Source organism: Dysidea avara, chromosome 12 (genome assembly GCF_963678975.1).
Source record: "Dysidea avara chromosome 12, odDysAvar1.4, whole genome shotgun sequence".
In the NCBI taxonomy this organism is placed as follows: Eukaryota; Metazoa; Porifera; class Demospongiae; order Dictyoceratida; family Dysideidae; genus Dysidea; species Dysidea avara.
The window spans coordinates 13512632-13584720 of NC_089283.1; the positions used below are offsets into that span (position 1 = coordinate 13512632).

General features: G+C 38.3%; 4 protein-coding genes and 1 long non-coding RNA gene across 13 annotated transcripts in view; 3 read left to right on the plus strand and 2 right to left on the minus strand.

The window, feature by feature from the left end:
- The first annotated feature begins 9855 nt into the window (after nucleotides 1-9855).
- LOC136239853 (cryptochrome-2-like) lies at nucleotides 9856-11406 on the plus strand. The gene has a single exon (XM_066030604.1). The coding sequence runs from the start codon at nucleotides 9865-9867 to the stop codon at nucleotides 11404-11406; it is 1542 nt and encodes a 513-aa protein (XP_065886676.1). The 5' UTR covers nucleotides 9856-9864.
- A 15992-nt stretch (nucleotides 11407-27398) lies between these two features.
- On the plus strand, nucleotides 27399-28845 carry LOC136241131 (uncharacterized). The gene is made up of 3 exons (XR_010694181.1): nucleotides 27399-27570; nucleotides 27624-27828; nucleotides 27880-28845. It is a non-coding gene; the product is annotated as an uncharacterized lncRNA (long non-coding RNA).
- Nucleotides 28846-32583: 3738 nt separating this feature from the next.
- LOC136241151 (uncharacterized) lies at nucleotides 32584-37554 on the minus strand. Of its 9 annotated transcripts, XR_010694191.1 has the most exons (8): nucleotides 37095-37303; nucleotides 36459-36537; nucleotides 36195-36398; nucleotides 35948-36142; nucleotides 35506-35897; nucleotides 35385-35428; nucleotides 34261-34308; nucleotides 32584-32867 (listed from the first exon to the last, which is right to left on the minus strand). XR_010694191.1 is itself a non-coding variant. In XM_066032329.1 (7 exons), the coding sequence occupies exons 4-7, from the start codon at nucleotides 36101-36103 to the stop codon at nucleotides 32819-32821; spliced, it is 345 nt and encodes a 114-aa protein (XP_065888401.1). In that variant the 5' UTR covers nucleotides 36104-36142; nucleotides 36195-36398; nucleotides 36459-36537; nucleotides 37409-37553; the 3' UTR covers nucleotides 32584-32818. The 9 variants fall into 9 exon arrangements, 6 of the variants coding, with proteins under 6 accessions (XP_065888401.1, XP_065888399.1, XP_065888398.1 ...); XR_010694190.1 differs by having other exon boundaries at nucleotides 35385-35897; XR_010694192.1 differs by lacking the exon at nucleotides 35385-35428 and having other exon boundaries at nucleotides 37095-37302.
- A 24882-nt stretch (nucleotides 37555-62436) lies between these two features.
- On the plus strand, nucleotides 62437-66471 carry LOC136239854 (uncharacterized). Its single transcript, XM_066030605.1, has 2 exons — nucleotides 62437-62635; nucleotides 65262-66471. The coding sequence occupies exons 1-2, from the start codon at nucleotides 62437-62439 to the stop codon at nucleotides 66269-66271; spliced, it is 1209 nt and encodes a 402-aa protein (XP_065886677.1). The 3' UTR covers nucleotides 66272-66471.
- A 1672-nt stretch (nucleotides 66472-68143) lies between these two features.
- The window catches only part of LOC136240218 (tRNA-specific adenosine deaminase 2-like), a 4390-nt gene continuing 444 nt past the window's right edge, over nucleotides 68144-72089 (minus strand). Inside the window, exon 2 of the mRNA XM_066031135.1 lies at nucleotides 68144-68886. Coding sequence (XP_065887207.1) covers nucleotides 68270-68869 — 600 coding nt within the window. The 5' untranslated portion in view covers nucleotides 68870-68886 and the 3' untranslated portion in view covers nucleotides 68144-68269. The remainder of the gene's footprint in view (nucleotides 68887-72089) is intronic.

The window sequence follows — 72089 nt, forward strand, 5'->3', positions numbered from 1 at the left end:
ACAGCCAAGCTGTAAAAAAAGAGTGCGGCCCTGAGAAAGGCTATGCTGAAAAAATATATGAAATGCAAGGTGGCGGCCAAGAAATGGCTGTGATGGTAGGTTAATGGTAAAAATTTTAATAACGACAATTCAGGTGAATTTTGTGCCAAGACCAAGCGGCACCAAATTCACCTGAATTGTTGTTATTAAAATTTTTACCATTAACCTACCATCACAGCCATTTCTTGGCCGCCACCTTGGATTTCATATCTTTTTTCACCATAGCCTTTCTCAGGGCCGCACTCTTTTTTTACAGCTTGGCTGTTTTGGATTAGATTTCACTTCTTTTTGTATTTGTATACCCCAAAGCCGGCCTATGGCCGGCTTTAGGGCTTTTTAACCTGTCATTTTTTCTTTACATACAGGAAGAAGAAAAGATGAAGCAGGGTGATTTCTTTGTAGCTGACCTCTCTGCAAGGTGATCCTTCTAGCTGATCTCTCTACCGGATGACTTGTTTGTAGCTGAACTCTCTACAGGGTGATTTGTTTGTAGCTGAACTCTCTACAAGGTAACTTCTTCTAGCTGATCTTTCTACAGGGTGATTTGTTTGTAGCTGAATTCTCTAAAGGCAATTTGTTTGCAGCTGAACTCTGTACATGGTAGTTTCTTTGTAGCTGAACTCTCTACAATGTAACTTCTTCTAGCTGAACTCTCTACAGGGTGACTTGTTTCTAGCTGAACTCTCTACAGGGTGATTTGTTTCTAGCCGAACTCTCTACAAGGTAACTTCTTCTAGCTGATCTTTCTACAGGGTGATTTGTTTGTAGCTGAATTCTCTACAGGGCAATTTGTTTGCAGCTGAACTCTGTACATGGTAGTTTCTTTGTAGCTGAACTCTCTACAATGTAACTTCTTCTAGCTGAACTCTCTACAGGATGACTTGTTTCTAGCTGATCTCTCTACAGGGTGACTTGTTTGTAGCTGAACTCTCTACAGGGTGATTTGTTTCTAGCTGAACTCTCTACAAGGTAACTTCTTCTAGCTGATCTTTCTACAGGGTGATTTGTTTGTAGCTGAATTCTCTACAGGGCAATTTGTTTGCAGCTGAACTCTGTACATGGTAGTTTCTTTGTAGCTGAACTCTCTACAATGTAACTTCTTCTAGCTGAACTCTCTACAGGGTGACTTGTTTGTAGCTGAACCCTCTACAGGGTGATTTGTTTCTAGCTGAACTCTCTACAAAGTAACTTCTTCTAGCTGATCTTTCTACAGGGTGATTTGTTTGTAGCTGAATTCTCTACAGGGCAATTTGTTTGCAGCTGAACTCTGTACATGGTAGTTTCTTTGTAGCTGAACTCTCTACAATGTAACTTCTTCTAGCTGAACTCTCTACAGGATGACTTGTTTCTAGCTGATCTCTCTACAGGGTGACTTGTTTCTAGCTGAACTCTCTACAGGGTGATTTGTTTCTAGCTGAACTCTCTACAAGGTAACTTCTTCTAGCTGATCTTTCTACAGGGTGATTTGTTTGTAGCTGAATTCTCTACAGGGCAATTTGTTTGCAGCTGAACTCTGTACATGGTAGTTTCTTTGTAGCTGAACTCTCTACAATGTAACTTCTTCTAGCTGAACTCTCTACAGGGTGACTTGTTTGTAGCTGAACCCTCTACAGGGTGATTTGTTTCTAGCTGAACTCTCTACAAAGTAACTTCTTCTAGCTGATCTTTCTACAGGGTGATTTGTTTGTAGCTGAATTCTCTACAGGGCAATTTGTTTGCAGCTGAACTCTGTACATGGTAGTTTCTTTGTAGCGAACTCTCTACAATGTAACTTCTTCTAGCTGAACTCTCTACAGGGTGACTTGTTTGTAGCTGAACCCTCTACAGGGTGATTTGTTTGTAGCTGAACTCTCTACAAGGTAACTTCTTCTATAGCTGATCTTTCTACAGGGTGATTTGTTTGTAGCTGAATTCTCTACAGGGAAATTTGTTTGCAGCCGAACTCTGTACATGGTAGTTTCTTTGTAGCTGAACTCTCTACAATGTAACTTCTTCTAGCTGAACTCTCTACAGGATGACTTGTTTCTAGCTGAACTCTCTACAGGGTGATTTGTTTCTAGCTGAACTCTCTACAAGGTAACTTCTTCTAGCTGATCTTTCTACAGGGTGATTTGTTTGTAGCTGAATTCTCTACAGGGCGATTTGTTTGCAGCTGAACTCTCTACATGGTAGTTTCTTTGTAACTTAACTCTCTACAATGTAACTTCTTCTAGCTGAACTCTCTATAGGATGACTTGTTTCTAGCTGATCTCTGTACAGGGCGACTTGTTCCTAGCTGAACTCTCTGCAGGTGATTTGTTTGCAGCTGAACTCTCTTACATGGTGGTTTCTTTGTAGCTGAACTCTCTACAAAGTGACTTCTTCTAGCTGATCTATCTACAGGATGACTAGTTTCTAACTGAACTCTCTACAGTGTGATCTGTTCATAGCGGAACTTTCTACTGGGTGATTTGTTTGCAGCTAAACTCTTTGCGTGATTGTTTCTTTGTAACTGAACTCTCTACAAGGTAACTTCTTCTATCTGATCTCTCTACAGGGTAATTTGTTTGTAGCTGAATTCTCTACAGGGTTATTTATTTGAGCTGAACTCTCTACATGATGGCTTCTTTGTAGCTGAACTCTCTATTAGGTACCTTCTTCTAGCTGATCTGACTACAGGGTGACTTGTTTGTAGCTGAATTCCCTACAGAATAACTTGCAATGTAATATAACTGAGTAAATTATACATGCAGCTGAATGCTTTATTAGGGTGACTGTTCTATTAGAGTATCTCGATCTCCCATTTGCTGCACGTAGTTGCCTTTCGAATCATAACTCAGTGATTTGTAATCCGATTCTTCTGTACTACTGCAAGAACTTTCTATGATGATTATTCCAGCTACATACTGATTTTCAGCTCGTTGCTCTAAGTGGTTTGCCTGGTAGACATGAAAACTAATAGTTTTTTTATTCATAAAAATCGATCGCGTAATTTTGACACAGGTTGGGTTTTGTGTCATATCTCCATGGTCTTTATCCCGATTCCTTTCAAACCACAAAAAGGCACTCCTACGATGGTTGCTCCATCTACATAGCAATTTTCAACTGATTCCTCCAAGGGGTTTACCCTATAGGCGTGACAGACCTTCGACCTTATTTTACGCAAATAATCGGTCATAACTCCGTGAATGTTAATCGGATTCCTACCACAGTTGGTACGGAGATCCGCCTTAATGAGCCCTTTAAGTGTGCCAAATTTCAGCCCAATCCGAGAACGCATTCGTGTTTTATGGCGAATTTTGCGAAGTGTGCGAAATAAAGAAGATGAAGAAGAAAAAAAAACGAAGAAATTAAAACGAAATTTTGTTCGCTCGTATCTCGGAAATGGCTGGAGCGATTTTCTTCAAATTTGGTATGTAGACTCCCCTAACTGGGCGGCACGTCTCTAGCAAATTTGGTTCCAATCGGATAAGGGATCACAGAGCTACATAGGTGTGAAAATTGCGTTTTCTTTCTTCCTGTTAATATACTCACGGTGTGGCGCGCCGGCTTCTTGGGCCGCACGACACATTATCGTGTGTCTTGATATAGTTGACTTTAAATTAATGCTTTACAGAATTGTGCACAAGACTTGCAGGTCTACCAGTGTCACCAGTGTCTAGCACTAGTAGCTGCATGGACCTCGAGCTGGACATATAAGGGGTATATAGGAAGAATCCCATATATAGTTAAATAATGAAATAGTTCATAAAACAGGAATCATGGAGCATTAATTTGCAGCAGAGTCTACAAAGTACAAAATTTATTGCTGGCAAATTTATTAACGGAACATTCCAAATAATAATTTATTTGATGCATGTGATAGATCAATTATTGGTGTACTGTTCCACAGTCTCGGTATATATAGTTATATGATAAAAACAATAATTCATCACACTGTTGGCAGATCCAGTCTTGAATTGTGTTAAGTCCTGCTGATCTGGTAGACTTCATGAAACTTGGAAACTTCATGAAAAAAATGATATCACCCATGTACAGTAAGTCATAAAAATAATTATAAATCAAAGGAAGGGTTGATTTCTATAGTCATTGGTGTAATGCATAACAAAAGTATCTCGTTGTCTGCTTAACAATGTATTTCATTTCATCAAAGTATCTGGCAGTTTCAATACAATAGTGCCACCACCAATGGATTTCCATCTTGCATTTTTATAATAAATGACTTCATTTCTCCAGAGTGAAAAATGCTATTGCTTTTAAATTACTTGCACAAGCTGGTATTATGCATGGTCTTTAGAATAGTTGAGTTTAAATTATCTAGCTGTTGCATAGCAACTGCATACACTGAAAACATATGGTAAATTTTAATTTTTGTTTCTTCTTCCACACAGTACATTGTGGCTGAATTTGCTACACATATATTGCTTCCTATTGGATTCATGATCCATCGTTTAATTGATACAATGAAAATTCAAAAATCAGGCCATTATTACATAATGCTACTCCTCCTTCATACCTGTAATAGAGTTAATGATGTAATGTAATGATGCAACATGATGTAATATAATGTAATTTATGCATGCCTGTAATATAAATATTGTGTAAGAGTTGATTGTTATTGTGTGCTTTCGGTATAACATTACATACAGTGGTCAGTGCTGCCTATATACACGGTTTGCCCAAGAGCCTACGCTTCCCTACAATTAGAACAATACCCACACACGTGTCTTTACAAATACACCTGAAGATAGTCAAAGATTAGTACAACAAAGGTATAGAGCGATATTACCCAAAAACTCTACTAGGGCTTCTCTATGCTTGTACAAACTTTGTAAAAATAATGTGCTTGTGTTTATGGTGCCCAATTATCATTTCAGTGTAAAACCAGAACAGTATATGCTCCTTGCCTTACTCAGAAAACTTGAAATTTGATCTTCTAAAGTATTATTTAGGACAAAAGACATTGATTTCTGTAGGGCTGTAGCTAGAACTGTTCCAGCATATTGATATTCAAGATTATTTTTTTAAAAGGAATATCATTGTGGCATGGTTTTAAGTGATATAAGCACTAAGCCAGTAGAGGTAGCATTGTAACTGAACATAATATAGATTTTGATATAATTATCCATAATTCCATATAAATACACATTTAAAATGCTGCATTCTGATTAGTTAAAACATAACAACCATATTAATTTGCATCCAAATCGAGCCAATTTTTTCAGGTATATATTAATTCATTAAATATTTTATTCTATTGTTGCTAGATAATCTATTGTTTAGGCTTAATTTGTTAGTACACTTATACTTAAAAATGAATATTTATGCTTGGTGACACACAAGGAGTGTTGAGCAGACAATTTCAATCAGATGAGCTCGAGAAGTACAATGCAATGATTGCTCAAACAGAGGAAGATCTGGAGAATGCTGATACAATAACATTGAGGGAGGTATAGCAAAGGGATTTAACTGTAGAGAAAGCAATGTTCCAGTTTACAAATTAATATAAATCTGGCTGTAGCTTATAGCATTATTAGACATGCTACTCTAATTAAAAGACTGCATGATGTGTATAGTAATTAATTGTGCAATAAATTCTTTTTAAACTGTAGTTTGCTGAATCTTTGCTATTGAATGAAGCATTACCTACTGAGATGAAGTACAAAAACATACCATATGGTGAGTTTATATATGAGTTCTAATGAATAATTTAGTAATGAACGTAGTATCTATAGAATTGTTTAATTTTTAAGTGTGTTGTAGCCACTCACTATACTTACTGTCATGCTTGTGGATGGGAAGACAATGTGTTTAGCTATACTCTTATCTGAATGTACTCTTTAAGTTAACAACATCCACATTAATTTGTGCTGCAGGTCCACTGTGATGAATGTGAGTGGTGGTACTATTTACAGTACGTAAACAAGAAATTGGATCCTCAAAAGAAGAAGAGTGTATATAGCAGTTGGATAAAGATGCAAAGACAGTAAGGGGCCATGTTGCACAACTGATGACACTTATGGTGTTCATTTAAGTTGTTAGCTTTGCACATGCAAGCAGTATAATTATGTATAATTCAGTTAGACCATGCACGTTGTAATTGCTCTCATTGCTTATTTACCCGATTGTGTTATAAATTGTCAGTTATATCCATACTTATAATTGAGTATATAAGACCATCTGATAGCTAAAGTAGCATACACAGTATACCATTCATGTGAAGTTCTGCAATGCAGACAACATGTGATCATGTACATAAAATTTAGATACATCAGTAGGACTATATTACAGCTAAGCTTAGCACATTAGCTATTATGTTGTGTTCTAAGTTTACTCAGCTAGAAAAGCTTGTAAAGGTAGACCCATTGTAGCTAGGCTAAAAGACACCGAGAAAAGACATAATACGCATATATGGTACGCAGTGGCGGATCCAGATGGGTTTCTGGGGTTTTGACAGAAACCTCCTTTTAAATTTAGCTTAGTGGCATTCTCATTATATAAACATTGTTGTATTGACAATTTCTCATAGCAAACAACTATATACCAGTAGCATGCATGCAGTTGCACTTAACTAACACTATATGATAGCTATTAAACCATCAGCAACACTTTATTTTTCATCTCACACTGCATTAAAAACGATCGAGATACTCTAATAGAGCAGTCAAGTAACTACTCTAATAGAGCAATCAAAGCCACAGCTTGTAGTCACCATATTTTCCCTTAGTCTCGCGTGGCCAGACCGCTTTTTTCCGTATATTGGGTGGGGGAAAAAGGGTCTGGTGCAACTCCAATAGCTGTTTACTTCTGAGCCGTCCCCACATTCCGGGGACGCTAATTGAATAACATTGGTCACAAAGGAGGTGCCATGACGTCAGTAAAACTATGAAGTATTCCTACACTCCTGCTCCGGTTGTGAGTCTTGTTACACGATGAGGATTAACTTTCAAGACGCTATAAAAGAGACATTGGAGCAAATTAAGATTCGTTTAAAGGATAAACAGATCTCTAGTTAACTTACTGACGTCATGGCACCTCCTTTGTGACCAATGTTATTCAATTAGCGTCCACGGAATGTGGGGACGGCTCAGAAGTAAACAGCTATTGGAGTTGCACCAGACCCTTTTTTCCCCACCCAATATACGGAAAAAAGCGGTCTGGCCACGCGAGACTAATTTGCCCTATAGTTAGCTATAGTATTTAGTAATTATTTACAGATTAAACAGGGGCGTAGGCAGGATTTCCAAAAGGGGGGTTCTGCCCTAAGTATAGAATCTCCACAGCGGGGGTCTGGGGCCGTGTACACGTGTAAACATGTGTATTCTTATAAATTCATTCGCAATAGCGAGTAGAGGTACTTGAATTCCTCTGCCTGAAGACCTGTAGCTACCCATTTCAGTGGATTTGTTGAAGTTAATTCAGTTCTAGTTAACCAGTATCACGATTTAAAAAACTTAACTCTGAAAAGGGGGTTCGTCCGAACCCTTTGAACCCCCCCTGGCTACGCCCCTGGTAAAGTATTGAATTTATTGTAATTGCTAACAAAAAAGCCTAAAATCCGATCTCAGAGCTTCTAAAATTTCAAAATTTTCCGGAGAATTGTTTATCAGATGCCTTATTTAGCTAAACCAATTTTCAGAAACCCCCTTTTAAAAATCCTAGATCCGCCGCTGGTACGTACCATACGCGTATGTCTATACCGTACGCGTACGGTACGTATGGTACAAAATACGCATATGGTATAGAACAGTGCCACTTCTCCCATGGCATTGAATAATCTGTACGAAATGATTCCCATTAGAAATGTACGGGGAAATAATTACGTAAACTTTAATTCACGACATCGTTATGATGACTTCACGGAATTTTACGGGGTAAAGATTTAAATTGAAACCACGGGTATGGACAACAATTTCAGTAAGTTTATAATTGTTACTTGTACAGTGTAATTGACAGTGTAAAATTTGGGAGGTCTGATATCACTACTTATTGCGGCTCAGTTTGCTCACTGCAACAGATGGCCACAAGCCGGTAGCTAGCTACACTTGAAGCGTTACTCTCGCTGAGCGGAAGGAAGGGCCGCGTTCAAATAACCTCTATACTTAACCTCAAGGTATGATTGACAGTAAACTGAGTTTGGGTATCCACTGTTGCCATTGTGTGCATGCCCCCGGTGCATGCAGCGTCATTTAGTTAATACCTGTCGCCAAATGTGTAGCTATTGTTATGGGGATCGATAGTAAAATTGTTTGATCCCTAAAAGAAGCGCTTGTCGTGAGTGAAACCGTCACACTATGATCGACCCATACTGTGTGTAGTCTCACATAACCAGACCGGCTGCTTTTTTTCTTTTGTCGTGTTTAAAGCCCGCTCTAGTAATTAAGGTAAGGGCGGGCGTTTCCGGCTTATTTCTCCTGGAGGGAAAAACATGCTTAGACTCTTTTAAAAAGTGGTCTAGGCTTTTAAAAAGTGGTCTGGGCACGAGACTATCAATAGCTTAGTTCATTGGCTACAATTTGGTGCCACTGGTGGACTTTTGTGTAGCTGGATCTACAACTTTTGACAATTGTTGATTAGTGGTGATGAATAGCAAAGACCTGTTAATGAAACAACAATGAGAAAATGGTGCACATTTGCTTGATCCATCACAATTTGCTTGCTCGTGTAGAGTATTTTTGTGTGAAAAACTTTCTATACTTGTTCTGGCATCGTTCCTAATTCTAAGCAAGCATAGGCAGCACAAATTGTCAGTCACACTATACAGTGAACGGATATATGATTTAGAGGTAGTACAACTGAATCAAAGCCCATTCCCTATGCATTGTGATAATTTGCATGTGTAATCAACACAACCGCCAGCCTGGAGAAGGCACTGCTTAAGTATGCTGTTTCTGTGCTAATGCAAGGACTGATACAGATTTCCAGGCAGTTGATCAAATGTCGCATCTTGAAAGTGCTGCAAGACACTCGCAAGGTCTGAACATGCAAAAGCTTGGAGCAGTATAAAACAATCATGCTGCCAAAAATCACTGTCAGCAGCAAAGTAACCAGTCTAATAGAACGCTACCAGTCTCTACTGGGCCACGACACTCAATAGAGCACAGCATTTCCCAAAACAATGCCTACTTTTACTGCTGTCCAGAAACCCCACCCACATAAATTTTTGACATTTTTCTCAAATGCAAACTTAGACCACTCTTCGTACACTTTACCACTCACAATTTATACCACCAATAGCCTAGTCTTGTGCCCAGGTCGCTTTCTTTTATTTGTGTCAGGGTTAATTAAAGCTACTAAGACAAACTTTTGTATACAGTTAGGGTACTTGGGTACTCAAGTCATAGCCTGATTAGTTTCCATTCGATCCTTCAGTAGCAGATTATACGGTTTGCAAGGAGCCATGCTTAACTTCACTTTGCAATATGGGACCGTATTGTACCTTTTGATGGTGCAACAGATTTGGGTCTGTTCCTTAAAGTATGGGTCCGTTCCTTAAAGTAAAAACATAATGGCATGTGAATACCTGAAGCTAGTTATACAATGGTTAGTCAATGGCTTAGGCTGCAAGTGAGTGCAAGTTTGATTATATAATCATTTTAGTGTGGAGTGTGCCATGGTCTTTGTGCTAAACCATCCTGAATTAGCAGTAGAAGTTGTTAATTAAAAGCCAATAGTGGGTGGTAAATGATAACTATAGTGACATTTTCTAAGGGTGATTAATCATGTTATGTAGTATTATGCAGCAGTGATGTATTACTTAACATATTAATACTGTAGGTGCACCATCACAGAATCTACACCAGTTGTTACTTGGTCAGGGAATAGGTAGCAGTGCTGAACTCAAGGATGACTGCCAACCAAGATACTAGTATTCATTGGTTTAGACTGGACTGCTTACGACTTCATGACAACCCAGCACTATTCCATAGCCTCACTGCACAGACCATTAAGTGTGTGTTAATTTTAGATCCATTGTGTTTTAAGGACAGAAATCGTGGTCCTTCAGCACCTGTGTGGCAATTTTTGTTGGAGAGTCTTCACGATCTTGACAGCAAGCTACGAAAGAGTCCTTACAATTCACGTTTATTTGTCTTCAAAGGAGAGCCAACGGTAATCTTGCCAAGATTGATCAGGCACTGGAAAGCTACCATGCTCACATATCAAGCTTCACAAAGCAGTTATGAGGCATTCAAATATGATAATATCATTGCCAATGTTGCAAGGGCTAATGGAGCTAAAGTAGAATGCCCTTTTGGTCATACCTTGTTCAGTCCAGACACAATAAAGCAAATATTTGGAAATACTATTGCTTCTTCTGTTAAAGAGTTCATCAGAGCTGCTGGCTCTTTAAAGCCATCCCCGCCTGTTCCACAGCCATCACATCAGCCATCACATCATATTGTCCCTCTATCATGGAATATGGGATCTATGGAGCCACTGGTTCCAGGAGAAGTGCCAATACCGACCATGAATGAACTTGGGTTTACTGCAGAAGAGACAGTAAGAATGGGATCGTGGATTGGTGGTGAGACACAAGCACTAAGTAGACTGTTGAATTATTGTTGTGAAGATCATGAAGACAAGAACATGTTGAACTGGCTTCTTAGTAAAGAAAGTCTTAGCCCCTACTTCAGGTTTGGTTGCCTCTCTGTACGTCTGTTCTATGCACGGGTGCAGAAGTACACCCCCATTACTGATGAAGGGCAAAAGTTTTTATGCCGCATCAAGGGAAATTTGTTGTTGAGAGAGTACTCTTACCATTTAGCCATGGCCATACCAAACTTTGATAAGCAGAAGGATAATCCACTGTGTTTACCAATCCGCTGGAAAAGTGAGAAAGATTTAGTTGAAAGAGTTGGTAAAGGTCAAACAGGAATCCCATGGATTGATGCAGTCATGATACAGATTACTAAAGAAGGTTGGGCACACTACCTAGCTCGCAAGTGTGTTGCCTATTTTCTAACACGCGGCTGTCTCTGGCAATCATGGGAGTGTGGCAAGGCTATCTTTAGCAAGTATCTTCTAGATTACGAAGACCCAATTTGTGTCGTGTGCTGGATAGAGGATGCTTGTGCTGGCTTAATATCAGGCAAAATTGAGTCATTTAGCCCATGCAAATTTGGTCAGTTGATGGACCCAGAAGGTATCTACATTACCACATACTTGCCTGCATTGAGAAACTTTCCACCTGAGTACATTCACGCACCATGGACTGCACCAAAGTTAATACAAGAAGAAGCACAATGCATCATTGGAATAGATTATCCTAACCCCATTGTTGATGTGGAGGCAAAAGAATACATATGTAAAGCATGGTTAAAGGACTTTTTTGTCAGTTTAGCAAATAGCGTGACTCTGTCATCTCCAACCAATGCAAACATTTCATGAATGTATACACATAACTGTTTTAAATCATTCAAGTTTTCCTTATTTATGTTATATCAATTGTGTCATAAATTTATTGTTGTAAACATGTACTAAGAGACATAGCAAGCCTGTGCTAAGAGACATAGTAGTAGTCTGTACTTAGTAGTACTTTTTTCTGAGCTGTGTTATATTATTCATTAAAATTTTGATCAGAGTCTCTAAATGTATGCTAAGGGGTATAATGCCAGAAGCACCCACAAGGCACATTTGCACCTTGCGGTGCTTATAGTGGCTCCTGATAACAGTGCAGATAAATTTAGGTTATCAAATTCATCATGCCACTTCTAATCAACTCACTTAATTACATGTGCCTGACATTTCAAATTTGATTCAGACAGAACAAAGTATATACATACATAAGTAGGTTAGCAACTGTCTTTGTTAGTGATAACAAATCTTTGCTACTGGTTAACAATCTTTAACTGAGCAAAAGCTACTTACAAGAAATACAGAACTTATAGTTGCAGTAAATTCGGTCTCATTTTGTATACATGTCATACAACCCACACACATTGTTTCCTATAAACAAGGATGAGGTATAACTGAACACATGCCACTAGAGACCACAGAGAACTTGTACATTTTATTTTATAATAGTAAGCCTGCAAACTTAGGTAGACAGTTCCTGAGTAATGGCTTGCAGTTTGCCTAGATGTATGCATGACTTACCTTGATGAGAGTTTTTTAAAAGCCAAGCCACAAAGCTTTTGTCAACATCAGACTAGATGGCAAGCCAGGGTAGCATACCACACACACACATGCACACACACACGCGCACACACATACACACATGCACACACAGAGCGTTTTGCTCAGTAGTCAGGGACACAAAGGACTTCTTTTGAGGCACACCTGATAATCCTGTACCCTATGTTAGTCTGATTGCTTTTATCAAGAATACATCCACTCTCTCCTCCGGTGCTGGTGCTGTGCTTCAATGGAAGCCATTGGTGTTGATTGAAAAATGGATTAAGGTCCACTTGTGCCAACTCGTATATTTAAAGAAGCTTCTAAGACTGGCCATGTATAAACTTGTCCAGAGATACAGCGTTAGAGAAAACTCTCATTACACACATGCAGCTAAGCTATTTGGTTTTCTCCCTTTCTCACACCAATGAACTAGCTATAATTATGATATTTCAAAGAATTCGGTTCACATATCAACTTTGCATTGCTCTTTTTCCATTGAAATACAACAGCTCTTATAAGCATACAAGGTGTTTATAATGTGGATGAGTCACATTTAAACATGAAAAGGGTGTTAAACAGAATCCCTATATAATGCTTCTAAAGGTCAACTCATCAGCTTTTTTTCTATCTTGAAACTAAGTGACAGCTCTGCAAGTGTTTTCGCGACAAGTGTACTCTACCGACTCTAGTAGTTTCTTCAACGATGTCGAAATCACAAGAGTACTTAAGTAAAGTACAAGTACATACCAGAAGTACTTACGTAAAGTACAAGTACAGTACATTTTCCTATAGCAAAAGTTTTGCAGCCATGCATAAAAACTTAAGCTTGAGGTACAAACATGCAAGGTACAGTTTTTATATTCACAGAACCATTTATTACATGGCACAAATAATCATTTAATTTTAAAATCATTATAAGTCTACTATGATCAGGTTTAAATTCTTTTCCTGTGATGTTAAATAACCACTTAATTGGAATAAATGACATCTTTTGCCACAATGGTAGGATATGCTTTGCGATTATCCTTCCAAAAAATTTACAGGGTTGATTATTTTTGGTACACGTGGGGTTTCCAAGTACAGGTGTAGTCATCAAGTTCAGCACGTAAAGTAATTTCGATCAGTTACCATAGTTGAGTTGTCTTCTTCACAAGTTGTAGTGTCTGACGTAGAAGGATGCATGCACTATAAATAATAATTTCATGCCACCAATTCAACAAAAACCCTCATTACAGTAGTTGCACTTAGCCTTGCAGTCTCAAACTTCAGGAATTGAAAAATATTTTAGGACAACAGGTACTTTCAGGTTTTTGTCAACCATTCTCTTCAATTCTCAATTTAAACAACAGCATTGTTTTTTTAATTTTACCAGACTTATTTTACCAAACTTACAATCATCCACTCAGAATAACAGCTGCTAGTGGCTACATGATACATAGTAAGGTTGTAAAAAGTACTAATGAAGTTGAAAACTACAACCTCATCAAATTTATTTTCATTGACACTGACTGTGTACAAACTACAGCGTTTGCAGTACTTAAAAGTACTTACAAGTACTTTAAGTACATACAAGTACTTGGCAAAATACTTGAGTATAAGTACAAGTACATTACGGTAATTAAGAAAGTATCATCAGTTTAAGTAAAGTACAAGTACTGTAAAACTTGTACTTAAGTGTACTTAAGTATAAGTACAAGGGCGGATTTAGGGGGGGGTGCTTGGGGGGCTGAAGCACCCCCTCTAAAATTTTACAATGAGCAAGCTAGGAAGCTTCTAGAAGCTGTAGTACAGGTGCAGTTGCATTTTATACACATGTATGAGCAATGAAAAGATGGAAAGAGCAGGGGAATAGCTAATCTTATCCAAGAATTATTAAGAAGGGTTTAAAATTATACTTTTGGAGTAAGTCTTACCTTAGAAACTGCTAAATCCGAAATACTCTAATAGAACAGTCAACTACTCTAATAGAACATCCATCATTAAAACTAAGAAGTTACCAAAGTGTAAATTGAAATTAAACCTATTCTTCTAGACCTGTGCACTGCTACCCTCACCATTATACCAAATATCCTGCCAGGTACCAATCACTTTAGGTAAAAGAGATATACCTTTAATGTACTATAAATTGCATAAAACATCATTAATTGAAAATCTATTCTGAAAAATAACCTTTTCTGTCAAATAGTTTAAGTTTTTTTAGGCTCTGCTACATACTTGATTCTTGGATTGAAATGCTTCTTTTGCAAGTAAAACAATAGTCTTATATAATAGTGAATTTCTTAGCATTTATAAAGTTCACAAGGCTACAACATCTGAGAGCTGTTCATTTTTGTTTATCTTATTTGATCAAATCCCATGCTACATTTGTCTAAATCTAGCAGCTTCTGGAGTTTGCACTATCAAATCCCTTGAAGCTCAACTTTAAGCTCAAATGATACTGCAGCATTTACGTTGTCATTATCATTGTGTGGTAAAAAGGGGTTAGTTGTGGCAAAAAACTGGTTGTAACAGGTTGTTATTAAAGTTATTAAAGTTTATTAAACTGGTTGTTATTAAAGGTATAAATCTTTTACCTAAAGTGATTGGTATCTGGCAGGATATTTGGTATAATGGTGAGGGTAGCAGTACACAGGTCTAGAAGAATAGGTTTAATAGTTGATGGATGCCATTGGATGGATCCATCGTTAGATTGATATAGCAACCTGCACCACAGAACATTGGCTATATAATGAAGTAGAACAGTGGCTATATATGAAGTAGATTCAATCCTGTGTGCTAAATATTCTCCTTGGCCTTACTTATGCACTCTTTATTCTCTTTGACAAGCCGCTATTATACATTTTCTTAAAATCCAATAACAAAAAACAGTGTATAGTTGTTGTTTTTTTTTAATTAAAATTACTTTCAACTGAACTCATTCATCTTGTACCCATATTTGGTAAAAATAACTTCTAGATTCAATCTTGTGATAGCCATTTTCCAAAAATTCCAGGGGTCCGGGAGTATATATGTCACCAGATCTAGAGCCCCCTAACTGGAGAATTCTATACAGCTGAGTGCACATGCACTCCACACACTGGTAAATCAGTCTACTTGACCTCTCCACTCACACTTACCCTCTCTATACTGCTTGGACAGCTAGTGTAGTTTGAGCCATGAGACTGTAAATTATGTTATACTTCAAAACACTAAATTTGATCATGTGCAACTGATACCCATATGTATCCACTACTAGTTCTTTAAGATGTTAGTCTAAGATCAAGACACACGGTAGTGTGTACTGTCGTGCGGCCCAAGAAGCCGGCGCGTAACACCCGTGAGTATATTGACAGGAAGAAAGAAAACGCAATTTTCGCACCTCCGTAGCTCTGTGCTTCCTTGATGAAACAAGACGATTTTTGCTGTGGACATGCCCTCCAACTTCAGCACTCCACATTCCAAATTTGAGCGAAATCGGTTCACGCGTTCCTGAGATATGCAACTTCAAAAATTGGCTTAGTTTCTTCGTTGTTTTTTTTCTTCTTATTTTTCTTCCTCTTGTCGCACACTTACAAAAACTGCTATAAAACGCGAACGCCCTATCTGATTGCCTTGAAATTTGGCACACAGAAGGGGGGTATAAAGGCGCATCTCGGTACCACCTTTGGCTGGAATACGATAAACAGGGAAAGCGTTATGAGCAATTATTCACGAAAAATAACACCAATATGTTGTCACGCCTACAGGATAAACCGCGTATGGAAAGAAGCTGAAAATCGGTGGGTGAATAGGTTAACTATTCAACCTCAAACCATTTGTGATTTGAAAGAAATCGAGCTAAAAACCAGGAAGATACAACGAAAAAACCAACAGTGTGTAACAATTACGCAATCGAGATTAGCTAATAAAAAAACGACTGCTTGCCACGCCTACCAGATAAACCGCTTGGGGTAATGCTTTGAAAATCGTTGTACAGATGGAGTAATCATCTTAGAAAGGCTCATCGATGGTGTAGAAGAATCAGACTTAAAGCCACGGAGTTATAACACGAAATCCAACTTGGTGTAGCAAGTGCGAGACCAAGATACTCTAATAGAGCAGTCATCCTAATAGAGCAGTCACCCTGAAGAGAATTCAAGATTATGATTATGATTACTGAAAACACAGTTACAAACTAATATGTTCAGGTAAGGAAAAACATTACAAATCACATAGATAAGAGTCAGTTATAATTTATCTAAAAATACTTGTAGAGATTGGGATTCTATTGTGTCAGTTGGTAAATTGTTCCAATCGCGGATAGATTTGGGGTAATAGCTGAATTTATAATGATCTGTTCTAGCAAACGGAATCTCAAAATGGAAGGGGTGGTGGTGACGGGTGGGATATGTGGTGTTAGTGAAATAATTTGGGACTGTTAAGACTGATGAGGAGTAAACAATGTTGTAGAAGACTTTTAATCTAGTCACATATCGTTGGTGTTGAAGTGATGGCCATTGTAGATCTGCTAACATAGATGTAACACTACTGTTATATCGGTAGTCTGACTTGACCTAACGAACAGCACGTCGTTGTACCATTTCTATACTTTGTATCTCCTTCTGCAAGTAGGGGTCCCATACTGCCGATCCATACTCCAACAGTGGTCTCACTATACTGGTGTAGGCTAAACATTTAGTTTCTGCAGAACATCTATAAAGGTTACGTTTAACAAAGTTTAGCATCCTTGTTGCTTTAGAGATAACTTGATTAATATGAGGTGTAAATGACATTTTTGAGTCTAAGAGAATTCCTAAATAAGGGTGTTGGGTAACTCGCTGCAAAAAGTAATTTCTGATAGTATAGTTGAAAGTAGAGGAGGATGTTAGTCTACTACAGGTAAGTACCACACACTTGGAAATGTTTAATTCCATTAACCAAGTTTCAGTCCACTTTAATATAATGTTGAGGTCATGTTGTAATAATAATTGATCTTGCTGACTATTGATAGTTCGATATAATATGCAATCATCTGCAAAAAGTTTCAAATGGGATGAGATGCCACACTTGATGTCATTAATGTAGAGCAAAAACATCAATGGGCCAAGAACAGTTCCTTGGGGAACACCTGACTGAACTTGCACAAAATTTGAATCATGTCCATTCACAACAACACGCTGTGTTCGCTGAGTCAGCCAAATCTTTATCCAGTCATAAGTTGTACCTTGAATCCCATAGTGAGAAAGCTTGTTTAAGAGTCTACAATGCGGAACTGTATCAAACGCTTTCCTAAAGTCAATGAAAATCATATCTACTTGGGACGTATTGTCCATGGCCAATTGTACGTCTTCAACAACAGATATGAGCTGAGCCTCACATGAATGACCTGCTCTAAAGCCAAATTGCTCGTCAATTAATATGTTGTTGGTGTTGAGGTGCTCTGCAATGTGGTGATACATAATATGTTCTAATATCTTGCAACAAACTGAAATTAGTGAAATTGGCCGGTAATTGTTGGTGTTGCTTCTATCCCCCTTTTTAAACACAGGTGTTATGTTGGCTTTTAGCCAATCATTTGGTATATGTCTAGATGTTAGGGACTGGATAAAGATAACAGTTAGAATTGGAGCAATCTCTTTTGCACAAAATTTTAGAATCCTGGTAGGGATGTTGTCAGGACCAGATGCCTTACTTAGATCTAGAGTTTCGAGGAGGTTTTGTACACCATCACATGAAACTGCAATATCTGGAATTATAGGATGTGGAGTGCTGTCGCAGTTTGGTATGTCAGTGGTATTCTCTTGAGTAAATACAGACTGAAATTTGTTGTTTAGAACAGTAGCTTTTTCTTTAGAGCTGTTGATAGTATTACCATTTTCATTTAAAGGAGGTATACCATGTTGGTCTTTACGAATATTCTTTATGTGAGAGATCAGCTAGAAACAAGAAACCTGTATAGAGATCAGCTACACACAAGTCACTCTGTAGAGAGATCAGCTAGAAGAAGTTGCCTTGTAGGGAGTTCATGCAACTATGGAAAGAGATAGTTCAGCTAGAAGAAATCACCTTGTAGAGTTCAGCTACAAAGAAACCACCATGTAGAGAGTTCAGCTACAAACAAATCTCCCTGTAGAGAGATCAATAGAAGAAGTTACCTTGCAGAGAGTTCAGCTACAAAGAAACTATCATGTAGAGAGTTCAGCTACAACAAATCTCCCTGTAGAGAGATTAGCTAGAAGTTACCTTGTAGAGAGTTCAGCTACAAACAAATCTCCCTGTAGAGAGATCAGCTAGAAGAAGTCACTTTGTAGAGAGTTCAGTTACAAAGAAACCACCATGTAGAGAGCTCAGCTACAAACTAGTGACCTTGTAGAGACATCAGCTAGAAGAAGTTACCTTGTAGAGAGTTCAGCTACAAAGAAACCATTCTGTAAAGAGCTCAGCTGCAAACAAATCACCTATACAGAATTCAGCTACAAACAAATCACTCTGTAGAGAGATCAGTTAGAAGAAGTTATCTTGTAGATAGTTCAGCTACAAACAAATCACCCTGTAGAGAGATCAGCTAGAAGAAGTTAACTTGTAGAGAGTTCAGCTACAAAGAAACCATCATTTAGAGAGCTCAGCTTCAAACAAATCACCTGTAGAGAGTTCAGCTACAAACAAATCTCCCTGTAGAGAGATCAGCTAGAAGAAGTTACCTTGTAGAGAGTTCAGCTACAAACAAATCACCCTGTAGAAAGATCAGCTAGAAGAAGTCACCTTGTAGAAAGTTCAGTTATAAAGAAACCACCATGTAGAGAGTAACTAGTGACCTTGTAGAGACATCAGCTAGAAAAGTTACCTTGTAGAGAGTTCAGCTACAAAGAAACCATTCTGTAAAGAGCTCAGCTGCAAACAAATCACCTGTACAGAATTCAGCTACAAACAAATCACCCTATAGAGAGATCAGCTAGAAGAAATTACCTTGTAGATAGTTCAGCTACAAACAAATCACCCTGTAGAAAGATCAGTTAGAAGAAGTTACCTTGTAGAGAGTTCAGCTACAAACAAATCTCCCTGTAGAGAGATCAGCTAGAAGAAATTATCTTGTAGATAGTTCAGCTACAAACAAATCACCCTGTAGAAAGATCAGCTAGAAGAAGTTACCTTGTAGAGAGTTCAGCTACAAAGAAACCATTTTGCAAAGAGCTCAGCTGCAAACAAATCACCTGTACAGAATTCAGCTGCGAACAAATCACCCTGTAGAGAGATCAGCTAGAAGAAGTTACCTTGTAGATAGTTCAGCTACAAACAAATCTCCCTGTAGAGAGATCAGCTAGAAGAAATTACCTTGTAGAGAGTTCAGCTACAAAGAAACCACCATGTAGAGAGTTCAGCTGCAAAGAAATCACCCTGTAGAAAATTCAGCCACAAACAAATTGCATGCCCTGTAGAAAGATCAGTTAGAAGTTATCTTTTAGAGAATTCAGCTACAAAGAAATCAATCTGTAAAGAGCTCAGCTGCAAACAAATCACCTGTACAGAATTCAGCTACAAACAAATCACCCTGTAGAGAGATCAGCTAGAAGAAGTTACCTTGTAGAGAGTTCAGCTACAAAGAAACCACCATGTAGAGAGTTCAGCTGCAAAGAAATCACCCTGTATAAAATTCTGCCACAAACAAATTGCCCTGTAGAAAGATCAGTTAGAAGAAGTTACCTTTTAGAGAGTTCAGCTACAAAGAAACCATTCTGTAAAGAGCTCAGCTGCAAACAAATCACCTGTACAGAATTCAGCTACAAACAAATCACCCTGTAGAGAGATCAGCTAGAAGAAGTTACCTTGTAGATCGTTCAGCTACAAACAATTCACCCTGTAGACAGAGCATCTAGAAGAAGTCACCTTGTAGAGTGTTCAGTTACAAAGAAACCACCATGGAGATTTTTGTAATCAATATATGTATTATATATATAATTTGTACATTTACTGATAAAATATTTAAAATACATCTACTTCATCTTTTCTTCTTCCTGTGGTAAAGAAAAAAAGATAGGTTAAAAAAGTCTTGGGGTATACAAATACAAAAAGAAATGAAATCTAATCCAAAACAGCCAAGCTGTAAAAAAAGTGTGTGGCCCTCAAAAAGGCTATGGTGAAAAAAGATGTGAAATCCAAGGTGGCGGCCAAGAAATGGCTGTGATGGTAGGTTAATGGTAAAAATTTTAATAATGACAATTCAGGTGAATTTTGTGCCAAGACCAAGCGGCACAAAAATTCATCTGAATTGTCGTTATTAAAATTTTTACCATTAACCTACCATCACAGCCATTTCTTGGCCGCCACCTTGGATTTCACATTTTTTTTCACCATAGCCTTTTTGAGGGCCGCACACTTTTTTTTACAGCTTGGCTGTTTTGGATTAGATTGAATTTTAGCTAGATGGCTGTGCCCTTTAGTTATATTGACAAGCTGTAGGGGAATAATGGTATCACATAAACAAAGTGACATCATTTTCCACTCAAAATTACTACCAAATTCAATCTCAATAGGCCAAATTTGCAAAATTTTCCTGTGGGAGCCGCATGCCCCCAGACCCCCCTAGATAGAGCATGCTCCGCATGCTGAGTGTGCTTCGCACACTAGTTGTATTAACTTTCTTGCCACATATTAAAATGTCCATGTTAGCATCCCCCTTCTGAAATCCTAGATCCGCCCCTGAAGTACTCACTGCATGTACTTGGCCCCATGTCTGATCACCACGCAAGTGAAGGCCATCACTCCGAAGAACGCTATCGCAGAAAGCGACGTAAACAGCATTGAGGACCCAAAAACGGTCCGTTCAGCTGCCCCAGACCCAAAAGGGGGTCACCATTATTCCACGGAACGGCACGGAACGGAATGGCATATTCCGTGGCATTATTCTCCGGAACGGAACGCCTAAAGTGCCTAGATATATATCCTCTAAATCACTTTCAAACACTATATTATGTTACTTTTGTGACAAACAAAACGAGCCGGCTGTTTCTTGTAGCCGATAACTAGCCTTTCGGCTATAATTATGCTAATGTGAGATTTTATCACGTGACCTGCAGGTGTCATCAGGTGACAACACGAGGGAACAGAAGATGAAGAAGATGAGTTGGTGACTAATGCAAAGAAGTCCTTTTGTGGTGAATTCAGTCTTTGCTGTAGTTATAGAAACGGTGCTTATAGCAGGAAGAACCAGAATGGAAGGCAATTCCGACAGCAGAACCAGAGTGGAAAACAACCTAGACGGCAGAACCAGTGTGGTAGACCAGAGCTAAGAAGGACTGAGAATTACATTTTAGGTACTATAGCAGATCTCCGAGATTTTGATGAGAGATTCAGAGTTTTATAAACAAAGGCCACTTAGTTGAAAACTGAACTTTTGGCTTGATTTATGAAAGAGAAATTTAGTACTGTTGTATGTTGCAATAGCTAAGTATGGCCCTAACACAGAATTTGAAAACTTACATGAGTGGACAGAATCTTTTGGGTATCAGTAAAAGTGGTGAGTGTGTGTTTGTTTGACATGTTGTCTCTCAACAGAACAGCCTGACTGCTCCAAACCTAGCTACAATTTTATAATCTTCTTAAATGCAACAACTTTGTAAAGATCAGGCTTTACAGGCTCCTTGAGCCTCCTTACTTGTAAACCTAATACTAATACTAACTTAATGTAAAGCATTAATACAATAAATACTGTAGGATTAAGGAAGAAAATCCATCCCTCCTGGAGGAGACTGAGTGTGGCCCCGACTAGACATTGGGTGACCTGCAGTTCGATTCCTGGGGTTGGAGGGATTTTTTACCTTACTTTGGCCCCTTTTCTGTTACACCTTTTCAGCTATAAGTCACTAAGTCTAAGTCCTTGAAATTAGGTTAGGTAATCCTAAGGCTGCAGCACATGTTGCTGCAGACCTTCAGTGCTGGTCACTGTAAAGCATTAATACAATACAACAATTTAGAATGGATTTACCATCAATTGAGCAAAATGAACACTAGTGGTGATAATTTTAGTGGCTGAAAGTTAAGTTAAAATTTTATTGAATCTCTTTCGTGCTGCATGGGTTTGCTAAGCCTGTGGTGGAGTTGCTGAAGTGTTGGTAGCCTGTAGTTGTTTACTAGGTAGGAAAACAATGGTAAGGCCAACAAAAAAATGTCATTGCTTACTTTCTGGACAAGAATAGCATTGATAGTAGCTTTTTGATGTACTGCAGTATCACATTGTGGTGGTGATACACAAACATTTAATGGTAGTACCCATTTTGCCACTTTCTCTCTCAATAGTTTTCTTTGACTGCTTGGTTCACACCAATGAAACTATATAGAACATGCTGACCAGGTTTCTACTCTATTTAGAGCTCATTTTAATATGGGCTCTGCTACTAACAATTAACCGTACATTTTTATGTTTTAGCGGGAAAAAGGATTAATATTTCCTTACTTGTTTTGTAGTTAATATCATTATGTTAACAGTTGTTATGTTTGCTCCAACATGCAGATCATGTAGTATGCAGTGAGGAAGGCTCATCACACAGTGGATCACTCCTTTTGGACAGCTCTCCATCGAGTCAACCTGTCAATGAAGCTTCTAAAAACTTATTCAAAAGTATACGACTCAGTGAAAAGAAGCAGCATCCTCCTGCAAAATAAAAGACTGCTGATACATACAGAGAATCGTCCAAATATGAAGACACCCATTTCTGGATTGATGAATTACACTTCATGGATGGGGACAAAGCTGTGGTATTGTCGGGTGATTGGATTAATGTTGCAATTATCAATGCTAACCAATATAATATTGAACAAGTAGTTCAACCAAAATTTCAAGATGTTGGCTATTGAGTTATTTGATTGTTGAAAGTGCTTTCACTCAAGTTATACATGACAGTAACAGAAATCACTGGGTGACAATTAGTAACTCAACCAGAAAGATGTGTTGGTTTTTGATAGTATGTTTTCTTATGACAACTAATGCAAGTGGCCTGTTTACTGCACACCAGCAAATCAGAATTTACCGTGAACTTTGTAGATGTTCATAAACAGATTGGATGTAATGATTGTGGTTTGTTCAGCGTTGCATATGCAGTGCTCCTGTGTTTAGGTGAAAACCCTGGCACATTAGTATTTGGCTACCCTAAGATGTGTAGCCATCTCTCATCTTGTATTGAACAACAATGTTTTTCTCTGTTACCAATCAGAGGCAAAAGAAGAAAAATCTGAAAGTTATATAAACTGAATAAGCGAAGGCTTATATAATGCCACGTCAACCTCCAATGACATGCTGTTTGGAGTGTTCAGAATGGTACCATGGGATGTATGCATTTCTCCAGTTTCGGTTGAAGCACCTTAGGCAAGAATGTACACTGGAGTTGTCAAAGCTGTGTTGAAACTAGTTAGTGTTTAGTAATTGTTACCTTGTAGTCTATCGTTGTACCATTTAGTGCTGTACTGCTTTTAATTTAATTGTGTTAATTTACTGTATATGCTACTACTTTGTCACTTACTTTACTCGATATGTTGGTGTTATCAACATAGTTGTATTCAATTTTTGCTGTTAACTGTGTATTCTTAAGAATTTTTTTTCACTGTGGCATTAATCTATGTAGCAAGGTTAAATTAGACATCAGTTGGTTGCTGTATAGCTACGTACATAGTGGAGACTGAGGGACAACTAAGTTTATTAGTACTGTAATTAGCGATTTCCAACCTACCAATTTTTCACACATATTTTTGCTACTTAAATTATACACCTTCAATAAACGTTTCACAAGCTGCCGTTCCAGTAAATGGTAGCCAATGCTTCGTACTTTGTATTGCACTTTATTGGATTAAAATCCATGCGGTATTTATTGAAATACAGCAAATCAAAGTTTGAGAAATAAAAATCCCCATAGGAAGCCCATACAAATAATTGCGTACGTAATTCTAATTGGAAGAATGTGGCACCTGTGATGGTCGAAGTTTCCGAGTGTTTCCGCGTGAATCTGCTGCTGATGAGGACGAAGAAAGTGGTTCTGGGCAAACCGTATATGCTGATTTCGATTTTTCCATGTGTTTTTTGATTGGAGGACGATTGATGTTGGATTACGATGGAAATATGGCCTTTTTAAAGGTAAATCGCCATCTAACACTGCTCAGAATTCAGCACTACAATCACCCTGGGCTTAAAGGCATCCCCCTGCATCGATGCAAGTATAGTTTGAAGGTGAGCAGTTTGTTGTCTTGCGCGGAATTGCAAAATAAGGTTCAAGGTTGAGCATAATCTTTTCAAAAGTGGAGACTGGCATGTGATACCAACCTTACATGGCTTCACACGTACCTGTTGTTATATTCTGGTGTGTTTACTGCTGTTTTGATCCATTTTATAGCAGCTTCAGTGATTGTAATTTTGATCAGAAACTATTTATAATTTCTCTTTGTAGTACAGTGATGTCATTGTGTTATATAATAATTATCATCCTTAGTGCTTACAATGTGACAAATAAAGCTGAACAATGTCCAAACAAATCTATTTTTTTAAATAATGTTGCTCTTACATTGTGTTATCTGATTGTTATGTTTCCGAAGTACGTGTTAATTGCGACTTGTGATGCCAGTACTTGCCATTTATAAAATATTACCGATTTTTCTAGTTGGTTATCCTTGAAAATGCATTAAGTACCTGTGTATATATATTTAGTATTACATAATACACAGTTTTATTTATGCATCACTTGCTTTATTCATGTAATATTCTGAGTGGTCAGTCTACAAAGAAGTGGTCACTTTGAGAGGTTTTACTTACTTCATATGCTGTTCTTCATAAAATAGATATGTGGTGAAAATTTCATGTCGTTATTAGTTTTCTATCTAGATTTATGACACTTTGTATATTGTGTTTGGTGCCATGCAATATACATAAAAAGCATTGAAATGCTGTACACAAAAATCATTACACTGTAAACTTCTTTTCCTTATATCTTTTGATAGGAACCACTGATTGAGGTGGGGTTTGCACTAAAATGACCCTGACAAAATGCACAATATTGTTCATACCAATGAATGTATGGAATGTTAATTATTTAGTTTAGTTGGAAATCTCTACTGTAATAAAACAGACATAGCTATAATACTGCGGCTAGCTACTAGTTTTTATGTTATAGCTTCGCAGACCTGATAGCTATAGATTTAGAGCTGAATGTAGTCTATAGAACTTCCCTTATAGATCTAGCCGTTCCAGGACGCCCATGGCCACCAAGTAGCTAATACTATAGTTGATGCGTTGGGGGACACGTGTGTCTGCTCTGTTCCGTTCCGGAGAATAATGCCACGGAATATGCCATTCCGTTCCGTGCCGTTCCGTGGAATAATGGTAACCCACAAAGGGCCTTACTGGAATCACAAGAAATGGGGCCCGGGTTGAAGTTTCACAATCGGATCAGATATAATTGGCTCGGATATTGGCACGGATAGCTAGTACCTATCCTATCCAAGAGTCAACTACTGCCTTCCTTGATCTGGCCTTCAGGCTAAAAAAGCCAATAGAAAACAAAAACCGGCAAGGCGTGGGAAGAGAAATTCCGAGTACCGGAGTGTGATGCTACGAGATGCCCCAAGCTCGACTCCGGCCATACACAGGAAAAGTATACCTGAGGAATAGTAGCTATGTAGTGTTTTTGCAGAGCATTTTTCTGTGCTATAAAATACTCAGTAGAATTATGCATAACATTTTACAGAAACAAACCACAGTAATATATAGTGCAAACAATTTCACAGGACATTAAACAGTACTGGGGAATATAGTATAAAATACTACATGATATTTCATTGTGGAATTATGACAAAAGAATATTGCGAGTAATTCCACAATGTATTCTCACTTTACAAATAGTGATATGACTATAAAATATATAGTGTACTTTATTTCACAGCGAATTTTAGTGCATTGTAAAATGCTTTGTAGAATTCTATTACCGCATGTATGTGTTCATCTGATCATGAGCTAGGCTTTGAATATTAATTATCTTTACAACATCAATACACACAGAGCTATAATCATATAATTATTTATTATAGTTCATCCAACTTGCATGGACTGTGGTAGTATGCAAATCATCGTGGACTTGTGATTCATCACTGATTAAAGACTGGGTGTATAGGGCTATGATGAACCAACAGCAGCAAAGCACCTTTGTATAAGCTGCCATGCACGATCCAATCCAAAGTAAATGATCACTAAACAATGTGCATGCTACTGCATGTGGACAGAGTCATGCACCAATCAAAAACTGAACTTCCTGGCTTTATACACCAGTGTTCTGAAACTTCACAAGATGGTAAATATTCAACCTTCCATTCAAATCCCAATATGAGTATATTCCAAAAAGCATCAGCTTTTATAGAAAGTAACATGATTCTAGCATATGTGCATGACATTGCATTGAATGAACAACTGAATGCAATCATGAGAGTGTATAAGTATGCACACAAAACATGATTGTTTGATCAGGTACCATCACCATTAGCTACAATTGTTGGCTTTTGTCCACACCATAGTCAACTTCAGACATTGCTGTCAAGTATGGCCATGGATATTATATGCTACCTATGGTATGGCGTACTGACTGGTTATGTTGCATGATTGATTTCTTGGTTCTCCAAATCGTCAGTCTTAGAATGGTGATAAAGACTCGTGTAAAAATACTTTCTATTAGTGTTAGTATTGTAGTGATGTGGTCCCTACACACACCATGTCCACTTGCCTCATCTACAATAAATAATCAGGTCATAGACATAGATGATCTGTACGCATACGTACAGAGCATACATGTATTCCTCCCAAAGCAGGAAGAAGTTAGCTATAACGACATGAAAAAAATACATGTATTCCGAGATGTAGCTATTCTTGTGAAACTTCTTCCTGTTTTCATTTCCAAACACTCTGAAATGTCTCTGCACGGACTGAAAACATCTTGCTGTTTGCATAAACCATCACCAAAGGCTTCCAGAACGACGAACTTCCGAGAGTCGAGCAATTCACGTGATCGTCACCATGACAGTAACCACGTGATAGAAACGGCGGGAACTCAGTTCAAACTGATGAAGACGTGGACGTCGTGCAGGATGTTTGAGAGAAGGCCTAAGCTTCACGAGGGTATTCTTTTAAGTCTGGGCGTTTTGATGGCATAAGTAAAGGAGATGTTATAGTTCTTCAGTGATGCCAGCCGGGATAAAACTGGCGGCACTTTTAGAGAGGTAAGTTGCAATTGTGACTGAGCGATGCGATTTAATCTAATTTCTTATGCATACATGCACTTTCATTTGTATAACTGAAAATTTATTGTTAATGGTAACCTTATAGAATGGCTGCCATTGAAGTAACACAACAGGTGAGGTGATAGCTAGGTAATGCCTAACTTGTATGGTTGTCGAATGCAAAAATTTCAGGTTGTAGTGTTGGCTAACCAACTTAAGGATCCACTTCATCTGGTAAGCAAGCACATCAGTTCCTATTATTGTGTATGCATAGTATGTCATTGTAGTGAGTCAAAATAAAATCTGTTGGTGTGGGTGTACAAAAATCAGAAGAATGCTTTGATCTGGAATGTATTTGAAACTATTGAAGTGTGTAGATGTTCCATCAAAGGAGTCTCCGTCAATTAATAATTTATACCCAAATGAGTGTTCTGAATAAAAAATCTAGAACAAAGGAAGGATTTCAGCACGAATAATGGTTGTTTAAACTTTGTGAGTTATTATTTAATTATATGCACAGCTTATTATATTATTATACTGCAGGGAAGAGCTATATTTCTGAGGCTATGGCCAATTTGCTGAAGATTTTTTATTTGAGCCACACATTTGTAACAATTGGGATTTGTATGTGGAGAATTCTTCAGATGATCCAGATGGAACATTGTTGACTACTAAACAGACGAAACATTTGTTGATGATTACTAAACAGACGGAACGCTTGTTGATCTCTTCACAGATGGAACATTTGTTGATGATCACTAAACAGACGGAACATAATTATATGTTGATCACTATTTAAGCAGATGGAACATTTGTTGATTACTAAACAGACAGAACATTTGTTGAACACTAAATGGACAGAAATTTGTTGAACACTATACAGACGGAACATTTGTTGAACACTAAACAGATGGAAATTTGTGACCCGGCCTGCAAAAATAGGGCATGTGGGCACAAACTACATCCCATTACTCTACAAGTCATATCTCAGTACTGGAAAAATACATTTCCATTCTGTAACTTGCATCATGATGCCAATTAAATACGTACTGAAAGCTGAAAATTGCAACACCATAGCATAATGGTACAAAAAGTTATGAGTGATGAAAGTGTGAAAAAGTAGGCAAAAATCATGTGCCCACATGCCATATTATTGCAGGCCCAGTCACATTTGTTGATCACTAAACAGACAGAACATTTGCTAATCACTAAACAGATGGAACATTTGTTGAATACTAAACAGACGGAAATTTGTTGATCACTAAACAGATGGAACATTATTTTGGTGATCTCTAAACAGACGAAACATTAATTTAATTTGTTGATCACTAAACAGACAGAACATTTGTCACTAAACAGATGGAATATTTGTTGATCACTTAACAGACAGAACATATGATTACTAAAGGACAGGACTATAGCTATGTACTGATGCAGGACATGTTGTATTACTGTATGCTTTTAGTTTTGGTTGTATTTTTGTAAGTTTTTGTGTCATGAAAAATTATAACAAAATTAGTAGTAAAACTGCAATAATGGGGAATTCTTCAATGGTTTTATAGAAAATTTAACAAATGAAATACAATAAGTTTGTTAGGTGATTTGTGATATTACTTGCTATAGTGTATTCAATTTTTTATAGAAAATTTAACAAATGAAATACAATAAGTTTGTTAGGTGATTTGTGATATTACTTGCTATAGTGTATTCAATTGGCCAACAATTCCATAGAGTATGTGGATAGTCATATTTGTTTTAAAATCTTGCATATTATTTATCAGTAACTTTTCCTGTGATAATTGAAGACGTCATCAAGAAAGATGCCATGAATGAAGACAGCCAGCTCTCCTGCTTCCAGAACTTTTATCTGGACACCTTGTGGCGGCATTTGAAGAGCTAGGCAAAGATGAGCCAGAGCTGAGACCCTGACTTGGTGGGCGCCGCCGTGTAGCAAGCACTGCTGTTTTTGGGCAATGCCAACGCTGAACCGAGATGTTACAGGACTAGCCAAGGACAGACTTTTCGAAGTCAGCCCCCTACCTGTTCGGAGAAGGCATCGAGTAAAAAGATCAAACACCGGGCTGAACATATCAAAACTTGTGTAAGATATTCCGGATTTCCGAATGGGTTACGCCCGTTTCGTATAAAATAACACCGTCTTCTAAACAAGGCACCATAACTTCCGCGTACTTTGGTTGACAGACACGAAGTTTGGTTTGAAAGGCGATTCGATTCATGTGTAAGTTCTTTGTGTAGTAACGAAGGGGAAGCTAAAAAGGAGCCTTGTACCGCGAAATCTACGTATTGAGAATCAGTCTCGTTATGTACAGACTTGCTCAACCACAAAATTACGTAATACCGGAAACAATAATATCACGTGACGATTGTAACACCGGTAATGCGAGAGCCAGAGCTCTGTGCGAGAGCGGACTTTATCGATAAGGCGATTCTAATGGATTCAGGACTGAGTCATAAAGGAGTTCACTTCACCCTCAGGCTCAAGCTTACCGTTTCTTCGTGTTCCAGCATATGTGTTGTACTGTGGAAGGTTGGCACACGTGGTACTGATGACCGGTAAGCTATTCTACAACAACTGAGGAAGTAGGAGACTCAGTATTCTATCAGTGTGTTCAGTGCTTAACTGGTAAAGCAGATAATAACATTAACATTGTATATGCACACCTTTATCATTACACTTAGGCATGATCACTGGAACAGTTTAACCAGCTAATCTTTTATGCACTTATCCGGGTGTTCAGTGTGTAATTTAAAAAATATTCAAAGTGCAGAGTCATATGGTGGGAATTATTCCTAATGACAGGTATGTATACCAATAGGATTATAATTTCAAGCTTCTAGTATAGCTCTGTAACCAGTGATAGGCATAAACTGATGTCACCCATCTGCCACACTCACACAAATGGATTGTGTGGTCAGTGTAGTGGCCGGATGTTCAAACATTGATTCATTAGGCCACATATTAGATTATCATCCCCACCTGCATTGCCGTTTTACTTACCTTATCAAGGATTTTTTGTACCACTGGTGGCTAAGGGATGCCAATTAGCACCTTTTATAGTTTGTACCTTGCTAGAGAAGTCTAAGAAATTTACATTTTGAGTCATTTTAGCTAGCTAAGTAAACTATCTAGTTAGTAAAAAATACAATAAAAATCTACCCTCCTGCACTGCTATTTTGAGTACAGGAGGATGAGAAAGTTTGTGGCCTTATAAGCCACTTTTCATTTAGAAATAATTTATTTCTTCATAAGAAGGACTTTCTATTTTGATTGTATATCAGTGGCCTTGTGAAGTGTACTAGTCACATTACAGTGGTGTTGTGTACCAGGGGCCCTTGTGAAGGCCAATGGTGACATTGTTGAGATTATTACTGGCATGTGTAGGCCTGGTGGGAGATGCTAGCAGTTGATTGTAAGGTGGAGCACTTGTGTGCTGTGTCATAGTCTTGTGCCGTTTGCCTCAATCGCCGCAGTGATGTCAATGGTAGATAACTGTACCACAACTCATCAAGGGCTGCTCGTAGTATCCAAGCTGACTGTCAACAGAGCATTTTAATTGCTGGCACCAGTTTGGTTAATGCTTGCAGATCTTTAAGTAGATTGTATATACAGTGTGTGGGCATGTACTTAACTATTAGACTGACCAATATGTGGAGCATGAAGTCTAGGACAGACAGTAAATCATCCAATGTGGTATTCATTATATTACATAGAGTAGAACTGATTATTGTTAATGTTGGTTAGTCAAAACGTTAGGATCAGTTGTTTGTTCCTTTGTTGCAGTGAGGATTATAGTAAAGGTTTGCCAGGGTGGGTGCTAAGATGTGGAGCTCATGGATGATACGTTGAATGGAAAGAATGAGCAAGAATTAGATGATTAGAAGGTAAAACCTTGGAAAGTTGAACCCTTAACTATACGTGGCCATTTAGGACTCCAGCCATGTTAAATACATATCACACATAGCGTAGATGTATTTTATGAGCTCAGTAATACGAACACCTCATTATAGTGACCATGTCAAGTACTGTACATGTATAGCCTAAATATTTTGCGGGACAAATATTTTGAGGTTGAGCAATGTTGCTAAAAATAAAAATTTTGCGGATTTGCAAACACTTCCCAAATGTATTGGACTATATGGAGGTCTAAATATTTCAAGGTTGAAAATTTTGCTGATAACCCCCAAAACCACGAAAAATTTCCTCCTTGAAATATTTAGGCTTATATGGTAGGTTTCCCTAACATAGTTAAGGTATACTTCATGACCAGTGTTGGGCAAGTTACTTAGTAAAAGTAACTAGTTACATATTACATGCAACTGAACTATTTAGTTACAGTTACATATTACCCATAAAATAAAGTAACTATAATAATATTACATATTATATTACTTTGTGTCCACAGCCTTAATCTGTCACATGTGAAACTACCACTTTATAACGTGACATGATTGCGTTGTTGGACAATGTGCAAATCTTGGTTATAAGTAAGAAGCTGGTGAATAAGCTTCATTCAGTAGGCTTCGTTACTTCATTGTAGCTAGGCATTACTCAGAGGATAACTATCGAAATTTCTTGAGTCTAAGGTGTACCTCATGTCAGGCAGCACTATATTAATAATGTGCTTGTACTGGTCATTGTCTTGATAATAAAGCTACAACACAAGTATTTTGAGACAGTTTAGGATGAGGAAGAGAAAAATAGCTTACACTGTACTTGTCAGAAATGTACGAGTCTGATGGGTGCTGTGACAGGTCAGATACATTGTACCTGCGTGTTACAATCATTAACATGTCATCGCAGCTCATCCCTTGACCGGTAGAAACAGAAGTAGTGTTGCACTGATATAAGATTTTCCGATAACCGATAATGGATATTTTCAAGCTGATAAATGTAGCCAATCTGATATTGCACAACATGTCTATTTTGTAGCAATTTTATTAGAAGTTTGATTGTGAAGGACCGATTTATTTACAGTGGTAGTATTGCTACAAAAACAGCTGACAGTACATGGAAGCGGTAAAAGCAATATGAAAATGCAACTTAATGCATTTGTAAACATCATTTGATGCATATTATTAGCATGTATTTTAAATAAATACACATATCTGTGTATGCTGCTTTTTTTCATCTTGGCACCCATCCGATACCGTTATACGTACAAAAACACAGCCAATATATGGTTTTTCTGATAACCGATCCAATTATCTGTGCAACACTACACAGAATAGAAACAGATGTGTCCTCTTATGCTGTGTACACCATGCAACTATGGATGAGACATCACCATACAAACATGAACAATGTTTACATACATGTATTTAATCACATTAGAGTAAAAGCTAGCCAGCCAATCCAAGTGTCAGTAGCTGACATGTTCTCATCAGTCTTCACTGCTCCATAACATCTGTCCTCAACCTCCATAGCTAGTATATGACATCTAGTGTTTCGTGTGCAGGAGCCTCACCATACTGTACTAGTGTAATCAATTTGAGGTAGTAACTCTGTTACCCTGTGGGTGATCATTATTATGAATAAGTGGATGGAATGTGTTTGATGGTTGACATTGTGTTCACACATCTGTACACAGAATAAATGGTAAGAAATAATCAAATGGGTGGGTGATTATACCGGAATATATCACCCAAGAGTAAATAATAGTATTGCGGAGTTATTGATTGATGCGTTGGCCCTTAATGAATGATTGTATGAAATAGCATGGATATTTCATTGATTTTGAAAATAGTAATACGAAAATATTTTCATTGGTATACTGGCTGAAAAGGCTAAATACACCAACTAGTAAAGGCAACCCAAAATAAAAAATTACTTGAATATCTGTGTTACGTACTTCACATAATCATTTATTATACAGGCTAAAACACTCTTGGTAGTCTTATACATCACCATAAACTTTTTAAAGCTCCTGGTGTTCATAATCAATAAAATTGATTGGCCATATTTAAATATATTGCTACTGTAACTATCCAGTGCCTTCCGTCATTCTTTCAGTTTCAAAATATTTTACTCAAGTGAGTGTGGACAAATACACATACGTAAACAATTTTCCCATGCCAACTTCACGTAAACCTACGGCCAACTGCACACCCACACACTGGCCAGCTGTTAGCATGCCACTTGGGAAGGTACAAACAGTGGACTGGATCACTGGAATGGACTACTGATTTTTGGTTTTTAATTTCATTGGACTGGTGATTCACTTTTTGTCTTTAATTGTCAGGGTACAGGAATGTGCTGTTAGTTGTTGTGTTAATGAAAACATATTCCTCAGAAATGCCTATGTACTCCAACAATGCACCCTATAGACCACTTACATAGCATAGCATGACTTGCTTATAAAGTTGAATGTGTACATTGATAGCAAACATTTTAATGCCTTTCCCTAGTGTAAACCATACAAAAATTAGATAATCTAGATTAACTGCATTTGCACAAAGATAAATATTTTCAGGAGCTTGGGATGAAATGATCTAGCTATGTATTATAATCTAAATACATCCGTACATGGTAGCTGCTGCATTGTACAGTATACTAGCAAGTTGTAACAATGTGTACTGTGTGATGTACCACTACTACAGCCACTAGTCAACTACTGTGTTTATGTACGCATTAATTGGCTTAGCATCATTGTATGTTTGCACATTTGGCATTTCTAAGAAATATATTGCCCATACCATACACCACAGTTTTGGGATATGCCAATGAAAACAAGTGGGCAGTTGTATTGAAGGAGGTGTAATAGCCAATGTGCTTAACAAAAAGTGTTGAAAAATGAATCATGAAGCAAAAAATCCCAGTCCAGTAGTCCATTCCAGTAGCCCAGTCCAGTATGTGTACCTTCTCGTTCCAAACAGATGATGCCATTATACTAACAGGATTATTACCTCAGTAGTATAGACTCCAGTGGAAGAGTACCTGCTTGCTGTAAACACCTAATTTGGAGAGGAACATACTTCATAATAACATCAATTGCTAGTCTAAACCTGCATTAGGATGCCACAAGTGATGCAATAATGGAAACTTTGAATAGGGGACACCTGATGATGGACAGGGCCAAGCATGTAATACATCACCCAAGATATTAACAGAAGGTTTATTAAAAATGTTGTAGTAAATGATACAATGTATGTAACAGCTTAAAACAATGTAAGTTAATATTCTAAATAGTGGTGAAGTCTTACAAAGAATATTTCCAGTGAGTTTTCACTGCCCTCTAAATCTGGGATTTATAAGTCATAGGGTAAGAATTATTTCTTTGCCTTAAGTGATGGATATGCTACTAAATATTCAACCCTGACGTTATATGTGACTGGATCTGCAAAAGGGTGTCTTACAACATTTTCAATTACATGTACCTGGCACCCACTCTTATTAATTGATTGATTAGCAAAACCCATTAAGGGTAAAACGCTAATGTATGAAAATCATGGTAGCAATTAACAAGAACTGTACAGGTAAGGCAAACTTGATTACTTGTTTCTCATCTACAAAAATTTGGATTTCCATGTGAGCAGGAGGTCATGAAATACTCCAAATCAAGCTATCTATTACTATAAAGGTTAACCAAATAAATGCCTTTTAAGAACTAGTACTTATGTTTTGCCACCGTCCAAGTGCCATTTGCTGTGCTGTAAAATGATAGCCAGCCTTCTTAGTAAGTAGGGTATAAAAAGAAGTTTGAATAAATATCAGGTCTCAACTGAACATTTAGTGTAGTTATAATTTCTAACAATTCTGTGTAGCATCTTGAAGGATGAAGTAAAAGAATATTTCATACAGTAAACTACCTTACACGGAGGAACACATCAAGGAGACTAGAGTAAAACACTGAAGTTATTAAAAGAAATATGAGAATGTTGAACTTGTATAGAAATGATAATCTTGTATAGTCACCGGACTTGTTTACTGGCCGGGGTGAAAAGCCGCTTAAAGTTAAACACACCTGGGCCATAACTCAAGACAACATGGTACAACAAATTTATGAAACATTCATATCTATATTCATTACCATCGGTGAGTTGACTGAAGTGGTTGTCTAAGTTACATTCAGAACTGTGAGGTTAAAAGTTACGTCCATGTAACAACACTAACTACATAGCCCATAGCTTTCTTGTCAATATGACACTTACATCAGTGGAAATGACAGTGAAGGAATGGTCAGAAGTTGTTTACTGTAGTGTAGTGAAGACACCGGGTCACCTTGACATAACAAAATATAAGAACTGTTTGCCAGAATGGACGCCCTTATGGCATCATAGCATCACCATGGAGTGGTGGACATGGCAACTCAGATATAACGTAGTCTCATTGGTTGCTGTGGCAGTGGAGGTAGCAAGTAGAGAGCATTACACAGACAGATGTTAGCAAAGTAAAGTGATGGGGTTGGCATATATGGCTGATGATGATCCGTCATGTGATAAGTGACCTACCTCCATCGGCATGACAACAAAACTTGATGGAAACCAGCTCCAACTACAGTTTGACTATGGTAATACTGCTGCTTTGCATAGACCATCTGTGCCTGCGAGTATTATAACAATTACGTACCATGGTAACGGTCACCATAACAACCTTATTGTAATCCACTATTGAAGTCTCAGCCAGCTGAAGCCACAAGTGTGGATTGAAACACTTGTACAGCTTCCAACAAAGAAGTGAATGCAACAGTTGGTTGACCAGCATATAGTTGTTGCAGTCCAAGATTATATAACAACATTCGACGACCATTTACCCCCAGTACTGGCAATGGACGACCTGACAGTGCTGCTACAACCACAGATCACATGACAACACAGGACACACCCACCCACTCACCTACCTTTCTCCAATGATATGGTGGGAAGTCATTGAGGGCATCATAGAGCTGAAGTAGTAAGATGCCAAACTGTACTTGCCCATGCGATTGTATAGACAACCAAGATTGTTGAAGCGACCAGCGTCAGCTAGTGATGGTGGCTTTGGAGCTGAGGTTAACAGCTCGACACTTTTAAAATAGAGTACTTGTAGTTGGCCTTGAGGAAGGCTACATGTGTCACATAGGTGATCAGGTAACTAAGTAACAAGTAACATCACAGTTACTAACAGCATTCTCAATCAATGAGAGACTCTTAATCTCCTTCTTGCAGCCTTTGAGGTTCTTCTGTAGCATCTCCAGCCAAACTCTGAATGGTTATTCATAAATGTGCAATATTATACAGGCAGTACAGACCTACACACATTATATACACAGACGTACGTATGAAAATTTGATCAATTGATTGATCATACCTAAAAACTGACGAATATTAATTGGTGCTTGCTTTTGTGTCTCTGATAACGTGTATTTTGCCAGGATCAGGATGTACGTGATTAACTGGTTGGCCTAGAAATTTAATTTCTGACTTGTTGAATTCACACTTGTCTTTGCTCATTATTAGCCCAGCTTACTTGAAGTATGTACACACACCTGGTGTAATTGCAACTGGTTATAGAAGAGGAAATAGTGTTGCTTGTGATTGATAACAGCAATAATGAAATTAGAGGCAGTGGGTAAAAGGGATGCAGGAGGGGATGCAAAACAATTAAGTTTTTGCCTGGCCTAACTTGACTTGTGAATAAGCTGAAATTTGGTCATGTTACACCCATAACATAGCACTATTTCTGGGTGCAATTTTAACATGATAGGCTGAACAGGTGAAAAGGGTATAAAGACTATTTGAACACAGAACACTAGTTGTACCTTCAAGAGCTCACCGGTCATCAGCACCACGGGTGGCAACCTTCAGTAGCGGCCACAGTACAACACATATGCTGGAACACGAAGAAACGGTAAGCTTGAGTCTGAGGGTGAACTCCTTTATGACTCCTGAATCCATTAGAATCGCCTTATCGATAAAAGGTCTCTCGCATTACTGGTGTTACAACCATCGTCACGTGATATTATTTTGTTTCCGGTATTACGCAATTTTGTGGTTGAGCAAGTCTGTACATAACGAGATTGGTTCACAGTGCCCGTAAAAACACGTGTTTTTAAACATATTTCTTTAAACTAACCTGTTTAACAATTTGTACGGTCGGAGTCTTATTAAGCATCCTTCGCTGCGTAGAATGATACCAAATTTAGCGAATTTGGTTGAGGATAACAACTTGTAAATTGGGATTTTCCCGCCGAGATAATTAAATTTTCCAATAGGTTAATGTATGGAGCGCGTATTATGTCATCATCAGCAGTAACTAACTGTCGCTATGGCAACATTTTCCCATTTGTACGGTCGGAATTGGATAGAGAAATTCAAGGGCTTTCTTTTATTTTATGGTGTGCTGTAGAAATTTTGTGAGTTAAAGGTTGTAAATTAGTGTTCTTGTGTGTAGTGTAAAATACATGCATTTTGTATTGGACAACAAATGACAAGGAATGATGAGATTTTATGGTCAGCCTGTTTTACCAAGTTGAGGTTTCAAAAAAGACATTAAACAGATATTAGATTATTTAATGCATAATTCTTGATTTTCAAAAGTTTAAGACAGTGTTTTGAAAACTTTTAATGTTGACCACCTGAAAATGCTTGATTTGACAAATCCCATACATATGTTTTGATATGAGCTGTTCGAGTGTTGAGGAGTACAACCTCCGAGTTTAAACTGACCGAAGCAGTTTTTTCCAGGGAGCTCCTCTCAAGGGAGCCGCCAGCGGCTACGGGAGGGGCAGATACCAGCCGTACCAACACCCAAAAAGTTTCGGCGGTCCAAAAAGGATCTTCCAGAAGCCAGCCTCCAGAGGGTGAGGACACCCGTAGACAATTCATCTCTAGGTGACCCCCCAAAAGGGGGCATTCAGTGTTTCTGTAATTCATACAAATTGTACAAATGTATCAAATGTAACAAACTTAATAAGAAACTATGTACACAGTACACACAATACCCCTACAGCTACAGCCCTTCAGTGGGTGCAACAGAATCTCCCAGCTCAGCCATTAAGTTAAGCCACAGCTTGCATCAGTCAGGTCATTCAGTTACACCTGGCAGTGGCAAATTGGATGAAAGTGACATCAGATCTCTGGGTCATAAACACTATTCAGGGGTACAAAATAGAATTCTGGAAACAGCCCAGTCAGTTGAGTCCTCCAACCCCACCTTACCTCTCAGAGAAGGTGACTCAACTTAGGAATGCAGAGATTCACAAACTCCTGGAGAAGGGAGCAATCTCTGTTGTATCCAATCCACAAACCCAAGGATTTCTGTCCAGAATGTTTCTGGTACCAAAAAAAGATGGCTCCCAAAGGCCCGTAACTAAACCATTATGTTATTTGGGAACATTTCAAGATGGAAAGTATCCATCTAGTGGAGAATTTAATGCAGGAGGGAGACTGGATGATAAAAATGGTGGCGTATATCAACGACTTCCTTCTACTGGCACATTCCAGAGAGGAAGCTCACCTTCAAGGTCAATTGATGGTGACAATGTTCCAAGCCCTGGGGTTCTCAATCAACACAGAGAAATTCCTCCTGACTCCATGCCAAGAATTAGAGTTTCTGGGTGTCACAGTCCAGTCACAACCTCCAACACTCCACCTGCCACAACTAAAGATGAAGGCAATAAAAGACAGAGCTATTCAGCTTTTGAGCAGAGATGCCTCCCACCAGACTATATATGTAAATGGCCCAATTTATTGGAACAGCCAATGCAACAGTGGTGGCAATCCCACCTGCTCCTCTGTTTTACAGATCCCTTCAAGCAACAAAATATTTCTTTCAGAATCAGGAGGGGGGGATGGACAACTCAGTTCATCTCTCGAGCACCGACAAGGAGGAGCTGAATTGGTGGAAGGAACAAGCCAGTTTATGGAATGCTCGCAGCTTGTTATCTCCAGCCAACTGGATAAAGGTAACCACCGATGTGTCCAACTGGGGCTGGGGAGCAGTCTGCAGGGAAGTGACCACAGGGGGGCCATGGTCACAGCTGGAGACCTCTTATCACATCAATTATCTAGAGATGCTGGTAGCCTTCCAATGCTTCACAAGGGAGATGCCTTTCCCCTTGACAGTGTACCTCAATATGGACAACACGACAGCAATATCTTACTTGAATCACAGAGGGGGAACAACATCACCCTCTCTGTGCTAGTTAGCCAAGGAAACCTGGGAATGGTGCATGTCCCAGGACATTATCCTGAAAGCCAATCACCTACCTGGGCACCTCAACACTGTAGCAGACAGGGAGTCCAGGGTGAGTCAAGACAGATGGGACTGGAAGCTTCACCCAAACATTTTTCAAAAAATCAACCAGACCTGGGGACCCTGTGTAGTAGACCTGTTTGCATCCAGACTAACACACCAATTACCAGTGTTTTTCAGTTGGAGGCCAGACCCTCAAGCAGCAGCAACGGATGCCTTCCTCCAGGGAAGATGTGCTACGCGAATCCTCCATGGGGAATAATGTTGAAAGTTCTGTCAGAGATCAGCCACCAGCAAGCAGATGTACTGATAGTAGCCCCAGTCTGAAAGGGTCAACCATGGTTTCCAGTCCTACTGTCACTACTGTCCGACTATCCTCACCTCATCCTTCCAGCAGCAGGCCCCATACTGGCACAGGATTCAATGTCTCCACCATTCCTTCCTCAGGAAGTTCAACTGGCCGTTTGGCCCATGGCCACCTCAGGGAGTACTGTCAAACAGATAAGCTTTCAGAACAAGCTTCAGAACTCCTTATGGCTTTCTGGAGACAAAAATCTAACAAATCTTACAACTCACTCCTTCACAAGTGGGAATGCTGGTGTGCTCAATGGAACAGAAATCCCATTTCTGGCCCTATAGTTGATATTTCTAATTTCTTAGCTGGATTACACTACAATGGCTACGCTTATAGCTCTTTAAATTCACACAGATCTGCCATCTCTAACTTCAGTACATGAGCACATCAAGGGGAAACCTGTTGGACAACATCCTCAGTTAGTACGTATTTTGAAAGGTGCCTACAACCTACGCCCACCTACTCCAAGGTATTCTTCAACGTGGAAAGTGAATACAGTTGTAACCTGGCTTGATTCTATTGATTCATCCAATGGAAAACTGTCATTGATTGATTTGTCAATCAAAACAGTGTTATTATTGGCCCTAACCAGGCCTTTACGTTCAGCTGATCTAGCCAGTTTTCTTCTAACTAATTTGAAGTTTTTACCAGAAGGGGCAGTTTTCACGCCATTATGCCCGCCAAAGCAGAGTCGTGCAAATACAGCAATGAAGGATTTTTTCTTTCCGAGTTTCACACCTAATTCCAATCTTTGTCCTGTTAATGCCATCAGTTAAAGTTTACACCAAAAGAGTGGAGGGATTCCGGAGATCAGAAACCTCCTTCTTCCTCACAGCCATACCTGGCTACCATGCAGCAACTGCTAGTACCATAGCCAGATAGATAACAAAAGCTGGCATCGATACCTCCATTTTCAAGGAACATTCTGTTCGTAGTGCTGCTACTTCTGCTGTAGCAGATGCTGGGGTGTCCATTTCTGAAATAATGGAAGCTGCTGACTGAAGCACTGCTTCAATGTTTGAAAAGTTCTATTATTGTCCTCATAAATCCTCAAACTTTGGTCATTCAGTAATTTCATCTGCTTCAAACCTGCAAAGTTGATATGTGAACCGAATTCTTCTAAATATAATTGATGAATGGCTAAATGTATGCAGTATGACAGCTATTTGTAATTATATGAGAAGAATGAGGTGAACATATCAACTGTCCCAACCTACCCAAGTGACATATCATGTATGACCATGTTGCTGTTTTGTTTTGTTTTCCCCTTTCCCATAGGTACAACAAGCAAGAAAAAAGCTGATGAGTTGACCTTTAGAAGCATTATATAGGGACACCTTTTTCACGTTTAAATGTGACTCATCCACATTATAAACACCTTGTATGCTTATAAGAGCTGTTGTATTTCAATGGAAAAAGAGCAATGCAAAGTTGATATGATCACCTCATTCTTCTCATATAATTACAAATAGCTGTCATACTGCGTACATTTAGCCATTCATCAATTGTACAGTAGGTAGCTACATGCTTGGGACCTTGAATTATCAGTATACATCTTACATAATTAAGACATTAGGTGTTGCCAATTAGCACGTGTCTTCTGACACTGTTACACATATGTAGCTGTAGTATATTACATACCAGTTACTGTGTATGTGTTATGGGTTTATACTACCAGTAGCTAAGTGTGTACACTGTCCAAAATATGTAGGCATTGGTGCAGTTTAGCATAGAGTAATGCACACACACACACAAACAGACATTCATACATACATGCATTAGTTAATTAGTTAATGTATGGTGTGTCACTGTTACATACATGCATGCATGTTTCTGTGTACCACACCATACCAATGTGTCATCAGTCACTGGTAGGACTGTTCAAATTCTAAAACAGCCTCTTATAAAATAACTCAGTTTGCTGCATCCATCTGTAGCTAGGCTAGGTGATGCGGCAGAGCCGAAGTAATGAGTAGGCTTGTCATAGCGGCGCAGCAGTGACCTCATGCTTTTTGAGATCAGTAACTAAATTCATAGACAAATAGATAAAGCAATACTGTTACTATCAGTATTAATTTTGTGAAGAGTAAAACATTATGTAGTTATACAGCCTCGATTCCTTAGCATAAAAATTCCTCAACACAAAAACTACATAGGGGATGTCCACATTATAACAATATAATTATACATGTTGTACATTCAGCAAATTCTATCCCTTAACTGCTTGCAGTAAGTAGAGCCTGATCTGACATATTTATATTGTGATGGATTGTATATAACTCAGTAAAGTACATAGCTACACGTGTGCTGTAACAACCACTCCTATAGCTTTGATCATGATAAACTCATTGTTGCATGAGCTTGTCTGCTTTCACTCACACACATGCATGCACGCACACAGAGCTCTTCTCTCTACTTGTTTGTTGCAATTTTCCAAAAGGAAGGGTCAGGCAATATTAATAGTGAATCACACCAGTTTATATGATAACCACCTGATTTACTGTGGTTTACTGATAATGCTAATGGCACTGCCACATAGAGACATATTTATTGAAACTACAGCAGCAACGCAGACTCCTGTGTGGCTGAAAGATGCAAAGTTGTTTCTGTCCTATAAACATACATGCAAATTTAGATGCTAACTAAGCTTGTGTACCAATCCAGGTGCACCAGAAGGCAGTTCTACCCAAGCTAACCCCCTTCAACAGAAACAAGTAACATCAGCTACCACTTTCATTGGCAAATTTAGGAGACTCACAATATATTACAATTCATGCCTTTTATAGTCTAATTGTCATGTGACCTAATACACTAATTGTTTATTATTTAACACATAAGTCTCATGACTGGGGTCAATGGTCATGCCACTATCACATCACTTCCTCCCTTGAATAAGCTCGTCCCGAGCGTCTTCTTGTATACGGTCAATGTGATTATTTCCCTGGTGATGACTTCTCAGAAAGTATGGACATTTCTGTTGTTGAGACTGTCGGTTGAACCATTGTTGTCTCCGTAGATGATCTTTGATCTTGATCAGATGTAGTGACATCACTTGACCGAGTAACATTGGGAGTGGGTGATGTAGAATCACTAGAGATATTAACTGTAGGATCACTAGTCACAGATTCTTCTTGATGCTCAGATAATATTCTTATAGCATTTCCAGATGCTGTCTGGTCTTCGCAGCATTTTCTTGTTCACCGTCAGTTGAACATCTCATTACAGCATCCACTGCTTCTAACTGTTTCGCAATTCTCTTACTTGGCCTCCCCATACCAGTAAAAATCATTTGGGAAAGACGGTGGACACTTGTTGACTATAGACTGGTGTACTTGTACTGGTGGGTCTATTGGGAAAAAGATCTTCACTGCTGTCACATCTGGGTCATTACGGGAGATTATACGATAGGGTCCATGCCATGGTCTGGATAGCTTCCGCTGCTTACCGGTCTCATCTTGAGGAAAGTGTATTAGTATCCAATCCCCTACCCTGAGTTTAGTGGCATTAGTGTGTCGATTGTACTGGTCTCTTTGAACTTGTTGTGCTTTGGCAATGGATTTAGCTGCTAAGGCTCTAGCTGAAGATAGATTAAGCACTAGTTCCTCACAGTAATCAGTTAATTCAGTGATGTTAGGTGATCTTGTTGGCAATGTAGCTGCCTCGGTGGGTTGACGGCAGTCAAACCCAAACAGTAAGAATGATGGCTTCTCACCAGTTGAAGAACGCAGTGTATTGCGGTAGGCCCATAACACACCAGATAAATATGTGTCCCATTGCATTCCATGTTGAGAAACATGCTTTCTCAACATCGTCTTCAAAGTCTGTTTGAATCTCCCAACCATTCCATTGCACTGTGGGTGGTGAGCAGTGGTGTTGAACTTCTTGACTCCTAACAGCTTACAAACATCTTGCATTAAGCACGACAATAAATTAGTACCACGATCAGATAATAAAGCTTCTGGTACGCCGAACATGGGAACCATCTCCTCTGCTAACAGTTTAGCTATTCTCACCGCTTTCTGATCAGGTGCAGTGTACACCATCAGCCACTTAGTAAAAAGATCTTGGAATACAATAGCATACCTGTTTCCACTGATAGTCACTGGCAACTCCATAATGTCTACACCAATGATCTGAAACAGATGGTCTACTGGTATTGATTTCATTGGGGGCAATTGTCTTCTCCCAGCACCTGTTACTATTGCACATTGTGGACAACTACGAGTATAGTCAATAATGTCTTGGTGCATGTGATCCCACCACCATTGACGTGACATTGTCTTGTAAATCTTGGGACCAGAAAAATGTCCTGACATGATTCCCGAATGGTATTCCTCTATTAATGTCCTCTTGTACTCAGAGGGCACAACTACTCGTGGACTACTGTCACTCTTCTGACCGATGTAGTACAATATTCCATCCACCATTGTATACAATGAAGCTTGGACAATTATCTTTGCTGCCACCTGTAAAATCCCTTCTGAAAGGTAAGACGTTATGGGTAGAATCCTTCAATTGTTGTTCATGGAAGCTATCACTGGAACTAGTAACATTATTAGGATCTTCCTGTAGCAACGTACTAATGCTTATGCTGTCATCACCAGATATGTGAGCTATCTGAACCTCCTCACTTGTTCCATCATCAACTGGTGCAGGCAAGACTGGTTGCCTTGAAAGGGCATCTGCAGGCTGGTTTATCTTCCCTGGTCTATGTAGAATTTCTATTTGTGTTATGCCACTCCCATATACCTTACTTCACCATCTTGCGTGTTGTCCAGTCAAGTTGGGTGCTCCTAATACTGCCTTCACTGCGGCATGATCTGTTATCACTGTTACATTATGCCCATACGGGTAATACCTAAAGTGAGCAATGGCCCATACTACAGCTAATGTCTCCAGGTTAGTAATAGCATAATTAGCTTCAGTATTTGACACTGATCTACTAGCATAGGCCACAGGATGTAGTTTATTGTCTTGCTGGAGCTGTGACAAAATAGCACCAAGACCATGCTAGCTGGCATCTGTTCCCAAGATGAAATCTCTACTAAAATCTGGGTATACCAATATTGGTGGAGATAGTAACTTGCACGTTAAAGCAACCTCACACTCAGCTGTCCATTGAAATTGTGCACCTTTCCTGGTCAAAACATAAAGTGGGTGTGCTAACTTGGCATAGCTCTGTATAAACCGTTGGTAATGTGATGTCAGTCCCAAAAACTGTCTAAGGTGCTTCAAATTGGTTGGGACAGGAAATTCCCTCACAGCAATTAAATTGTGTTCGCTAGGTTTTAGTCCAGCAGGAGTGATTAAATGTCCTAAGTACTCCACTTCATCACAACAAACTTACACTTTGTTTTAGCTTCAAACCAGCTGTTCTCAGACGTTCAAACACAATTCTCAATGACTAACGTGGTCTTCTAATGTTTCAGAATACACAATAACATCATCTAAATACACTGATACAAACTGTAATCCTGACAACAATCTTTGCATTAGCCGTTGAAACACTGCTGGTGCATTCATTACACCAAAGGGCATCACTTTAAATTCAAACAAACCCTGGTGGGTAGCAAAGGCAGTTTTCTCTTGACTGTTGGCATGTACCTTGATCTGCCAGTACCCTGACGCAAGGTCTAAAGTAGTGTAGAACTTAGACTTCCCAAGCTGATCTAGTAAATCATTAATTCTAGGTAACGGAAACATATCTGGTTTAGTCACAGAGTTAAGGACTCTATAGTCAACACAAAAGTGGAGCGTTCCATCCCTTTTCCTGACAAGTACAATTGGACTTGACCATGGGCTACTGGATGGTCTAATGACACCAGTCTTCTGCATCTTCTCTAGCTGTTCTGCAACTTCCTGACGAGCAGCATATGGTATTCTCCTTGCAGCTTGTTTCTTGGGTAATTCATCTCCTGTATTTATCTCAAACTCAACTATATCAGTCTCTCCCCTCTCATCTTCTTCTAAACTAAAAACATCATGGTAATCTGATAAAAGCTCTTTCAAAGGTAAGTAGTGTTCCTCTGACAACTGTTCCCTTGTATTCCTCAACAGGTTGCTAATATAAGCTGCTGTTGTCTCCACTTCATTCGTTCACTGCTCACTGGTGCTGAAACACTAAACACGTTTAGTTCATCTGATAGCTGTTGGCTTTCTTCACTATCTGCTGATAATCCATTAGCTGTGGGTAGCAACTTTTGAGTTAGCACAGGCTCTTGTTGTGCACAGTGAACTACTTCTGCTTCACTAACATGACCCAACTCCATACCTTTATTAAGTTGACAACTTGAGCTGCTGTTGTTCACAATCACTATAGCTGTAGTACCATCCTTGTTTACTTCTACTAAGCTTTCCTCAATTTGTAGGGCTTGGTCCAATGACTTTGTTGGCTCCAATAAACTGTGCCCTTAACTTGGCTAACTAGCACTGGAACTGTGGCTGAATAATTGGCAGGTAAGCGTACAGATTTAATAAGACTTACTCTTGTTGTGACCATTCTCCTGCTCTGAGGGACCTTCACTTCCCTAGTAGCCTCACTAGGCTTCTCTACCGCACTCTTCTTACTGGCTGCAGCTGTAACAGCAGGCTGGTTCACCCTCTCCATCTGTAAGGTAAGCCCATCAGCAACTCGCTGTGCCAATTCTTCAGTCCTTGGTTGTTCCACTCTCTTGTTTATCACAGGTATGGTATCACCTTCACAGTCACTGGGTCTGGGTGTTTCAGCAGAATGACATCCCTACACAGACTGAACACTAGGGTGATAGGACACTATACCCAGTTGACAACACACAGCTTCAGACAAAAACAATTGATCTAGGGCTACCAGTTTAACATACACAGTAGCACAAATCACTTTCTTACCAAAGCTAATGTGCAGATCCATCTGTCCATCCAAACTGATTGCATGACTTTTGATCATAAGTACAAGCTTTCAGGTCTGCTGATTTAAGATTACTATCCTCCAATCTTGCTGTTTCCACTATGTGATAAAACAAATCACCTCTGATAATGGTAATATCTGATCCAGTATCTATTAGACCAGTTACTGGAATTCCTTCTACTTTCACCTCTACACAGCTCGACTGTCTCTGCTTAGGAGTGTAGTACCTGGTACGTATCATCTTGTTTCCTTTAGGCTCTTGAGTGGTTTTCTGTGATGATGACTTGCCTTGACTCTCTGTTTTGTTTTTATGACAATCACGTGCCAAATAGTGTGGGCTGTCACAAACATAAAATCGTACTGACTTCTGCTTTCCATAAGATTTATATTTGCTCCAACTATTTCCAGAAGATTTCTGAGAACCACTAGAATTATTTTGAAAGGATCTCCTAGTTGTAGTTTCAAACATTGGTTGGCTGTTTTCAGACATTGTTGCTTCTTCTATAATTCAGCAAGTCTCCACTCCTCCTTCTTAGCTGCAACACAAAGCTCTCGGTAGTTTTGTGCACCAGATACTGAAGGTGATTCCATTAGAGAATATGACAGGTCCTCCTGTAACTTTCCATAAAGCAACATATCTCTGGTTTCAGGTGACAAAATTTTCTCTACCAAATGCTGTCTGATAAATATGTTCCAACCGTCTGAGAAAGTCAGACACTGTTTCAGATGATCTCTGGCTGGCATGGCGAAAGTCTAATGCAGCCAAGGTCTGATTCCCAGGATCTAACCTCTCTCTTAAAGCTCTAACAGTAGAATGGTAAGTTGTCTTATCTGTAGAACCTAGTAATTTCCATTCCTGCAACGCTTGCCCTCTTAGGTATCCAGCTAACTGCATTAGCAGCTCATCTTGTGTCCACCCATTCCAAGTGGCTGCTCTCTCAAGAATAGATAACCAATCATCAAAAGTAACTCAGCTGTCCTCACCAGCAAACTCATCAATCGGAGGTGCCTTACCACAGCGACACTGTGACTGGGTGTCACCTGATGGAGCAGTCAGTGCAGTATTCGTAACAGTTCCAGTCGTTGCTACTCCAGCAGAACTGACAGGCCCGCTGGTAAGATGAAACAGTGCTCACACTTGTTACCTGCTCTCCAAGCTGGTTTGACAATCCACGGTGGCGTTCTCCACTAAGTTGAATTGATGGTAAAACTCTAGGTAGTGTTGGCTGTGTATAGTGGGCTGTTGTATATATTCCTGACTGGAATAATGGTGTTGTGGTTACTCGTTGTCCCTCAGAGCCTGCACTCCACACTGGTAGGGTTGCGACCATTAGCTTACAATCTTGTCCAAAGAGACCTAAAGGTGCTCCTCCTACCACAAGCCCAACAGAGTTACCACAAATGGACTGACTTACACTTGACTGTGTCCCCTCAGACAGTTTCTCAAACTTAAGTGTAGCCAATTCCATCTCTGTTCTATGTAATCTATCACAGAGAGCTTTAATCTCCCTCTCTTTCTCGAACATTTCTTCATCATGAGTCAGCAACTGTTGGCAATTAGTATGCCAAAGTTCTACCTTGTTGTCTTGTACTGTCTTGACCTCTTCTCTGAGACCTTGTAATTCTGTGGACAACAGCTTGTGTAACAGTTGTAGTTCTTCTTTCTGTCCAGTCAATTCTGTTACTCTTTGCTTCTCCAATTCCAATTCTCTCTGGACTTCCAGGAGCTTACTACTGTGATCCCTGACTTAGATTTTCAAACATGTCACCTCCTCCTGAGCTTCTAGTAACTCTGTCCTGGTCTTTGTTAACTCTCGCTCCATTGAGCTAAGAACATGCTCCAAACAGTTCTCTTCCTCAGAAAAGCCATTAGCTTCCTGCAAGACAAAGTCATCATATGGTTCAACAGATATCTCACTACTGGGAGTTGGTGATGTTCTTGTAGGGATCCTGAGAAACGCTCCATTTACATCTTGTAAACACAGTTCTTCAGCTTCTCCTGACTGACTTACTGTGACTTGAATGTTGGAAGGATCTCTGTTCTCTTCCCTTAGTCTTCCACAAATCATTATGGATAAGTCACTGGCTGAAGCTTCACTGCTTCAGTAGGCAAGCTTAAATTCCTTGCAATAAGTTGTTTATAGCTTAACAGGAGCCTCCTTGAGTTAAGGGGAAAGGTCAAAGCTTTCTTCCCCTCTGTTCCTTGTTCCTCCATTGAACTATGGCACTATAATACTGTTACTTGCTACAGTCTAACCTTCTCCTAACTTTCTTCTAACTAACAGTCTATAATTTCTCAGTTCTCACAGTCTGACCTCTAGTCTCTTCTTGGAGTCTAGGGGTAGTGTCCTCCTGGTATATCTCGGTAGGACCTCCACTGTACCAATCCAGGTGCACCAGAAAGCAGTTCTACCCAAGCTAACCCCTCAGTTCAGCAGGAACAAGTAACATCAGCTACCACTTTCATTGACAAATTTAGGAGACTCACAATATATTACAATTCAAGCTTTAACAAATTAACTAGTGTCCATTTAGTTCTACTTGGGGTACTTAGAGATAATGAGTCACTCTCTAGAACTCCTATGGGTATAATTACATGAAAATAACAAGGAGAAAACATCCTGACTGCCTGGTAGACTCCTGTAAGCGTTCAAGCATAAATCGGATGGCTGCAGGTTCGAGGCTACCTAGGTCCAGTCATGGATTTTTTTCTCCTTCCTGTAACTTTTCAAACACACCTTATGTAGCTAATGTCTTTGTATCTAATGTCTTTGAGCAGGCTGTAGGACCAGGTGTCCTACAGACCTTCAGCACTTGTGCTGTAAAGCTTTAATAAAATAAAAAATAAATAAATAAAAAATTTATAGTCTAATTGTCATGTGACCTAATACACTAATTATTTATTATTTAACACATAAGTCTCATGACTGGGGTCAATGATCATGCCACTATCACACTTGTGAGGTTTTCAAAGCCTCTCTGCAGAGGTAGCAGGTTAGTGTGCACCGAATGATACCATCATCTGACCTATGACCAGAATATCAGTTTTACTTATCAATTTTTCAGTGTCGTATACTATAGCTACGTATAAGTGTTTATAGTGTATTTTATTTATTTATTCATTACTTGTTTATTTATTAGTTTTACAACCACACCGTACATGTACAAATATAGTTGATTACAAGACCGACAATGATGATTGGTGATTAGAATAGGGTGGCTGATAGCTAAAGGCACGAACTGCCAGTAGCTAATTACAAATGTGACCGAATTTTGGAAAATCACCCTTATGGATGTAAATGAAGTAATTACAATTTTCATGTTTAGTGGGTTACTATTATGACCAGAGCAGAATTATAAAAATATTTCTAGAATTTTGTTGCAGTTTAAGATATTGAGAATGGCTTACAATGATTATAAAGTAGGTTTGCACTATAAAGCTTGTTATTTGATCATTAAATATTTTAAGTGTCAATTGCACCCATATGGTTGATTTTCCAAAATTCAGTCACAAATACTAACTACCTAATTAATATATACTACTTAATTACGTATACACTAAAAAGGGGTGGTGTGTGTGTGTTATTTGTACAGAAAGAACAGGGACAGCAAAAATGAAACGTACAAGTTTTATTGGAGTTAAAATTGTTTAAAAGTGATGCCATAAAAATTGTGTGAATTGCTTTTTTATTGTCACATAAGGTAGGTTCAGGTCAATCGAGGGTAGAGAGTTCCATAATCTTGGTAGTCGACAAACAAAAAATGATGATTCGAATTGGTTGTGGAAATACAATGGACTAACTTGCCTGATGATGATGATCTTGTGGATACTGATGCTTTCATTGATATGTATAGTAACTGTTGTTAACGTCGAAGAGGGGTAGAGAGTTTTGTAGGATTTTATGAAAAAAGTAAATCACTCAATTCGTATTGGTACATTAAGGGGAGTACATCGAGTTGTATTAGTCTAGTTTTGTAGGGTGAGTGGTAGTCATTTAATATATACTTCGTTTTCCTCTTTTGAATTCTTTCCAGGATAGAGATGTCTTTTAGAAAGTAAGGTCTCCATAATTGGCTACAGTGTACGTATGTCAGTCGTGATCGTACTAGTGTGGGATATAGTAGTCTTTTGGCTATGGTAGAATGCATTGAGAAGGTCCTTCAGATTAATCCTAAAGTTTTGTCGACATTGGAAGCAATGATTTCACAATGGGTCGAAGATTTTACAGATGATGATATGTGAACTCCTAGATCTTTTACACAGTTGGATCTTACAAGGATGTTCCATTTACGGTGAAGTTATTTGAACCAAAATCCTTTCCAAAGTGCATGAGGAGAAACTTAGATTCATTGGAAAATAGGACATTAGTATTGCTCCAGTTAAGTGCTTGGTTAATACCGGGATGTATTATATCGCATTGCGTGATTGGTCTGATGTGAATATTTCTATATTGCATTGTGTTCTATGCAGTAGTTGTCATTATGATGTAGCTATACTTGTATATTATTTTGTATAGATAGACTTTTGCCATTATGTATAACCACTGGGTATAGAATGTTTAGCATTATGATATTTATAATAATAGACTTTCAACATTATTACATTTGGGGTAACTGATATTTGGTCAAGCAGCTGACTTATACTAAGACATTCTAATAGAGTAGTTGATATACTCTAACAGAACAATCAGTTAGTTTATATACATACATTTGCATTGTTACGAAGATTTTAGAAATCACGTGTCCTTCTAACTCATTACATCACCATAAGTCAGCCAATTGACAAAAGCATAAAAAACAAAAATATTAATTCATGAATATTAACTAAATTATTTGAATATTTAGACAACTGTCTTGTGCATGCATGTATTAAGTGGCTTGAGACTCAATTAGAAGTCAAATTACTTAATTTTTAATTTAAAACATGACAGTATACTTATCTGTTAACATGATCAAGTACAATTGCACAAAATTTAATTAATACAAAAATATGATTCTTAAAAATAACTAGTTGTAGTAGCTATATAGAACCTTGAATTTTTCCAAACTTCATACCAGCACATGCATTATTTTGGAATAAAATTTGAATTAGATTAGTTGATAGTTAAGTAAAATTAGTTATGTATCATTAATAAAATTGTAAAGAATGAAGATTTAAAGACTAATCCATGTGGCCTACTAGGCTACAGTTTCATGGAGAAAGGTTATCACCTTTTTGCCTTTTCCAGCCAGCAGGTAATTGGCCTTCTTCTTTTAAACTTCTGGTATAATTATATGTAAATAGTTTGGCCCTGATTCTTTGAATGGCTTTAGTTATGGCAGCTGGTAGAAACTGTAACATTGGTAAAACTATTAAGACTACTTGCAGTGGTACCTAGTACAAGTATAGAATATTGTGAAGTGTATAAAATTCCAAAAAGTTGGATCCTCGTGGGTCCCCTGGTCCTGGGTCCTTGATCCCTGGGTCCACTGTTTATACTGCCTGCCTGCCTGCCTGCCTGCCTGCCTGCCTGCCTGCCTGCCTGCCTGCCTGCCTGCCTGCCTGCCTGCCTGCCTGCCTGCCTGCCTGCCTGCCTGCCTGCCTGCCTGCCTGCCTGCCTGCCTTGCCATGCATGGCCTGGCCTACAAAACGTAATATATATATATATATATATTATATATATTTTAGGTTACGTAGGGTGACCACATGTTCCTGCTAAACCTATGCCACAACAAAAAAGTCCACAAACTAGTAAAATGAAAACTTATTATTTTATAAATAAAGTAGGGTTCTAGTGATACAAAGTAGCGAAACAAGATATATGAATGTCTAGTACACTATATAATACAGTCTCAGTAATTTAAAACATCTTTTTTCTATATATACTCATTAATAATAATTATATGCAACAATTAACACATGCTAGTGATAGAATTTTATTCACACAAAACAGCCAAGCTGTGAAAAGGGGTCCAGCCTTGTGCATCACTAATATTTATTGGCATTAACATTGTTACAGCCATTTCTTGGCTCTCGCCATTGATTTCACAACTATTTTCCACCCTGGAAGGATGCTGAAGGCTGCACCCTTTGACTGTTTTTGTGTGGATTTCATATCTTTTTGTTCTCTATATTGCCCCAAAAGCCATGTGGTAGGCTGGCTTTTGGATTTTATATTTACCCATATTTCTTCTTATCAAATATAGTGTTCCAATACTAATAACAGGGGCAGTTTTAGGAGGGTTCTGGGGTTTCCAGAAACCCCTTTGGGGCTGGGCTTACTTCAGAACAGCTGTCCAGCCCTTAGGCATCTATTGATTCTTCCTTAACTATAACTATAAGCCCATAGGACATAACACACGAATCATACTTACCAATGCTCATCTGCTAACTGATGCTTTCAGTATTCTTGCAGTAAAACACAAGGTTTTTGAGAGTATAAGATCGAGATACTCTAATGAAACAGTCATCTACTCTAATAGAACATTCAGTTGAATCATTAAGCAACTGAGTTGCTAGTTCCGCAGTTTATTTACTTTTAGGATGATGTATCTTTATACAAATTTATGTGTGCATTTCAAAGGCCTTCATTTATTGATATCAACTTGTACAGTACTTATTAATGACAGTCATTGTATTCATGCACACATGCACCACTGGAATTGTTCTCAAATTCAATCTCAAAGCATTCAACCTTCAATATTCATCCTGTGGGGCATACCTAATATTGTGATTTACACACTAAGATGCCATTAATAATTCTTAGATATGTTAACCACCTCATGTGATTACTGTTCTTCACACCTGTTAATTCTTGTTATTGACATAACAGTAAACTTCCAAGACTACAGAGCAAACAGAAGAGGATATAGAAGGTGATGAATCATAACAATGACAATGAAGCTAGAAACATTAGGTAACTATGAAAAGAAGCAAAGAGTTGATAAACAGAATTATGATTAGCTAAAATACTTGAAGCTAATCATATAAAGATTCAGTAGACCAATTGCAATCTATCATAACTAACTACATAACTATTGGTGAAAACATCACATACTATTATGCTAGTGAGCATCAGAAATTCTTAATAGTAGGTTTTAAAGAGCAAGCTTTATTAAACTTCAAGCATTATAAAAATAATTAAAACCTTGTCAGCGTCTGAGGGCTGCACTCCCAGACCCCTGCATCTGAGTCCTACTATACCACTGGAAACCCCCTTCTAAAAATCCTAGATCCGCCCCTGACTAAATATACGAACTCTGTCTTTATTCAGTATTGAAACAACTAATTCAAAAAGTCCCTACAATGAGAAAAAATGGACCACAAATCTATACATGACTCTAATGCTATTCAGTCTCGGGGCCTGTGGTCTGATTTTGTCTGAGCATAGATAAAATTAGTTCCAACACCAAAACATAGATGGAATAAATACAGGCAGTATTTGTATAAAAATACAGACGCAATGGTGATTATTGAAGACAGAAGTTATTGTATCGCATAATTTTTGGTAATATTGTTGCAATACTCAGCACATCTTTTTGAAGAATTCTAATAGAACACACATAGAATGTTCTAGAACAATCTAGATTTTCCATTGGTTAGACCTTTGAAATTATTGGCTTTTACTACAATTTATATAATTTTCATTTATAAAGTAGAAATTAAATGAGGTGAACAGCCGTGATAGCAGTTGATCAAAGGTTAAGGATTTGGGTGTTCAGTATGGAGGTTCCTGCTTCAAACTCTGGTAAGTTTTCTTGACATTTTTCATGCACTTTTTACTTTGTGGTGACTGTTCTATTAGAGTATCTTGACCCCATTATTTACAGCTGTTTGAGTTTTACTTTGTAACTCTGTAGCTATTACTCCTTTGTTTTTCAAAATAATAATGATATTGATCATATTGCTGACATCCCTCACACTTTTCTACACTCTGCTCCATACTCCACTCATGGTCAGAATAAATTATTTACAATCAAGACTTTAATCTTTCAAGAACAATCATGGCATCCAGAGGCCTAATAAATTTTAACTTTGTATATTGCTGTTGTCAGTGTTGTGTTGTATTTTTTTGTTGTATAGTTTTGTATTGTTGTCTAGCTGTTAGTCTGTGCATGCTATAGTGCTTTGTAGTTGTTCATTATTTCCAGTGTTTTTTTGTACTTGGTATATGCTCCTGTATGGAAGATCGGCATGCTTTATACAGGAGTCCAATAACAAAATAAAATAAAATTTATCAAGTATGTCAACTGAATAAGATAGCTCAAATGATTATAACTGCAATTATCTTTGGATAGAGTTGCTAAGTTATGGCTTAATACATACGTGTAGCTAACTGCATTCAACAAACATTGGACCAGGTACAGAATATCACTGATAAAATGGTGATATGGGCAGAGATGCAAAACTATTTGAGTTTACTTGACCTTAGCTACAGTGCATGATCTATTATGCTGATAGTCAAGGATACATTACTTTTATTGATTTAGCTACCTAAAAATTGCATAGCATACAATGACTATAATATACTGCTTTATGCACAGTACACCTATGATCTAACTAATATAAAATGGAATTTTCACAATAGTGAATGATATGTTGTGGACACTAGTTCTTCCATTATGCAAATAGCTCCAGATGTACGCATCTGTCATTGATGAGACCCAGAAATTACATTACTTCTCTCTCTTCTTTCACACTAATAGATCAGTTACACTATTCTAATGCCCAGTGCTTTTATCCACTGAAATGCTCAACAATATAAACTGAGAGGTGCTTAGTACAGGGGCGTAGAACAGTACTCAAAAGGGGGGAGGGCAAGTTATGTGGGTTGACTGTAAGTTACAAAGTGTTTTAAAATCATTAACTGTACCTTAGTATGCTTTGCACTCTAGCATGCAAAGTACGTCAATACTAAAGGGGTCTGGGGGCATGCTCCCACAGGAAAATTTTGAGATTTGGATGCTTTGAGATTGAATCTGAGAGCATTTTCAGTGGAGCATGTATACTTGAATAGGATACTCCTATGCAATGACTATCATTGAGACACTGTACAATTAGATACATTAATAAATGAAGGCATTTCAGAGACTCATGCTGTTGATTATATACATATAGATATAAGTGTTAGTGAAGACATATTGAGTTAGTTGCATATAGCAAGGCAAACTTATAATGATTCCGCTGAATGTTCTATTAGAGTAGTTAGGTGACTGCTTTATTAGAGTATATCGATCTCGTGCACTCCCAGCGCTGATTAATGCAGTGTTCCATACTTGCATAACCTTTAACACAAATCCCAGTAAAGTAAGTTGGCTTTGGCAACTGGGCATTGGAAAAAGTGAGGGGGCACTGCCCCTCCACTTGTAAAAGTTTGCCAGGGGGGAGGGGGGGCAGTTGCCCCCTCTATTTCTCCGCCCCTGCTTAGTAGGAAGAGTGCTTTTGTTGATTTGATTCTCATTGTCTTCGCTATAAGCATATATTTACATCACTTTGTTTTGACTAATTCAGTACTGATGCACCTATGTATCACGAGCATCTGTGTTAAGAGTCGCGCAATATAACGGGATCGCATTCACAGAATATTTCTCTGATATTTCGTGGGGTGAGATCTGAGGTTATCGTTTTGTTCACCCAAGTTGAGTCCATAAGCGCCTCATAAAACAAGTAGTCCGTGTTAGTGATGTGCCTGTGAAATGATCGTCTCCACCACAACGATCGCCACAAGGAATTAGATCATAATATAGCATCACCACACCGTCAGTTACCAAAAGCAAATCAGTATATCCACCCAAATCCTGCAGAGCATCACCTGCAGGAAGTCAGAAAAAGAAGGGTGGTGCACTTCAAAAAACTAATTGTAAGATGCCCAATCACAAAACGCAGGGGCGGATCCAGAGTTTCGAAAGAGGGGGGGCACCTTTCTGAAAAACAGTTGAAGACCAAAAAAACTTGCTGAAAACCAGTTGAAGACCAAAAAAAAAAAAAAAAAAAAAAAAGGTCACAACAATAATAGCTAGTTATCCTTACCAACTATATCACGTCTGTTATGTAAAATAAAATCCTATTTGTAGCTTCATAGGTAAGCTACACTGCCTCATGAACATTGTGACTGCTTTATTAGAGTATTTGACTGCTCTATTAGAGTATCTCGATCTTGAAGGGGGGGGGGGGCATTTGCCCCAAATGCCCCATCCTGGATCCGCCACTGAAACGTGTAATCACTAAATCCGGCTGATGACTGGGATAAAGAAGTTTACTGCAAAGAATTATATAATTTTCAGGGAGAGATGCCCTGTGATTTAAAGGTCAACGGATTGTCACTTGGACAGACAGTCAAGATGATTGGTGGGAAGGAACAGTGAATGGACAAACTGGTATTTTCCCTGCCAACTATGTGTCTCTGTAGATAAGTATTTATACCAATAATGTATTTTTTATCAAAACTTGTAAATGTAGATACTGTACATAGCATAGCAATGCAATGATAATTTACTCACACATGGTCATATCATGTGGATTCAGATTGAATTCTTAAGGCTGGGATTTAACTAACATGCAGCTAGGGATGGTTGTATGCCTTAAGATACATAGATATGCCAGCATTAAATTTGTAAGCATTGCGGATCATAACATAACAATCTTGCGAATTTGGTGAATGCTCTATTAGAGTCAGTGAATACAGTCATTATGGATTTTGGTACTATACAGAGTATTTCAAGACTACTTTTAAGCAGAAACACTTAGTACAGTGCTATATACATCATAGGGACTAATAAACTTCCCTTAATAATGAATCACATTATAGAAGTCAAACGTGTCAGACGTGTCGCCAGTAGCGGTGTGAATATAGTTTACAATTGTAGGGATTTCATTAGCTAGATAAACAGCCATCTAACCACTCAATACGTCAAAGCAAAAAAAGTTATTGTAAGTGTATAACTGCTACTGCTATGAGCACAATTATTTTGAGTTACTCTAATAAAGTAGTCACCCATTTTTAGATTTATTTTTGTTACAGCGCACAGCAATCCTTCAAAGAATAATTGTAGGTTTTGACGTTTAGAGTATTATTAGCAGTACCATATGGGCTAATGAATTCATTGCAACTATGAATCTTGTTTAAGATAATAGTGGCGACATAGTCCAGACTAAATGACACCTATAACCATATGAATATAATTTGCACTTGTATGGATTTCACTAGTTAGATAAGCTACTGGTTGATCAATAAAACTGTCTGCACACATCAATTAGCTCTCAATACAACTATTTATGATTTATGACAAAACAATTTTAAAACTCTCTAATAGAGCAGTCTTTCGTTTTTAAGTATTAAATAGTTGGTAATGTTACATGGAGCACTTCAACTAACACAAACTTAATAACTGCATGAGTGTATGCTTTTCAAATAATTTCGTATATATGAGTCAGCATTATAAAACCGATAATATAGCGATTTCGTGACATCATGGAAGAGAGAAGCATGAACAGAAGCAGTAAACTGTCTAATAAGCTGAGTTGACTGCCATTGTTTGAGGTACAATGTGTGCACTTGTATTACCAAGTACTATGTTTTTCCTGTTTCTTGTCTACCCCTGGGAATAGTATATGAACAGAACATGGCTTACAATTCAGCCTTAAGTGACCAACATTATAGGGCTTGGAAATTGTTAGGTACAACGTAGTGTACTGCCATTTGGCCATGCAGGCAAACTTGATACTTGTTTCTCAACCATGGCATGCATGAATTCTATGTGGGAGGGACGTCATTTTATATTATGTACACCTATCGATGCTAACCCCGTACTGCCCATACAGGCAGCTAGGGTGGTGATCAAGTGGGGATTTAACAAAGCAAATGTTACCTGCTGGAATACTGCCGCTACCTTTAAACCAATTGTCATTAGATACAAAATAGAAAATTTATTGCAGTGGCCTACACCTGGCAGGATATTTCGTTGGTAGCTAAACCCTGAAATCTCACCTACCAAGCCTGTACTGGGGGTTATGGATGATAGGTGCACTGTTCATTGTTGAACAAAATATTCACAAACCACTGCAAAAGCAGATTATCCACTATGCAGAAATTAGCCTTCTTAAAGCTATCACTTACTCCGGAAATATTTTTTTCTGTGCTGTAAGGCCAGTCTTCTCCAGGTCAAAATATGTGTGCACGTGATTAATAGAATTTGAGGCAAGAGGATGAATAGTAATGCAGGTGGGAATGAGAAACAATTACCAAGCTTGCATGTGCGTGTGCATTGATTTTGGGGTTATGCAACTAAACAGATACATCTGCTTATTAGAGTTTATTAAAGCGCTTTTATATGGCTAAACTTGACTTTGAAGTTTCAGAAGAGTCAACTCTTACAGTACTGTAGCCTAGTATATTATGTTATTATGTACAACCAACCACCAATTTTCCTTAATTGGGAAAGCATAGCTCCAAAGTCTGACTACCTTTTTATGTAAACACTTAGTACAACAAGGGGTTTATAAACACAAAAGCATCTAGTAGTAATTATAAAGCTCCTGGTACAATCACAGACTAACAGACTACTATAGTGCCAGCATTGGTTTAGAAGATGCAAAAGGCCTGTGTCCAATATAATGTAAAGGTAGGCAGTCTTTTCCCTGGTCCATCGCCTTACTATAGTTTACTGCTTATGAGGCATTGTATCAGTTAGTCTGTTTGTCCAACAACTGAATGCCTCATTCACAACAAGCCAATCGTCACTTCTTGGTAGGGCAATGCTGATAAAATTATAGGTTACTTTGTTCATTCCATAAGAGCCTGATTGCCAGTATTGAAAGCAATCAAGTGTTCATTATTGTGCATTCTGTTATACTAGACATCACTGAGTCCGTGTGATGCAGAGGTAGAGGGATGAACTGTAAGGATAATTTAGGATGGGACTGGATGTGCTGAACTTTAAACACATTGCCTGCTCACCAGCTAAGTATTAATGTGTTCTCCAGTATTTAGATGGCTGTACCACGATCATTCCAAGCAAAGCAAATGTGTACCAGTAACATCATTACTTTTGTTTGTCTCTTCATTTTGGAAGGCTGCATAACCATTACCAGTCAACACAGTAGTTTTTTTATGAGACCAACATAACAGTACTTACTGTGTACCTCAGGCCCTGTAGTAGCACCTTCGCTTTGCTCAGGCGCCATGAACAGGGCCATCTGGTTACTAAATTAATTAGACCCCTGTGGTCTGAAGTTTTTTGTGGTGGATTTTTGGAGGTGTCTAAGTTACTTAGACCCTTTTCATGTTTATTACACACACCTGCACTGGCAACGCATCAATTAATTTTAATTTTAAACCTGTAACTGTTGGTTTAAAGTAATTTTATGGTCAAATACACTATAAATACATTTTTGTCATGTCTTTAGAATGAAAACTCTTTCTTCATGATGTTTGAATGATGTACTGGCCATTTGCTACTGTATTCGGAGTGATCATCAGTCTGACCAGACATTGAATAAACCTGCAATTAGTAAGAACAAACAAAACAACTATTGTAATTACCTATACAACCAAATACTACACCACTGCAAGTCCAGTATACATAGTAGTGCGATTATATATTGCTACTGTATTTGCAAAATTAAGGTGTACCACACTACAATTAAAGTGCAATGGTGATATCAGTAGTCATACTAGCTCCTACTTTTCATAACTACAGGTGATACATGCATGTCTACAAGTGTATAAATATGTGAATGTGGCTATACTGTTAGTAACTGCTTTACTAGAGTATCTCAATACATAGGTACTTGTGTTTTAGTGAAAGTACAGCTGTGTGGTTGAGGAAACATTGAACATGAGTTAAGAATATAAACAAAATGGGTGTTTGTTACTTTTACGGAAATGCAGAGCTCCTTTTCTTTTCCTTTCCTAAATAATGATTATTTAGTTATAAAAACCTGGCAGTTAGCTACAACGTATTTGATTCATGATAATGAGAATGTCAACTATTGAATTCCAGTACATTCCTAACATCCATATACCACCACACATTGATATTATGTTCTATAAAGCCACTCCATTTTCCCTATTTCATTGATCTAAAAATGCAGGCAAGCGGGTGATACATTATTCAGCTACTAAGTTTTAAAAGTATACAGTCAAATCTCTCTTATCCGACACCTGCATAATCCAGAATCCTCTCTAATTCGATCAAAATGTCATTTACCAATAGAAAACAACTTCACCTCAGGGGCGTATCTAGACCAATTGTGATGCCCGGGCAAACCACTAACCTTGCAAGCAACTAAGTGAGCAACCTGTGGGATGTTCATACGTACACTCATAAAAATTTGTTTTAGTGCAAAACATGGATAGCTATTCTGTATAGCTGCTAACTCTATCTGTATGGTGCATGAACAGAAGCATTTATACAGCCTATCTAGCTAATCGCTACTGCATGATTGCTACCTAATCGATTGTGGGATGTATATGTAGTAATCACGTGCAGCTCCACAACACACATAGAGATCTTGTGTGATAAGTCCTCCTCCAGTCCTCCATTGAGGATGTGACTCACTAAACATGACAATTCATCCACTGACTGGCTCTGCTTCAGTGAACTTAGGTCTACAAAAAATGGCGGAAAAACTGGCAAAAATCCTGGTGATCTCCCACCACTGTGACTAATACAATTGTTTTAATAATAGCTCACATCACATATCACACTACATTCCTAAATCGTACAACACTGACTCCACACCTCGTCAGTTTCCCCTTGTGTCACGTTGCATCTAAATAAATTCAGGCACTATTAGAGGACTCTGTTTAGAGCATTATCATGGACCTCGCACCATCAAACAATAATCAAACAATAATCAAACAATATCCAACTAACAGCCAACTGTGTACACTCACATGTCACGCGGAGAACACATGGCACCATTTTCTGATTTTAACTGAACGTACAGTGCTAATTTGTTTCAAAGCGCAGCGCACCCCTTTTTAGAGAGGGTGCAAGTGTCGATGCATGGCAGGTAGAACTCGAGGCAGAAGCTGTTAGAAAATTGCATAGAATTAATGGTAACGGGGGTGGGGGAAGATTTATGTGCTAAACACGATATTTTGAGTGGCTGCGTGACCCAACCATTTTCTGATGCCCGGGAAAATGCCCAGGTATGCCCGGGTGTAGCTACGCCACTGCTTCACTTCTGTACTCCTCAATCCGTCACAAAATTTGATTCCTTACACTTGGAATACATTGTTTTCGACCTTTGTAATCTGACGGACAATAATAGCCATTAAAACAATCACAGAAAATAATATTTTTAAGCAACCAAAACATTTATTTGTTAACAATAACAGAAAAAAACTGTAATACTTGCAAATTGTAACGTTAAAACACATTGTGTGTTCTGGTAATTTGCTGCATAATCTGACATAATTCTAGATATTGTACAATGTCGGATTTACAGTGACTTGATAATCCTTAATCCTATGGGTCCCATTGAGTGTCGGATTAGAGAGGTTTGAAGGTACAACCCACACAGCAGGGCAAGAAAATATAAACTAGGAGCATGAAAACAGTAAAAGCTACGTTGGTTATGACTTTGCTAATAATAATACTGCTATACAATCACATAATCAATAATGAATAAAATGTTCAGGTAACAGCATAATGAATACAGCCATACTGAACACGCGGGCAGGAATGGGAAACAATGAGTCTATTGAAGTGGCCTATTCATTGAAGTCAAGGCAGGAGGACATAATACCCAGAATCAATGTCATTCTCTCACCACTGCCCAGGTTTTCCCTCCCTTTTGATGTTGGATGTGGAAATAGCCGACCCATTTATTGTACAATATTCTTCATTAAAATGACCGATAATGGAACTACACTTGTTGCATGTATGGATTTGTCATTTAATGCTGAATGCGACCGACTGAGCAAAAGCTTTGCACATTTCTCGAATTCCATTTTTGTAACAAAGGAGTGGATGTCAAAGTTTCAGCCTTGTAAGATGAGTGGTCTTTGAGTTATAGCACTACACATACAGTTGGAACAGTTGATAATTTGTACAGCAACAATATGGCAAATTAGTTACAGGTGCTTAATGAATCGATCATAACTCATGACTGAAACAAGTTTCTAATCTATTCACCATGAACTGACAAATAAAATATAGTACTTTTCCTGTACTTCTCCATGTGCAGAAGCGAGCTATTTCAACATGGAAATTATGACGACAACCTACCACACTGTAAATTAGCACCCATAACTCACATGTCATTTGCTGTAGAAGTATAATATATAACTTCATGAATTCTTCTAGTGTTTTCCAATCTTACTTAGTATACACATGCATACAAATTACACAATACTTAAAAAGTGCTTAAAATACTTATAAGTACTTTAATTACCCAAGTAATTAGCAAAAAACTTACAAATACATTGGGAAATTTGAGATAAAGCCAGTACTTTCAAATTTGTACTGAAGTATTAGTTTACTCGTGTACTGAGACCCATGTCTGTAGCAAACCCTTTTCAGCTTGGGAGCCTTTACATTAAAATACTGGTCTGGTTATGCGAGACTAACAGGTACACAATACACACACACAAAGCAAAACCTTTAGCTGCCACTAGCGGTCACAACCACCCAGTGAACCAGTACTGGGACACCTGTGTGCCACTCAAGTGCTTCGAGTCAGTGCCAGCAGATCTTCCTGTGGCAGGACTAGTAATCTGCAGGAGACTGTACCATGCATGTCTCACAGATGAAGGTGTGGGCACCCGAAGTCCCACCTGGATCTGCAAAGACATGAACAGTTTGTATTTGTTCTCCATGCAGTTTAGCTGGGTAGGTTGCTACCCTAGTTGACTTTCTCATTCTCTAACTACAAGACTGCTATATACACTTAGCTTGTAAACCTTAGCCATTTCAAGAGCTTCAATCACAATTCTAATAAAGCATGGCAGCACAGCACATTTAGCTGTAAGTTGCATGACCCCAAAATCAATGTACACTCTAAGGCCTGAGATTAATTGTTTCTCATTCCTAACTGCATTACTTACATCCTCCTGCCTCAAATTTTATTAATCATGTGCACACATATTTTGATCCGCTAATTTCTGCATAGTGGATAACCTACTTTTGCAGTGGTTTGTGAGTATTTTGTTCAACAATGAACAGTGCACCTATCATCCGTAACCCCCAGTACAGGCTTGGTAGGTGAGATTTCGGGGTTTAGCTACCAACAAAATATCCTGCCAGGTGTAGGTTACTGCAATAAATTTTCTATTTTGTATCTAATGACAATTGGTTTAAAGGTAGCAGCAGTATTCCAGCAGGTAACATTTGCTTTGTTAAATCCCCACTTGATCACCACCCTAGCTGCCTGTATGGGCAGTACGGGGTTAGCATCGATAGGTGTACATAATATAAAATGACCTCCCTCCCACATAGAATTCATGCATGCCATGGTTGAGAAACAAGTATCAAGTTTGCCTGCATGGCCAAATGGCAGTACACTACGTTGTACCTAACAATTTCCAAGCCCTAATGTTGGTCACTTAAGGCTGAATTGTAAGCCATGTTCTGTTCATAGAGAGAGAACCATCACTAATAATTGATGAGAAAACATGCATGATTACAAACAAATTATATATTATGTGTTATGTGTCCTCGGACAACATGCGACCACATGTCTGACCAACAGTGGACAGCAGTGGGCATGGCAAGGAAAAAAAAATTATATTTAAGTACAAAACTAAAGTTACAGCTTAAATTATATACAGAATAAAAACAGTCCGGGTTGATTGTCCATTCTTTAGAGTTCCTACCATAAAATATTCTCTGTGAAGCAGAAATTGAGGCACTGGCCATCTTGAACAAAAGATTTCTAGCACTTCCCTTGGAAAATAGGGATACTTGCTGGGTAAAATTTAGGGGTAGACAAGAAACAGGAAAAACATAGTACTTGGTAAGGCCACTCCAATTGGTAATTATGTTTCTGGTCCACCGCCCGCATCCTTTTTTGGAGAATGTGAAATTTGGGAAAATGCCCGCATCAGCTATTTGAAAAACCTGGATTTCAGAAACAAATATTGGGCTGCAACAAGTGTGCTAGATCTAACTATCTAAGTATTTTATCAGTGAAAACCTGCAAGAAATGGGCGGAGTGTATAGTACTGATCGATATACTCTAATAGAACAGTCAGTAAATCACACAAAAAATACTCTAATTGAGCAGTCACTTCATTGTTGTTTCGTTGCTGAATTCCGCCCGCCCGCACCTAAAACTGATTTTCAAAGGACCAGAAACATAATTACCAATTGGAGTGGCCTAATACAAGTGCACACATTGTACCTCAAACAATGGCAGTCAACTCAGCTTATTAGACAGTTTACTCAGCTTATTAGACAGTTTACTGCTTCTGTTCATGCTTCTCTCTTCCATAATGTCACGAAATCGCTATATTATTGGTCTATGGTTTTATAATGCTGACTCATATATACGTAATTATTTTTATTAGGCGCTTATGGACTCCACTTGGGTGAACAAAACGATAGCCGAGATCTGAGGGAGTTACTGACAGCTGTGAAAGGTCAAGTGATGTCTTACGGACATACTATCAAAGGAACAGAGTATGGAGGTAAACTGCTTAACTTATATGCTGGACCAGGTGGCAAGCATGGTATTGTTGGAGATGCGTTTGTTGATCCTGGAATAACAGAAAGCCTCAAGACTTTGGTTCTTGGCAAGAGAGTTCTGGATGTTGGATGTGGAGTTGGAGATTGGTGCTGCCTTGCTGCTCAATATGGTGCAAAATCAGTAGATGGTTTTGATATACAACCAGAGATGGTGGAACTGGCTAAACAAGCTACTTCACACTTGAACATAGTCCACATACAAGTTGGAAATGCTGCAAATATGCCTTATGATGATGATAGTTTTGATGTAGCTATTAGTCTCTTTGTTACCTGCAATCTGTCACCTGAAATATGTACCAAGCACTTTGAAGAACTTTATCGAGTGTTGGTACCTGGTGGGAAAGCTGTTTTACTCTTCCCTAATGATCAGTCTCGCATTAGGTTGTACACAAAGATTGATGCTGATCCAGCTGTAGTAGAGGATGAGATCACTCAGATTCTGCAAACAGTTCCCAGGTATCCAACAACTGCCCAAGTCACTGAAGCTTGCAGAGATGCCGATGATATTCTCATAGCATGTTTTACACTGGATCAAAATGGCAAATTATTTCATGTGACAGCCAAGAACATCAGTCAGCTTGTCAATGGCCAACCTGTGTGGGACAAAACAGAATTGATTGTGTTTCCAAACTTCTTCTACAGTAATCAGTCAAATATTGAACAACTCCACTCGGCTGGCTTCCACATTGACCAAATAGAGAACTACTGCACAAAAGAAAGAAGGTTGGCGTACAATGAGAAAAAGCCTGCCATTCTTTTGAGTGAGGAGTACATTTCACACCCACCAGTTATGGTGCATCATGTCTCTAAACCAGTTTATCGGCTGAAATAAACTATCAGTACATGTGTGTGTGTGTGTGTTTCTAGTATATGTACACAATGTAGTATAATCAAGAGTTAATAATATTAACTCTTGGTATAATGGTACCAAAAATTATATTTGTTGTATGATTGTTGGAAGAAATCTTAATTTGGAACTGTATGTAGTGGTTACACATGTAGACAATATATAATTCTATAGCTTATGAACAGGACTGTGTGCCTTTATGAATTTACATTGCTGTGATGTGCCTGGCTGTTTAGGAATCAACTAATGTTTGAACAAGATTTAGTACACACTATGTGGTTGAAAGAATAACAAGCTGTGTGGCCCTTCAGGCACTTGCCTAGACTGCAAGCTGTCTTTGGATAAAGTTACCACCTAGTCAGGGATTTTTTAGAGTTTTATTATCATGTTTCTGCCCTCCCATCACACACACTTCACAAGCTTCTTGCAGGTCCCTCCCTAGTAAGATAGTGAATGATAAAATAAATGCATTCACTATTATACCTTATCATTTAATGTGGAAAACTTTTGACAAAGTGGATGATGACCTAGTATCTTGACAATATGCCTCTCAACATTTGTACTAGAGAATCCACTAAATGCAAAATTTTAGAATTTTTTTTTTTTTTATGAATTGCATGTATATAGCATGAATTGTTGAAATTTTCTCCTGTTCAACTTTAACTATAGCTATACAGGATATTCCAATTGTATTATTGTAATAGAGAAAACATTCTTTCTGTACGTATCTTCAAAGTACATGTGTGGGCAGGAAAAAAAATGGCATGCATTGCTTAAAAAATTCCCTAACTTTGGAACAGAGATAGCTATGGACTTTCTGTAAAAATGTTTCTTAGTGTAAAAGCATTGGTTTGACACAAAGTCTGTGGGTCTCAAATCATGTATGGGTGAAAGAGAAGAAAACTAGCAATTGTTTAGTATAAAGACAGCGGAAATAAAAAGTCCCTATTTGACCAATTCTAGTTTCAGTTTTCAATTTCCACTGTTTCCAATTGCCCTTGTAGCTATGCATATCTACTACAACAGTAATGTAGATTATGATGTTAGTCATCCACAACAATCCCAAATTTGGTTTTGTCATGAGAAGGTTATCGAATGCATGGGCGGCTTATATCCAAATTTACAACTTTAAGATATTTGAAAGTAGCATACAAAATTAGAACATTGTAACTCTAATATAGTGCTGTACAACATTGTAGAGAGTTTGGTCTCTACCTAACAAATTTCTAAGAGAACTCCATGAAATACAGTACAAAATTTGGCTGTACTGATATACAGTGTAGGTCAAGTCTAGTATGGCAGGTATCTTATCCTCAACCCTCAGGAATTAAACTACTGTGTCTCCATAGCAGCAGACATGGTTGTCACATATATGGGTACACATCCTCCAGGCTATTTTGTGGTCACCTTTCTTGTGGTTTAGCTTATCAGTTGACTTCAGGACTGAAATTATTCCAGTAATCTAAAGAAGATAACATCATAATATTTTGACCAACAACAGCATAAAGAGACTTGTCCAATTTCGTTGACACCTCTTATTCCTAAAAACATATGACAGTCACTGAAGTGTATAACACTATAGCTATGAACAACCACAAAATATAAGCTTGAAGTCCAACACAGCTTTCTTATGGTCTACGTATTTCAAAATGCAGATACAGTGAAACCTGTGCATGTACTAAGGACAATTTTGGACCAACCAAGTGTCCTGATTATCAAGGTCAGTTTACATGCTAGGATACTTTGGGATCATTAGTAAGTGTCTAAATTATGTAGGTGTCCTTATTTTCAAGTGTCCTGATTAACAGGTTCCACAAAGACCTTGCTTGTGGGAAACATTCACATGCAGTGCACTGATTATAGTACTATAGCAACAAAGTTGATTATTGTACACTACAGCAATTTCTGTTAAAATATAAGTCTGCTCTAATTAAAAATATTACAAATAAAATAGATGGGTGACGTCTGAAAGACCTACATACTTTAAGTCGGTTGTACTTTAGGGTTACTGCCTTCATAAAACTTCTGCAGAAGACTTATAGCTTCCAATTTCAATACTCCACTAGTGATGATGAGAGTAGGTAAGACATTTGTAACTTGACCATCCATAGTCTTTGATCTAGACGGTAAAGTTTCTGATGTGGATGGAACAGTTTCTGGCTGAAGTTCTTGATGGTCTTGTTTAGCGGTATTTGATATTGACAATGGTTTGGTGTGTACATCTAATACTGACCCACATCCGCCAAACCGATCATTATCACATCCATATACTACATGGTTTATTCCAGTTAGCCGCAGTGCACAAGCACACATAACACATGGCTCAACTGTCACATACAGTGTTAACTTAGAACAGATGTCTTTGACGTTCAATTTTTTTGCTTGGCAGTAACCTAGCAAGTTATCGTACGCAACTATTTCAGCATGTCTGGTTGCATTTAGTGTAGCATTAACTTCGTTGTGTCCTTCAGCTAACACTTCTCCTTCAAACACCATAACACATCCCACCGGTACCTCTCCACGGTCTAGTCCTTTCTGAGCAACAGTTAATGCATGTTTCATCCAAGATTCATGATCCATCATTAGTTACTGTCAATTGTCTAAAGAAACACAGTGCTTGTATAATTCATATAATACACTATGCATGCATGCGTAACAAGTTGTAATCGTTAAAAATCACATGCAGTATTCATATTAGAAATTCCCATACGAAACATCTGAGGGAAGATGTCTCTACACATATGTACAATGTAAAACATGACATGCAGTTGATGCCATTTGAAATCCATTAAGAAATGAATCACAAAAGCCATGCATTTTGAACCAGTTTTACAACGTGAAAGTTGCCATTGTGTAATATTCAAAAGATTCACTGACAGTAAACCATCTGTGTCATATCACATACCATTCATGTTACGTACAGGATTTATCCATGCTATGAGTAGTAGTAAAAGGCACTTAAGGGTATTATGGTCAAAACCTTCCGGTACTGCAACTTAAAATTTAATAAGAATATCAGCTGTTTAATGAGATGTGTAATTTTAAGAATCTCACCAAATTCTAGCCAGTTTATAGCCATTGCTTTGATAGGCCTTAATTGTGATTCTGCGACAGGTGAGTAAACTAGAAAGTATTTATGTGATCTTGAACATACAGTATTTACTGGATCATAGTGCAAGGTTACACTGGAGAATATTCTCTCCTGGAGTTCATTAAACAAATAAATCTTTGTGCTCAAACTGGAGCACAATAATTGTATCTAGTTATACAAGCACAAGACAACAACATTCTTAGAAAAGGATTCACACCATTGTAAATAATATTATGAGGATGGCCAAATACAGATATCCAATATGCTTTATCAATGATAAGAAGCCCTGTACTTCAAATGATTGGTTTAGACTTGTTAATTGGTGATGCATGTAGTCAATTTATGTAGTGTAAGTTTTGCCAACCAACAAATAAACCAGATGACCACATGCACACATATCACTCTGAAGCTTTACTGACAAGTGATGAACAATAAGTTGATGAACATAAGGTCAGGTGCTTAACTCATAACACAATGTGTACCATAGCACTTACTCCCCTCCCCTACATTTACACACATGCATGCATGCACGCACGCACGCACACAAACACATGCATGCATTTATTCACCCACACACCCTAAAGCAAAAGCAAACTGAATAACCGTATTACACATGGCCTCCAGCAGCCATGTGAAACATAGCTATTGCCACTCAGTGAACCATCACTGGAATGCCTGTGCACCATTCAGGTACTTAAATCTGTGTAGGCAAATTCCCCTGAGGCAGGACGAGTAAGTCGCAGGAGAATTGTCCTGGTCTAATGCACAGAGACTGTATAACCCAAAGTTCCACAATGACCCCAACACCTCTAAATGGGAGATTTCACAGTACCCAGTATGCATGCTACACACTGGGAGTTGAAACTGTGTGTCCCAGATTCATATCACAAAATATGCTCCATATCTAATACTAAACAGGATATAATCCATCATATACTGTACATACAAGGACAAATGCCTGAGCTTGCCTTCTTGGCATACAGGAAGACCTAGCTAACACCTTACACCAAGAATGAAAGCTGCATAGAATAGTAATGTTACTAAAGATAGTGAAAAACCAGAAAAGTAGGCATGGTACATTGAATACACACAGTGTATACTTACTGCACATACACAGACAGAGACACAGACATACACAATACACCTGTTCCTCTTGGACACTGCCTGAGTGGGTCACATGTTCCCCTGAAGGAGAAGCAAAAACAGACCACACACACATGCACACATAAAATTGCAGCACTTCAGAAACTCACTGTACAAATAACCAGCGTGTACAAACAAACACCCACAAAACACACAGCCAGCATGTAGCCAGCTATAGGTACACAACTTGTTCAAAATGTAGCAGTCATTTAAGGTGGCTATTATCATGAACTATAACCTTAACGCATAGAAAAAATTTCTAGGTAAGCACCTTGTCAAGGTATTCTGTCTATTTTTTCTTCCATAAGCCAGATTTTTAGGCTCATGAACACTCCACCTGACCTACATGATTGCGGTACTGTTTACTGTAGCACCAAATAACTCCTTACACTATGTATCCAAATCAATGTAAATTTTGTCCCCCCCTCCTCTCTTTTTTGCTTAGTGGAGTACAATTTATGGCATCCAGTGTCATGGAGACGATTATGAAGCTGTAGAATCCTTAAAATTATCATTCACTATTGTCAAACATTTGTTACTATTTTGCTATAGAGTAAAATATTATTAACACCTGGCTGTAGGTGAGAGGAGTCACTGTGAAGGTGTCACTTTTACCAATCCCAAATGTATAGTATATAACCTATGCTATTGCTAACGATACAGCTAATCAAAACAAGTTCTCAAGTCATAGATACATTCATAATTATGTCAACATCAACAGTGCTCAAAGGGATTACAGATTGGTTCCTGAGCTAAGCACAGTTAAGCAGTCATTCAAAGAATGACTGCTTTATTAGAGTGTATCAAGTAGGAAATGATTTTCAATACAAAATGTAGTCATTGGATGTTTGTCTCGGTGAACTGTAGTCACCATCTTTGCAGTATAGAAGGCAGTTTCCCTGACAATTGGGAAAGAATGTAGTTGAATAAATTTACTTTGAGTTCAACAAACTATGTACAAGATCACACTCATTAACATTAGCTTCTTCTACTAGGTATGCCTTGTAACTGTGTATGAATATATGTAAGGGTATCACCTTGTACAGGCACTCATATCAAGAAGTTTGTGGACATTTGCTATACTTTTGTTCATGGCAAAAATGCCAGTTGGAACAGGCATGTCCAATACATTTTGATTGAAAAACCATTTTAAAATTAAATTGATTATCATGTACAGCCTACCTCGAGTCTGTTTAGTACCTTCCAAATTTGATACGTGTACAGCAACTCTCTGCAAATACAATGATACCAAAAGAAGTCCAATTCACGGAAATTTTGGAGCATCAAAATGCCTAAACCGACCGGGTGTAGCAAATTTCCCCATATATTTTGTATTGGGCATTTCGGGGGCATGCAATAAAAGGTATAATAACCCATGACATATGATAGAAACCTCAGATTTCGAACCAGATTTGGAAAGAACAGTGAATGGTGATTAAGATGGGCTATAGCAGAAGGAAATCTAAGCTCGTCATTTTAAGGTTGAAAATCACTTACTTTTTCTATGGCGAATTGAATGGTGGATATTTGGAAAGAAACGCTCTCTGAGCTATTTCGATGTCTTGACAG

Bases quoted from the DNA above. Each gene is read 5' to 3' on its own strand.
- LOC136241151 (XM_066032329.1), bottom strand. From the start codon at position 36,103: ATGGTCGTCGAATGTTGTTATATAATCTTGGACTGCAACAACTATATG. The intron at 35,898-35,947 runs GTTGTTATGGTG...TAATACTCGCAG, and splicing joins CAATAGTGGATTACAATAAG to GCACAGATGGTCTATGCAAA. The intron at 34,309-35,805 runs GTAGGTCACTTA...TCTCCAAATTAG, and splicing joins TTGTTGTCATGCCGATGGAG to GTGTTTACAGCAAGCAGGTA.
- LOC136239854 (XM_066030605.1), top strand. From the start codon at position 62,437: ATGGGAAACAATGAGTCTATTGAAGTGGCCTATTCATTGAAGTCAAGG. The intron at 62,636-65,261 runs GTATGGATTTGT...TATTTTTATTAG, and splicing joins TGGAACTACACTTGTTGCAT to GCGCTTATGGACTCCACTTG.
- LOC136239853 (XM_066030604.1), top strand. From the start codon at position 9,865: ATGACTGCCAACCAAGATACTAGTATTCATTGGTTTAGACTGGACTGC.